The sequence below is a fragment of the Carassius auratus genome, unplaced genomic scaffold (assembly GCF_003368295.1).
Source record: "Carassius auratus strain Wakin unplaced genomic scaffold, ASM336829v1 scaf_tig00214951, whole genome shotgun sequence".
Lineage (NCBI taxonomy): Eukaryota > Metazoa > Chordata > Actinopteri > Cypriniformes > Cyprinidae > Carassius > Carassius auratus.
In genome coordinates this window covers 42,446-114,534 of record NW_020527879.1, presented here as the reverse complement: position 1 = coordinate 114,534, position 72,089 = coordinate 42,446, and the positions used below count along the sequence as shown (strand labels likewise).

General features: G+C 36.0%; 2 protein-coding genes across 2 annotated transcripts in view; one reads left to right on the top strand and one right to left on the bottom strand.

Moving 5' to 3' along the window:
* LOC113093301 (cadherin-13-like) overlaps positions 1-778 on the top strand; it is a 283,704-nt gene extending 282,926 nt beyond the window's left edge. The window contains exon 15 of the mRNA XM_026259099.1: positions 1-778. This exon is cut by the window's left edge and continues 80 nt beyond it. The gene's annotated coding sequence lies outside the window, so the exon portion shown is untranslated.
* A 53,082-nt stretch (positions 779-53,860) lies between these two features.
* LOC113093300 (malonyl-CoA decarboxylase, mitochondrial-like) lies at positions 53,861-66,791 on the bottom strand. The gene is made up of 5 exons (XM_026259098.1): positions 66,198-66,791; positions 59,157-59,269; positions 58,907-59,063; positions 58,504-58,656; positions 53,861-55,814 (listed from the first exon to the last, which is right to left on the bottom strand). Exons 1-5 carry the CDS (start codon positions 66,741-66,743, stop codon positions 55,269-55,271), a joined length of 1,515 nt encoding a protein of 504 aa, XP_026114883.1. The 5' UTR covers positions 66,744-66,791; the 3' UTR covers positions 53,861-55,268.
* Between the last annotated feature and the right edge of the window lie 5,298 nt (positions 66,792-72,089).

Sequence of the window (72,089 nt, the reverse complement as noted above, 5' to 3'; positions counted from 1 at the left end):
CTGAGAGAGAAGACCTCACCCCCAAAAGACCCTTTGCACCCTCCATTTATGCTCTCCTCCTTTTCAACATAGTCTCTCTCTATCCCCAACTTCACGGCCTCCACCTTTTCACCAGGAACTTTCTCTCTGTCCTCTCCCTCCTTCCCCTGCACTTCCTGTCTTCTCATATCTCTGGAATACATCATGGACGGCACCGCCTTGATGCTCCAACTCTCTCTCTCACTGGACAAAGATATACTGGATGACGGCAAAGCGATTGGACATTTTGATGTACTTTAGTTTCCTCTGGTTAAAGACTACTGTATTTGATCTTGTTTACTAATGTAAGGGAAGGACACAAGGCCTTGTTAGTCTGCAGTGGTTGTGTTTTCTTAGGGCAGGGTGGTAGCCAGAAGCCTTCAGAGTCTAAGAAAAAAACATCTCTTGCGTCTTTTATTTTAGTTTTTTTGTTCAATTGCATTAGTTGTTATGGAGTGGAACACAATATATCTTTAAAGTAATGTGTCAGATTGTGGGGGGAAATATATATTTTATTTTTTACCAATGTACAAATATATTAATTATCGTATGTAATTTGAGCCTTATTCTTTAATGACCCCTCAAGAGAAAAAAAGATAGGAACTGTATGTTTTTTCAAAATTTTAGGGACTATTTCTAATGCCATTGATGTGTTTTTTTTTTTTGTTGTTTTTTTTTTATCTACAAGCTCTTGTTCTTAAGTCTGAAGAGCGATTTGCAGGCAGAGAGCGAATCTCTCTTATGATTCTTGATTCTGATGGTAAGGCGTTTATTTAATTTTTCTCCCTCTCCTCTTGGGTCAAGTCAAAGAGGCCAGGGAAGGCTGTTGATTCAGTGGTTTTTGTTTTTTATATTTTGCGCTTGTGAGAAGAAGACAAGAAAAAAGAGAGAGAAAAAAGAAGATAAAAAATAAATAAAAAATAAAAGCGTGTGTGTGGGTTTGTGCGGAAGACCCTGTAAGTTCTGAAAATGGAAAGAAAAAGATGACGCGGTGAATGAGCTATGTCTGTCTTTTGCACTAATTTAATAAAGCTGTTACTGTCCTTCCCACCACTTTAACTTTGCTTGTTTGTTTAAAGCCTGTCTGCAGACCAAAGGAAGAAGAACCAGATTCCTTGATGGAGAAATGTCATGGAAAATGATTCTGTTCTTGGCTTTATAATGGAGACAGAATAGATTCTAATCTGGATACGGCTGAAACAAACATACCATCATATGCACATAATGTATTTTAAAGATATAGAAAACTAAAGTGTTCACAACAATTTTGCAAAGTTAAGGAGTCTTGTCTATCAGGGCATTATTGTTATTATTATTATCATTAAAAAATAAATGTGAAAAGATATTGGATTCCTGATTTCATGCTGTAAATATTTATCCTTTTTGTTTGTTGAGAAAATAGATACATTTATATATTGTAGAATATAGTTTTAAGTAATATACTGTGTAATTCATGCACAAATGCAGTTGTATAATGTAATATTGTTTTAGTCCATATTTGTAGCATTAATTCAGGTATCCATTTGTATCTTTCTACCATCTTTTCATATAGCCATGTTTTACTAAGAAATGTTGTTAAAAGGGTCTAAAAATAAATACTTGTCCTACTTCTCCAATGTAGCTGCTTTAAAGGAATGGAAATGTCTTGGTTTGAAGGTCAAGATACACTTGCATATTAATTGTGATTTTATGAAGTAGCTCAGGCATTTAACTAGCTTTTGCATTCATTTTGAAGTCAGAAAAAAATTACTCTGGCTGTCATCATCGCTAAGAACAAATAGCATCTGATAATTTCTCACCAATTTGATTAACTGAAATAATTAGCTCATAAACCACCATTAACATTTCCCAGGCACAGTCTAACAAACTAACTCCTTCTGTATAAATAATGTAAAAATTAACCTGTGAAACTTTGCAAGTTGCTCTCGGTTTGAAAATTGATGCTTACACTTTGACAAAAGAATGGGGAACATTTGGAGCAATACTTGCTTATGAATTGAAATGAAAAACAAGCCTTGATTATCCTTTTTTTTAACATTGTGTCTACAATATAAAGGAATAATGGTGACCCAGCAATGTAGTCAGTCCTCTCCTCCTCACTCGACTGAATGAGACTCATTTTGATTTCATTCTCTGTTTTAGGCCCACATCGATTCTTACCAGAGCTGTCCTGGCAGAAGTTTGTTATATTTAGTCACCGGCTTTTTGTCATAATTACTCTTCTTTAAAACAGAAAACGTGCAAGATCTCGCTGAATGAGTTGAAATTAATAAATGATCATGCTTGGCCATGTGGATCTAGGATCTAGGACATGTAATTGGAACATGTGTTTGGGTCGATGGAAGTGTGCACAGGTGATCATGTCCTCAATGAAGTCAATGGAACTTTGATTAGTATTTCCAGGATTAGCCTCTAGCTTGATCTGGGAGAAAACTTAAAGACACCATGAAATCAATAATGAACTTTTGTGTCCTTTAGTCCATGTTTGTTATTTCAGGCTATCTGTATTCTACATTCTCTTACACAAAATGCAATCATTCTCTTACACACAAAAAAAATGGACCTCAAAAAATCCATGGCCTATGTTGCTTTCCTCTTTAAACCAATTAACCCCATTCAAACCTGTTCATGGTGTCTTTCTGGATTTTTATTACAATCAGATGTTTATATTTACACATCTTGATTATTGATTACTGAAATTTTTAACATTTGGCTTGTTTTAACATCATATTGTATTCATGAAATATGTATCTAAAAGTAGCGAGTGAAGGCATATGCTGCATCTCTGTAAGACAGGTTGGTGGCTACATGTCCTACTCTCCATTTATTCTTTACACTACTCCATTTATTTGTAGGATAGAAGCAGCTTTCTTCTTCTATGGCATTAGGGATTTGTCTCCACAAATTTCCATGACTTCTAAATCCTTTGAGAGTGATTTTGCTTTAAATTGGCAAATAGAGTGGAGAGAAAACCCTCTCAATGTCAGTCATTCACCTCCTGACCTACTACATTTACTCAACTAATGATCACAAAATATTCAAAATTGTCCTTAAAAGGGCAGTTTTCCTAAAAGTAAAGAGATATTTGGAAGAAACTATTATGAAGGTCAGTTTAATCCAACGTTATTTTGGACCCCTATTAAGGGAATAGTGAATGGGTGATACAGCTAAAAAAAAAAAAATTCTAAAGTCCATCAATTATTTTGTTGTTTGTAAGAAACTATTTGAATTTAAAATGCTAAATTGGTTCAGCAGTTAATTAATTTACAGTTTAAGCCATATAAATATTCACTGCTCTCATAAAATTTTTGGTCACTTAAGCCATAACTTTTTATTATCTCAATTTAAAAGGCATTAAACTATCTGAATGTCATTGCATTAGAAAGCAAAATAACCAAGTGATGTTTATTTTAAATAAATATAGCACAAGAACGCTATACGCAGAATATTTCAATGGTTCAGAATCATTGCACAAATGGCTCAGAAAAGTGTTAATTCTTAGAAAGGTCTGGCATCATTTGTTTGCAGACGGCACTTCATTTGATTGTTTCTATCTAGTGTAATGATATTCAGACATTATTCTTTTTCAATATTTTTCAGAGATGAAAGTGTCCATATACTGTTCCTTTTTTGTGTCCTTGTTTCCAGTCACTGTATGTTTTTGTGTTTTTTTTTATGTTTTCTGTCCTGCTTGGCTGGAGACTAGTAAATACAATTCTGTTTATTTTTGGGCATGAAAAAGCATGGATGTAGGACTGTTTATGTTTTGTTTTTCAGTCATGCTTTTCTCTTTCTTTAATTTTGTGCTCTCTCTGCACACCATTCACTTCCGCCTGATCCTGTTATATCTCTTAATGTCATGCTGTCTGATCTGTGATGTATATTTTTTCACAACGGCACTTTGAATCAGAAGCATAGGAACAACCTTTAATGTCAGAAGAGTGTGTGATTTATTTGAAAGTTTCCAGCATTAATAATAAATCAGCATATTAGAATGATCTCTGAAGGATCATAACACTGAAGACTTAAGTAATGGCTGATAAAAAAAATTAATATTACATTGCAATAAAATGTTAACAATATTACTGTTTTACTGTGTTTTTAATAATAAAAAATAGCATTGATGAGCAAAAAAAAAACAAAAAAAAAATTATAATTGAAAAGATATATTATTGATCCCAAACATTTAAGCAGTAGTGCATTCATTAAAAAAAAAAAAAAAAAAAAATCATTATATATTTTTATATGTGTGCATTTGTATGTAGTAATTATTTCACAAATGCTGGATGTAGGATATCTATTCAAAGTGTATGTGTGAAGAAGATTTAGTGCTCAGAATGGTGTGTACTGGGTCGGTGTGTGTGTGTGTGTGTGTGTGTGTACGTGTGTGTGTGTACGTGTGTGTGTGTGTACGTGCATGCGTGCGTGCGGTGTGTGTGTGTGTGCGTGTGAGATGAATGTGGCAGGTAAGCGCCCTGGGGGCAGATTCCACCTCACATCAGAAGAGAAACCGAGCTGTCGGAGACCTAATTGTCCCTCAGAGCTCCTGATTGGGTAAACAGAGAGAGATCCTCAAGTGTGCCTGCTGGAAATAAGAGCACAATACATCAACACACTGAAGCGCATGTGTGTGTTTGTAAGATAGAGATTCTGCCAACACTAAAGACTCAGTTCTAGAAGACTCCATGACCTCTTTTAAATAAATTCATATTGTTTTATCTGCATGACATACTATAGGTACATACTGCCAAAGCATTGTGCATAACATAGTAAAAACAAACAAATTTATATAAGCATTAATGGTACTACTAATGCAGATGTGTTCACTCATTAACTCTTAGTTTGTGGCATTTATATGATGTGCTTCAAAGATGGAAGTTAGTCCTTCATTTGTAATTTTAATAGAGTGATTATAACTCAGGAATAATACTACTAATATTCTTTTTCATTGCATTATTTATTTATTTTTTTGCCTCTTTTAATAAGACAAATTCACACTAAACCAGCAGATGCAGATCAACGCTGACAGCCGACAAATACAGTACGCCATTCCCCAGATGTTCCAAGACTTTACAAATGGCAACTCAGCTTGTTCAGTCAGTAAAAACAAGCGCTGACCTACACCAACAGACGCCAATAGGGGTAACAAACTGATCTGACAAAACCTGCCAAATGTGTTTGTTGCTGTTTGTCGTCATCTGTCGGTCCAGTGTTAATTGCCATTAGATCTTACAATAGAGGCCAGTATAAAGCAATAAGCCCATGAAACCATGATTTAAAGTGAATTTATAACAACTAAGGGGTGTTGAAGCAGAGTGTCTAAAACCCCCTTAACTTTTATAAATTCATTGTAAACCACGGCTTCACAGGGTTTATTGCTTTTATTAAATGGTTATTCTATATATGTAGAAGGTTTCACAAAATAAATCAAAGCAAATAAAATGTAATAATATTAATAAAAACAGTATTCTTCTGCCAAACAATGTAGTTTGGTAATTTACCTAAATTTGTTACTTCAGACTTATGTGCCCTCTAGAAGCTTGCGTTCTGCACAAAGTCACTTTTACGCACTTTTAAATTAAATTCCAGGTGGAATGACCTCCCCAACTCAATCCGAGCAGCTGAGTCCTTTGCCATTTTCAAGAATCGGCTTAAAACACATCTCTTCCATCTTTATTTGACCATCTAACTTTAACACTCACTATTCTAATTCTATTCTTAAAAAATCTAACTACCTTTCTAATCTTTTTGTATTCTATTTTTCTTTTCATTTATTATGCAGTTATATGTGTGTGTGTGTGTGTGTGTGTGTGTGTGCGTGTGTGTGTGTGTGTGTGTGTGTGTGTGGTTAAAGACCTCTAACTAGCTTGCTCTGTTCTTTTTTTTTATTCTATCTGTTTTCTATTTATTATATTATTTAAAATCCCATGCTACATGTACGGTGTTAACCTAACTGAGACTTGTTATAGCACTTAAATATCATTGCTCTTTTTGTTGTTTTTGATTGCTTCCTCTGTCTTCATTTGTAAGTCGCTTTGGATAAAAGCGTCTGCTAAATGAATAAATGTAAATGTAAATGTAGTTCCTCAGAAATGGGTATGGTTACAACAAAGTGGTTGCCTAGCAACGCACAGATATAAACAAATTTGTATGTTTGTAGAGTAATTTACAACAGCTTAGAATGCTCAAGAATCAAGGACAGAACTATCCGTTTTCTTAACTACATTTTTTATGAATAGTCCAATAATGGGGTGTTGTATGTGGTTGCCAGGGTGTTGCTATGCAATTACTAATGGGTTCAGATTAGTTTGTAGTTTGCAGTTCTTAGGTTGTTACTGTATTGTGGGTTTCTATGTTCAGAATGATTTTTAACCTGTTGCTATGCAGTTGCAAGGGTGTTGTGTGTGGTTGCTATGATATTCAGAATCATTTTTTAATCTGTTCCTGTGCAGTTGCTGTAGGATATTTTGGGTGGCTGCCAGGTTGCTGCCATGCAGCTGCTAAGATGTTCAGAATGAAATTTTATCTTTTGCCATGCAGTTTCTAGGTTGTTGTGGATGCAATTGCCAATGGGTTCAGAGTATTTGTTTTATTTATTTATTTTTTTGCATGCAACTATGCAGTTTCTAGGGTTTTATGGTGGCTTACAGTGCATGGCAATACAGTTGCTAAGATTTTCAGTATGACTTTTAACTAGTTACATTGCAGTTTCTAGGATGTTATGCAGCTTTTATAGGGTGTTACATGTATGGTTACCAGGGTGTTACTATGCAGTTGCTAAGAGACTGATCATGATTTTTAACCTGTTGCTAGTCAGTTGTTATATTGTTGTTGATGAATGCAGCTGCAAAGATGTTCAGAATGGTTATTAACCTGTTGCTTGCTATGCAGTTTCAAAGGTGGTTGCCAGGGTGCTGCTGCACCTTTACTAAGATGTTCAGAGTGATTTTTAACCTGTGGCAATGCTCTTGCTAGGGTGTTGTAGATTATTACCAGGGTGTTGCTATTCTATTGTTAAGAGATTCAGAGTCGTTTAAGCATGTATCTATGCAATTGTTAGACATTTATGAGTGGTTTAGAGGGTTTTACTATAAATTGCTAATATGTTTGGAATTAATTATTGCGTTGCTATGCTAGGGTGTTATAGGTGGTTTCCACGGCATAGTAGCTTTAACAAGCAGCACTAATTATTCAGAAGAGAGAAACAAGCTAAGGTCACACTGTAGACAAGATTCATACTTGCATTTCCCACATTAGCAGTCCTGCTTAATTTGTGAAGATCACATGTATCATTTCTCCCCCACAACAACATTTTCTACCCATCTTCCAGAAGAATATTAATCTATACTATCTGTAGGATAGTCCATACAGTCTTTGTGAGATGTTGAAATTTGAAATGGACAGCAGCAGATCTTCACACCTCTTGTTAGCATATTGTAATAGCCTGCAGGAATTCCATTCTCACCACTGAGGGTGTGAAAACTTAGCACTGGGTTTGATTCACAGCCATGGAAAAGGATGCAGACAAAGACGCAGCAACCCTAGATTACTGTGATTCGCCATTGCATTCATCCGTCCTACAGTCAAAATGAGAGCAGACGTCCAGCGACATCTACCTGTGTCATTCCATTCTCCCACAAGCCCCACTAAAATGAGGAGAGGAGGAATATGTATTTCTTGTACCTGTTTCTTTTTTTCTTTTTTTCATGAATGGGGTAAGGTACTTTTTAGCAATGTAGAATCATGAATTATTGACGGCAGCCGCATCACCTGGGCCATCTCATTATCGACTCACTATGGAGAAAGATCCAGCCAATCATCCTGCCATCAGTAATATAATTATTGAGCTGCATTAGAGACAGGATAGACAGGTAGAACAAAGTAAATGTGGTGATTCTTGAGTTTCCGTTCTATGACATAAGCATGCAGTACACACACACATGCAGCCATCACCTTGCCAAGGACACCCTGCTCAAGTAATCAATAGCTGCCTGTAATAAGTGTATCAGGAATGGAAGGCTTTGCACACACAGACACAGTAAACAGTGCGCACACACTTAACAACACACACTTCATCACCCAAGCTTAGACTATCTTCTCATCAATACAAAAAATACAAAACAGGTAACTTACACTGTTTTTACAGTAATAATGAATAAGGAATTCATTTGCTTCCATGTAGATGGTGTATAAGGAGATATGGTTGATTTGCTAACAGTATTGTATCCGTTTTATAAAATTAACAACTTCATTATTTGACTACAGCAATGAGAAAATTAAAAAATGCAATTCATATACTTATTCTTTTTTTTTTTTTTTTTTTTTTTTTAAGAAAATGGTAAACCCAACATTTAAGCTCACAATTCTGACTTTTTTTCTCAGAACTGCGTGATATATAATTATTTGGGCATTATAAAGTCAGAATTGTGTGAAATAAACTTGCAGTTGTAAGAAAATAGTCAGTTTTTTTTTTTTTTTTTCAGAATTGGACATTATAACTCACAATTGTAAGTTTATATCTCGCAATTGTGTCCAAAGTCATATATATATATAAGTATATATATATAATGCAAATTTTACTTCTATTTATTTACTTCTATAATACTATACATTTTTATTTAAACATTACTGATTTTTGATCAGAATATCTTTGTGCAGCAAAAATGACTTGGGGTTGAATGTCGAACTCTGTAATAAAATGACTTGAAATGAATTGACTTATTCCAGTCACAATAACACATCAGAATTACAGTAATTTACACTCATATCATATGTGACAGTTAACAGAAGATAATGAGAATTGCCTGTAGACAGACTATTACAAAGCACTGAAGTCATCACTTTTGTTTGAATATTTAATTTCCATTTAAAGATCAGCAATCGAATGTCACTGTTTGCAGTGAACCTGTTATGAATACATTATTTTGTGTTCCAAACTGTGACAGAACTGCATGTGTTAGCCATGTGTTAACACCATCTTTGGAAACAACTTGTTCCAGCTGTAATCATTTTACTGTGACTGTGTATTAATAGAAATGATTTGATCAGTCTTAGGTGGTTACAGTTTGTATTTCGAGGCTGGTATCTCTGGGAACACAGAGTGATGATTCATTAAGATGTATTTAAAAGTGTCTACAAGGTTAAATTCTTAACCTCTCGCACACTGAAAAGTTGTTAAACTCCCTTTATAATAAAAAACATCATGTGCAAAAAGAGAGGAGATTGTGCAAATGAATCTCACTGGGTAAGTCGAGGTGTTAATGATGTGATGAAAGTGACAAGCAAGATGCAGCTCCTATAATGTCAATGTCTAGACTATCATATTCAAAGTTTATCACATTTGTACTTGAATATACTTGAAAATTTATGCACAGAAATCTTTAACGTTCTTTAATAAATAGAATGAAAACTGTGTGATACAAACATCACAGGGAAAGTCAATATTAACCTTTCAAACCGTTTTCTTCAAGGACAAATATTATGCTGAGCATCTGCAGAACATTTTTCAGATCCTAAAGCTGTTCCAAAATTTTTGTTGAATCCTGAAAAAAAAATATATATATATATATAAATATTTTTGGTAAGAAAAAAAAAAACTCTAAAAAAAACTGTATTTGCTTTCTCAAACATTCCAGTATTCACAAAAATGCCCTTGAACAGAAGATATATGACTGCCATAGTGGTGCTCTAGTGACATCTGTTAACCACATTCCCAATTCTACCACTATCTTTATGGGAAAGAGGACAAAAAAAAAAGACATTAGGCATAGATGACATTTTCAAAAGTTGTATTACAGAAGCACTGTATACACTGTTCCTTGGTCAAGATGAACACAAAATTGCTATCAGGAGATGGTTATAGTGATGTCTTGAATATCCTGTAGAAGGCCATATGTTACTGTCAATTTTGAAATATTTAGCTCAAAGGACATTGTAAGATGAATGTACATATTGTACTGTGCATGTGTTTCATTACTGTACTGGTAAAGCATGTTTACAACATATGTAACATTTAGTGTTTTAATATTCAGGAACATGTTTTGTAGCAAGTTAAAATGTTTGGTTGCATTATATTGAAAAAGAAAAACACCCAGGAAAAAAGAAACCAACTGAATGAAGATTCTGAGATGGAAACCATTAAATGTTTATGAAAGATATTGACTTACTTTGCATGAAAATGGGTTTTATCTCTAATCTCTGAGGCTTGAGGTGAATGTATAATTTCATTCCATGGTATCTAACAAGTGACCATGTTTTATGCTTGAATGATAATGGTGTTGAGGAATTATTTAAATGGCTTTTCACAGTGGCAGCTGGTGAACGTTCTGCGTGCTGGAGCGTCAGCCAACCTGTGGCCTGTTAATGTGACGCTCGGTTAAGCAAAGTGCACATATAATGCTGCCTCACCTTCTAATACGCCACCCCAATCACCCTTTTGTAAACATGATCATCTTGGCAAATAGCAGAGTGGAGATTGTCGTTTTTACTTTACTTGTTGAATGTGCAGCAAAGTGGGTAAAGTAAACCATGCGTACTTGATGATCTCCAGTCGCAACCACAGGAAACAAGAATGGGTTTCTGTCGTAATCTTTATCTTTTGGATCAGTGTATATTGCCACTCTGCCACTGTTTCTGTTACAAGTTAAAGACTACAAGTATTTGAGCTTTGTACTATTAAAATGAGTTGAAATGTAACTCGGCATGTAGATTAAATATAGATTTTGGGAGTAGCAGTTGGAATAGTTTCAAGTCTTCTTATTAGATTGGTAAAAGAAAATATTATACTGTAATATTATGTGGCTACAGATTCTTTTACAAATTTTAAACAAATTATGCAACCAAATTAAAGGAGTAGTTCACCCAAAAATGAAAACTTGCTGGAAATGTCCTCACCTCCAGGTAATTTTTCTCACCAGTGGATGCTCTGCAGTAAATGGGTGCAATCAGAATGAGTCAAAACAGCTGATTAAAAACGTCACAATAATTCACAATCCTCATGAGTCCATTCCAGCAATTCACAGCTTGTTGAGTTGTGTGTTTAAGAATCCTCTATATGCATTGCTTTTTCCAGTGAAAAATACCAAAAAAAGACCTTTACTAAATTAATGCACAGATCAAGCATTTAAATCAAGAATTTCCATTCACGATTTAAAAGGGAATCAGTTAATCAGGTCTGAATTACAACCCTCCTATGGGTGTGAATGGAGTTTAGAGGTTGTCTATTATTCAGTTTTTTTCCCCTCTCCAAACATTTATCTTTTTATTCTATTAATTTGTCTCATTGCGGTTCTGCATCTATTAATGTGCATTTGCTATTTCTAAATACACTAAATTAGACTCTTGTTATGCTCTTCCAAAGTATTCGCCTCAGGAGAAGGCATGATGCAAGAACATTCTTGGTTACGACTCCCGAAATTGCAGGTGCTCCCTAAAAGCACATCAATATATTTGACAAAACGTTTCTGCAAGCTCCAGAGCTCAACGTGAGAAGAAAGCTTCGGAGCAAAGGACAACAAGAGGTCATTAAATAAATTTCCCTTCTGCTATTGTTGTCTTTCATAGTGCTCACTGTGCAAGCTCTTGGTTATATACATTGTTTTCAACTAACAGGCGGTGAAAATAGTTGCCTCATTATTTTTAATGGGGATTTCAAACCGCTCCATTTCAGCAGCGCACTGTCATTTAGCTGGCCAGGCATACCGTGGGATTAAAGCGGAAACAGTCGAGTTGCCTGGGGAAATGCATCTAATTCAGTATTACACTATATCCCTGTGCCTCTAATATTGGTCCAGAGCCTAATGCCATCATCCTGAGAATGTTTTAATTTGTTTACGTTGATCAGCAGTCCTTCATTTGAGATGAGAGGGGCAGTGGGAGAGAAAGTTTGTTAGATCTTAATGGTGTTTGTGTCTGGGCCTGACCCAAGTGGCCATCACACACTAATTGTTATCATTTTTCAATTTACATTAGGCAGTTGTTTAGCGAACCCCCCAAGATTCCCCACCGTCCCCAGATTACCTGTCTCCCAACTGCACTGCGGCCCCTAACAAATGACATTTCCCCCCGCATTTTCAATCAAGATGAGCTTTTAATTAGGCCTTCTCTTCATGGCCTCTTATGGGGTTTCTAATCAAATCAGGGTAATCAAGTCTCTTCCGCTGCTGTTTTCTGAACGATCACCCAGCATCTGTTTCATTTTGTTGCTTTCTTCTTGCACCGTAAAAAAAGAGGAGGTTCACAGAGAGCTCATGAGCTCCTTGAGCTTGTTGTGGTGGTCAACAAATCATTTTTGTGCATGAAACTTCAAAATTAGGTTTGCATTTAAAGTAGCCAACCAAGATGAGCATTCTGTAATTGTTTGTGTCACAGCTGTGTTGGACATTTGACTCAAAACCTAATAGTTAGATGCAGACTTTGTGACAACTTCCCATGTAACAGCCAGTCCCAGTCTCCCTTGCTTAATTTAAACCAAAACCTGTGTTGACTGGACTGGTCAGACTGGGTTCCCCTGTGTACTTTATCTTTTGTTGTTGTTGTTGTTGTTTACTTAAGTGTTGGCTCTAAACACTAACTCAAAAGCTGGGTCAATGTGACCTTTGCAGCAGTCTTTGTAGCATGATTTTTATGCCTCTTGTCAGGGGCAGATCTACCAGTTGCACAGGGTGGCAACTGCCACCCCTAAGAAAAAGCACTGCCACCCCATGTGTGTCACCCCAGAGTTATTCCAGGATCAAATATAAATGTAAGCAGTGTTTTGTGTACCAGATTTTAGCCAAAGTGCTTTAATGTGGTGACATAAAAAAAGAAAACATGGCTACTCATGCTGTATTCAACTTCATTACTCTTATTAATGGCTTCTTTTTGGAGAGTCAGAAACACACAGCACAACCAGTAAAGCCGGATAGCCCAATTCACAGACCAATAGACTGTTATTCCATTACTATATACAATATTATTTTTCACAATGCTTCTCATTGTTTATTATGACATGCACTATGAGGTGCTTGGATCCTCTGAGCCCACTCCACTTCATTATGGAAACATTTGACATCCGACTAAATAAAATGATCCCTATCATGGAAAATGAAAGCAGGAAATCTTAAAGGGTTAGTTTATCGAAAAAAACAAAATTATGTTATTAATAACTCACCCATATGTCGTTCCAAACCCGTGAGACCTCTGTTTATCTTTGGACAGTTTGTTATCTGGCTCGGCTCGGTGTTCATCTTCAGTTCTCTCTTCACAGCAGTTCAGTCAGTGTACTGTTTAAGTACATGAATTACTCCGGGATATTGGTTTGCTTTAACTCAGAGGGAGTGTCAGCCACATTAAAAAAGTGAACAGCTTAAGTCATTTGTTGATTAAAGCGTATTGGAGACGTGAACCATTTAAAACGATTCAGTTCGATTTGGTGAACTGTTTCAAAAAGATAGACATGTGTTTAGTTTTTAATAGACAGTGTCTTGGTGCCCTGGATATACATATTTTGTTAAAAGCGTCCAAGAACCAAAGGTGAATTTACTCTATGGATTTATTTTTTAATATTCCAATAATTTCAGCTGAAAGATGAAAAAATATTTATGTTGTCCACTAGAAAGAGCCACAATATTACTAGAGGGGCAAAGGATAAGGAACTTTTTAATTCCAGTATTTTTCTATTAGTTGCCATCTCTTTGAATGCAATTAAATGCATAGATTTAGTTAATTTGTATAAGTATGATACACTGACAGTATAGATCTATATGATTAGTATGTATTATTAAATGTAGATCATTAAACATGTATTTAATTTTTAATAGACCCTAATTAAAATATATTTTCAGACATGATTAAATATATTGCTATCTATTTAAAATCAATGTCTTTTTTCGAGATTACATATATTATAACATTTCTATAAGATACATTTATGTATTATTGTTGTTGAATAAAAAAATCAAACACAAACTGCAAACATTATTATACATAATAATAAATGATACAAATTAAAGAGCCTAGAGATAAATAGTTCAGATAAAAATTTGAGCTGCAAATGAAATCTTCACATTCATTTCTATTTGACATCCTGTGACATGTAATTTGTAGACAGCAAGCAGTTTTGGCCCTGATCCGGCCCACATTTGGCCCGCATGAAATCCATGCGGGCCAGATGTGGGCCAGATCTGGGCCAAAACTGTTTGCTGTCTGGATGAATATTATTCCACACTAAAAATAATTTTCTAGATCCTGCCCTGCTTCATGGTTTAGACATTTTGTATTATTATAATGAAAACCACTGGAAATGATCAGATGAAAGATTGCACAATTGTAGTCTGCCAAGTGCCAAAATCAGTCAAAAGCAATGTGACACAAATGTTTTCAGATTTCATAAACTCTGGATCTATCCCAGTGTGTCATGGTGCTATACAAGATTACATGCATCATGACAGCACCACACACATATGCAAAGCAGGTATTTCTTGGCATACGCTTTGTCCAAAGACACTCCATGATGACTGGATTATGCTGCCTGTTAGGAGACAGAAGAGTTGTACTGCTTGAGTTGCAGCATCTTAAGATACTAATCGTCTTAGCTGCTGAAGAATCAAACAGTAGCCCTGAAAGAATATTACTGACAGATAAAAAGCTCTATATGCTCAGAGGAGAAAGATTTGCTTTTGCTGGCTCCCTCATTCCATTTGGTTCTTGTGACAATGAGAATAGGGTGGCATCAGTATTCAGAGGGATCATTGAGGAGAAGGAAGCAGCCCTGCATTTGGATTTCATTGTCTGTCATGAGACTCACTCAATAGCTTTTGAATCAGTTGAAAGCCCACCAAAGCAAAAAAATATCAGTCAGAGTGTTTATTGCTGTTTCCTGATTCTTCTTTTTTTCTATTTTAGGGGCTTTTTCATCTTGGAAATTTTGTTGAAGAGCATATGTTGAGAGGCAGTTTTTTTATATAAGATAAAACAAACCTCATGCACATACAGCTGATCTTAAATATAAAAAGTTGCTATTTATGCTACAACAGAGACAGTTTATAAGAGACATGCCACTTCCTCAATCCTCAATACAACTATATAAGGAAACCCCGTAGCGGCAAAGATGGCGGTTGTATGCACGTCCCTTATTATTAAACCTTATTTTTGGGCAAAGTCATAAAATAATTTCAGCGATTTTTATCATATTTCACTGCTGTTTCTATACATGCTGTTTTAATGTCCCGGTGGCCAGGGAATGTGCAGTTCTGACTCTCCGCCCATTAATTTAGATAGGAACTGGTCTTGTTATTCTGAAATAGCTGCCCGGAGGCGTTGCCAAGATGGCCGCCGAGTGGCACGACTTGCCTGAAAGGACTTTGGCTACAATTAAAAATGATCAAATCATGTCACTTGTTGAGGTTTGCTTTTTTTTTTAAGCAGTTTGATTTGTTATTTTCAAAAGTGAATGTTTAAATGGATGAGCAATTTTCTATTTCACATTATTATTATTTTTGTTTATTTACAATTATTTAAATATTAATTTTATTTTATGTAATACAGTGTTTTTTTAATATCATTTATATAGTATTTTACTATTTATTAATATTTTGAATTACCTCTCATTTGTATATTTTTGTTTGTCATTTTCAATTTAGCTTAAGTTTTCGTAATTAATGTTTTCCATGTAATATTTATATCTGATTTGATTTCAGCTATATTTGAAGTAAAGAAATAGTTTTTTAAGGTTTTGATTTAGTTAACAATAACAAAAATGGATTGGTATGTTGGTTGGGATTTTAATGGTACTTTGCTATATTTAAAGTCAGAAATCTGGAAAGTTGCAACTTTGAGATGGAAACAGGCATACATAACCATTCCTGCATGACTAGTATAGTGTTTAAAAAAGTTACACTAACATCAGGTGGACATCAACACTGAAATTCACCATTACGTGTGTACATAGGCACCCAGGGTATGAAATGTGATAACCTGTTCAAACATGACCTTGTACACTATTTATTTGTTAGGCAGTATTAAAGGTCAGTGGTTTAACAGTATATGTTGATGTGATTGTCTTTGTCCTGAAGGCATTGACTTTCATAGAGCAATCCTTTTCATGGAACAGTAGAGCTGCTGAGAGATTCAGGTATCTCAGTCTGAACTGGTGGAAACAACTCCTAGTGTACAGGAAAGAAAGGGGGGTTCTTTTGGGTGGTTAAGGCTATATAGCACCACTGTCATTGAAAGAATGCAGTAAGCCCCTGTAGAGTCCTTTAAAGGTTCTCTAACTCTCTCTTACATTACGATAATTTTTTTTTTTTTCAATTTTTTTTGCCCCAAGGCCCCCCATACGAAAATATTCTAGGAAATATAAAAAAAAATACGATTTTCTGACCACAGAAAAGTATAAAAGTGATTCAAAAAAGCTTTGAGAGTGGATTTTTTTTTTATCTGAGGAGGAGAATAGGGTTCCTCTTGGTTCCAATATGATTACAAGCCAATTAAACAAAAACATATTTTTGTTTAGAGTGTATATGTATACAGTATGTTAAACTTATAGTAACTGTAAATGTTTCCATTACGTTCTGTTAATTCCCTAAAATAGTTTGTGTGTATGTGTGCACGTGTGTGTGTGTGTGTGTGTGTGTGTGTGTGTGTGTGCACGTGTGTGTGTGGGTGGGTGGGGACTTTTTACAACACTTTATGGGTCAAGCAAAAGAATTGGACTTATGGGCTCAACAGTTCTTTCAAGTTTGTCTTCCTATATTTCAAAACAGACGTGTGTTCAAAAAGTAAAGAAATGCTTATATTACTTCACTAGCCAATGGAGCAAAACAACCTCATGCCATCGCATGCTGTGCTATTGCAAGATGGCTTAGCCCTTGCTCCCAAAGCTATAACAAAATATATAATGTAGCTATTTAGAAACATTTTTGTTTATAGTGTTATATGCAGGGAAACGTTTGAGTGTGGTACTGAGGTGGGATTTAGGGATGGGACTGTTCAGAAGTGTGTCTTTCCAAGCCCTCAAACCAGTGAAACCTTCAGGACTGTCTGAATGAAGAACTCATAAATAGACTACAGAAGCCCTGTGATGTATAGTCTCGTCTGTTCTTGAGAAAGGACCATCATGGGAAATATCTCAAAAGCATACTGCACTGCTTAAATGCTTATCAAAATGCTCTTTGATAGATGTATCCAATACCCTTTAGCGAGTTACCAGAGTGCTCAGGAGTTCTTGCTTAGAGTTTGAACAGTCTGTTGCAATATTTCATTGCTGTCAGTGATAAATTTGCTCTGAAACCCATGCGAGGTGCATGGACAATGTCTAATGTCAGTATATTGCCCCTAGTGAGATCATGACTGCAGGTCTGTTAGAATAAAATATTAATATGCTTCAGGGGGGATTTGTCTGCTTGATGGGTTTAGACAGTCAGAAATGAGATTTGGGTCCATGCTGTTTCTTTGCGTATTAAATATCTACTAAATTTCAGAGACTAATGTTTATTAATTGGGCTCATTGGGTTTGAACTTTATGCCCTAAAGATCTAAAAATCATTTTCTCTGTCTCTCTCTCTCTCTCTTTTAAAGCACATTCCATGTGAGGTCAGATCTATCTATCTGTCTATCTCTTTGTCTTTCTGTCTGTCTGTCTGTCTGTCTGCATATAAGTCTATCATCCATATCCCAGTAATATTGTTTATAACCTATTTTCTTCAGCCAAATAAAGTCAAATTACTCTTAAATGTTATCAGATTTGGTGGACTGATTATGTTCAGAGAGAGAGTATCCCACTGATCTTATGATCTTACCAAATGCCTTTTGGTGACATTTTAAAAGTTTATTTATTAGCCAAATGATTAATTTTACATGTGTAGTGCAATTATGCCCAGACTTATTTTAATAATGCATGGTGTGTTTGCTTCATCCTGGTCTCAATGAACACATATAGAGAAGCACCATGGATCTCCATCTTTTGCCAAATCTTGACCTTGACCATTGATCACAGACCTCCTTCCATTTGGTCTTTAGTTTGTTTGTGTTTGTGGTTCACTGCAGTACTGCAACTGGTCTTTACTTGCTTTGCTGAAAGTGTTAGTTCTTCCTAGCTGCGTTTTGGAAACATTTTCTTCTGTGCGATGCTAGATGGTGTCAGTGCACCAAAGTCACTTTGGGCCTTTGTAGAAGAAACAAGACAGAATAAAAGACTTGGGTATTTGTTGTGCACACGCAGACTTGGAGCCTGTTACCTGTGTAATTTTGGCATAATTGCAGGCGTGTCGTCTCTCTTAATGTCGAGTGATTGCTGTGAAAGTGGTTGATAACTGCAGCGCTATGCCTTGCTACCCAGGACATTACACGCTCTTGCCTGTATAGTAATGGAAATGTGCGGCACTCACCTTCATAGGCAACCATGGAGATTTCAAGCAGTGTCATTTCCACGTTTGCATACACAGTGGTAAATTGAACTGGGTTGGGATCATGTGGTGCTATTGTGCATTAAGAAATGCAACATCTATACCATACAATGAACTTCGTTGCTTGAACTGACACAATCTTTCGTAATCAATATATAGTGGAATGGTTTATCTCCTTCTAAATAAACAAGCTTTCTACTAAGTCTTCAGATTGAGTCACTCAAGAAGCTTCTATTGGGCCTGTAAAATAATGTATTGATTTACAATCTTACATGCTTCCAGTTAGTAAAGGTGGCATTTTTCTCTTGAAAATGTGGTGTTTTTTATTGCTACACACTATTGCTCGCAAGTTTAGTTTGTGACTGTTTAAATTTCAAAGTTTTGAGCTGGAAAACCACCATGTTTTTATTGTGCAAGATAGGAGCCATTCATGCATTCTGTGCATTTTTCTATTCCATTGCGCTACTTTTATATAGTTTTTCTACAGTACAGAGGAAAAGTTTGGACACACCTTCTCATTCAAAGAGTTTTCTTTATTTTCATGACTATGAAAATTGTAGAGCCACACTGAAGGCATCAAGGGCTATTTGACCAAGAAGGAGAGTTGAATTCTCTTTGAATGAGAAGGTGTGTCCAAACTTTTGGTCTGTACTGTATGTAAATATGCACTGGATGGAAAATTTGACATTTGTGCCCACATCATTTGCACCATCTTGCACAAGGCCTTTTAAAAACATGGCACTTAAGTTGAAAGAAGTCCAACAAGTCTTGTTTTTATTTTATTTATTTATTTATATATTAATATATATTTTTTATTATTAATATTTCTTTTTTTCACCACATTGCATCTCACATTTTTCAAAGTGAAAATGCATTCTGTGTGAATGGCCCCATATGCAGGCTTTCTCCTCAAGGATCATCACCATATAATCTGCAAAAGTTGCCAGCAAAATTCTAATTTCTCACAAAAACACATTAGTATTAGTTATTAGTTACACTGAATTTTAATTGTCATTGAATGCTGTATCCAATATGGTCCTTTTGATTCCTGTTGTGCAAATCTAATGCAAAATGATGGTCAAGCACCACTGAAGAAAATGTAAACATTAAGTTACAGCAAATGTGCACTGTAGCTTAGTAAAGCTTCTCAATGAAATGTCAGAGGTTACAATGAAGTATGATCAGTGATCAGCTGTGACACCTACCAGTCTGCAACACGACGGAATTCCTCCAGGACATCCATCACACACTCCTTCCAGATAAGACCAAGATGCACTAATATGAGGAACAATTGGGAGGAGAAATAGAGAGGTATGTGTGTTTCTTGGTTACCCGGTTAGAATTATAGTGGGACAACAGCAGAGATCCCTGAACTGTAGCTCAAACCTGTCAGACCAGAAGATAAATTACTCTGCCACAGGACCAGTTTTAATGCAAATCCATACCTTACATATCTCAGAGCTTAGGTTCTCCCATCAGGGCACATACAAGCACACAAATTAAGGCAGCTACTCAGTCAGAGGCTATGAAATTAGATGTCTTGTCCCAAAGTAGACCTGAACTTTACATGCATTCGAACCAGCCATGTGAGGAGTCACAAGACAGGGATTGCTGCAGGCAGATTTGAGTGGTTTATGTAAAGCGCCATGTACAGAGGTCGATACTGCCCAGCCGAGAGCCATCGCAGAAATGGCTTAATGGTAAAATCACCCAGTGTGATGATTAGAGCAGTCATTGTGGAGGCTGTAGTGCAGCATGACGCCTGAGGACATTGGAGTGTTAGACAGGAGCATGACAGGTATGTGATGAGGAACAAACCACTTTGATGGGCTTTCCTTTTTTTTCTTTTTTTCTTGTTACCTGGTGGAGTAAAAGAGAAAATGCAGTTTTATCAACTGTCAAACATGCTAAAATTTACCTTTAAAGTCAACATACATGTATAATCAAAAGTGGCCCTTTTTGTGTATAAATCACCAGTACGTGTTATTCCAAAGAAAATAAATGCACTTAGCTGTTTGAAATCTGCCATCTTTGCTGAGTGCTCAGTTCTAGACTCTTTTCAAGCCAATCACAAATTATTTTGTCAGAACACAAAACTACTTTTACATGGCTGTCAAAGAAGAATTAATCATCCAAATAAATTTTTCCATTCTGATCAGTATTTTTTTTTTTTTTTTTTTTTTTTTTTTTGCAATCAATCGATTCCAAATTCTCTTTTTTTTTTTCTTGAACACTGAAGTAAGTCACAGTTTTTACCGTTAACCAAGTTTTAGCTGTGCCACAACACCAATCAGGACTAAACATAAAGCATGAGCAGTGTATAGTCTGATTCCTGAATGAATGACTCTTATGAATCAGTTCTTTTTAGTGAATCAGCAAAAACAATTGAATAAGGTCTCATTTGTTAACATTAGTTAAGGCATTAGTTAACATGAGCTACTTATGATCAGTTCATTTTTACAGCATTTATTAAGTCTTAATGTTAGTTAATAAAAATACAATTGTATATTTTTTGTTCATATTGATCCACGTTGCATGAACAGATAAAACCTTTGATTTTGATTCAGTCTAGAAATTAACATTAATTATGATTAATGAATGCTTTTGAAGTAGTGTTTACTGTTAGTTCATTTTAACTTGTGTAATTTACTAATTAAACTACATTACCAATAAATAAAATAAAAATAAAATTACAAAGTCTGTGTAAATATATGTATATAATTTTTATATTTCTTCCTCAAAATAATCATTCATGGAACTATTAAGGATCTGCAGTCATCAGTCTTGGCTCATATTAAGGACTTTGGGACTCTATTGCCTTGTTCTAACATACGTCTTAAGCATAACTTTTTATGCTTTTTCTAAGTTTAATAGAGGTTAAGAAGAGTACTTTCCCTTTGCACTGGCTGGAGAGGCAATGGATTATGTGTAGCATCTATATGCGTGTTGCGCGAGATTATTCCAGAAAGAGAAACTAATTTCAAAGTCTGCTCTGGTGTTTCCCACTGTTTAGGCTGTAATAACTATGTTGGATTCCTCTCCTCAAGTCTTTGTGGGAGTATATGCATATTTGTGTGTGCGTGCATCAGGTTTGCCGGGCTTGGAGAACGTGTGTTGGTGCTGTCAGTCAGCATGACGATAAACACGCATTTCAGTGATAGCTCTTGCTATCTTTAAAGCCCAGGCGTTGAAAAAGACAGACAACATAGAGGCAAACGTTCATTCTCATTATACTTTCCGCTAAATTATTCACACCGTGGATGCCTGCTATCTCCCAACAGCACCATTCTGCTCTAAGCTGCCCTTTAACCATAATCAAGCTGCTCAAGACTTGCCTTCTTCCTTCCCACTCGCTCTCTCCCATTCTGCCTCTTTTCTTTGCCCTTTGTTTTTCTGACATTGATCCTCACAATAGAGGTATACAGTACCTCTGCATAGCCTCTTCGTTAGCATTCCCAGCAGTCTATTCATCAGCAGCAGTGGGTGATACGTGAGCAGGTGGGAGGATTTCGGGAAAGGTATAGGAGCGGGACCCTCAAGCTGGCAGACCAGGAAGGGATCCGGGAGTCATTGATGGAGGCGAGCCAGCAGTTAACTAGATGTCGGTACACATCAGTCACACACACACCCTAGGGATGGCACAGGCCACGTGTATGACAGCGGCGCCCTCTCACCCTCCTCCGTGTGCATGTTTATGTGTGACAATCTCAGTTTTTTCAGCGATGTTAATTTTGATACTCATTAATACTAATGAAGCAATGATTAAATAAGATAAAGAACATTTTATCAAGGCTTATTAGTATAATGCATCAGATAATAAGTCTAATTGTATAATTAGATTACTGGCAACTGTTTGTTTAAAGATCATAAACAGGCATCTTTGGCAGAGATTGCAGTGTAAAGATGAAGAAGACTCCTGAAAGAAATTATAAGTGTTTTATTTTGCATAATGGCCTGTGAACAAAAGACATGCAAAAATGTGCACGTCAGTGACATAGCTTTTGTATAGCCTGCTGTCTCTTTAGATGTTGTTAATTTGGCTTTGATGTGAACAGGTAAACAAATTCACTTCGTTTGAGGAAATGATCCACTGTGGGACAACGGTGCTGCTTCTAGTACTATTATAACAGGCCTGCTTTTGTTCATAGAGAAACACATATGTAGCCTCTTGGAGATGACACAGGTCACAGCTTAAGTCTCGGCCAATGCCTGACAGCTCTCTTTTCTACTCTTGATGTAAGCCACTGAAAGCTCTGGCTAATCCACAGTTAATTGAGTGTAAATAGAGCTCTGTTCGTAACATAGAGAAAGACAAGGTGACTTGATACTTTCACTCTGCTTGGTTACTGTCAAAAACAAATTTTCTTCCTCCCCCTCGGTCATACACTTTGACTTTCAATTTCTCACTTGCATATGCTTACTTATTTGCTTTTTTATATTGTGTTATATCAAGAGCTGGCTTCATATTTCATAGTTGCCTCTCCTTGAATAACACACGATGAATCATCTTGTAGACATCGTCCATAAATATACAGAAGAATAGCTCACAGGCCTACTATTTAAAAAGTAATTGCTCATTAAAGAATAAACATTTTTTTTTTTTATGATTTATTCAAAAAATGTGGTTTTAATTGAATTTTATTTTGAGAAACATGCTGTTCTGGCATCCGTAATCTGGATTCAATTTCTGGCTAACTGTATTTGTGTTTGAAAAGACATGAGTGTTAGACAGAACCTTTATTTTTGGTGATTTTTTTTATTTTAGTCTAAAATTCTAAATAGTGATAGAGCATGAATTCTCATACAGATGTCCTGACATTTTCCTTTAGAATCTAATGCTATAATTCAGAATTCATTATTCTATCTAAGCATTCTGGCCCAGGTGCAGCAAACCACACCATGACACTACAGTGGCCATGTTTCACAGATGGGATTGGTTTCTAATGCTGAAATAGTGTTTTTCTTACTCCAAATATAACGTATTCTCATTTAACCCATAAAGTTATATTTTGGTCTCATTCATCCAATAGTCCCCTGGTTTGCCCATGTGATCTTTAGCAAACTGCAGACAGTCAGCATTTATTTTTGTACAGTAATGGCTTCCTTCTTGCAACTTTACCATGCACACCATGGTTATTCAGTATTCTCCTGATGGTGGACTCATGAACACAAAAGCCCCTTTCACACTGCACGTCGGACCCGCAATATTTCCGGAACATTGCCGGGTCGCCTTCTGTGTGACAGCAACCACGTCCCGGGATTTATTACCGTATTGAACCCGGGTCGGGGACCTAGTAACATTGCAGGGTTCGACCCGGGACGAGTGCTGTGTGAACAAAAGCCAGATCTAATTCCATGTCGAAGTGATGATGCGCGTTATCGCGCGACTCTTTTACCGGCTGTTTTGAAGGAAGATCAACATTCGCGACGAAAACATATGTGCAAACTGCAATGAAGCAGAGATCAGTTAGTTCCTCACTTTCCGCGCTGATGCAGAGATCGTCTGCTTGCTTCAGTGAAAGTATAATGTGCCTAGCGTTTTCGACTCATACATTACATGTCACGCGCTAATGTCATGTGTCGTTACGGGATCTTCAAGGGTTGTGTGTGAAAGCACGCACATATACCAGGTCATCACTGGCAGTGTGAAATGTCAGTGTGAAAGGGGCTAAACTGGGACAATGTCTTTTATTTAACTTTATTTTTATTTTTATTATATGTCTTTTTTACATGCCCTTATTGTATAGTTGTATCTTATATATTATATTTGATCTAGATTTTTAGGCTCTTCTGTTAATGTCATCAACATGTACCAAGGGTCTGAGAGTAACGCAATTTTGATTCCCTGTATGTATGTACTGTACTTGTGGAAGAATTGACAATAAAGCAGACTTGACTTGACTTGACATTAACATTAACCAATGTGAGAATGCAACTTTTAATTTTCTTAGAAGTTACCCTGGGTTCCTTTGCAACCTCACAGACTTTTACACATCTTGCTTTTAGAGTGATCTTTATTGGTCGACCACTCCTTTGAAGGGTAACATTGGTCTTGATTTTCCTCCATTTGTACACAAACTGTGGATTTGTGGATTCCAAACTCTTTAGAGATGGCTTTGTAACCTTTTCTAACCTGATGAGCAACAGCAACTCTTTTTCTGAAGTCCTCGGGATCTTCCACAAACATGATCAGACTTTAATAGATCCCTGTTCTCTAAATAAAACAGTGCATGTATTTGCACCTGATAGTCATCCTGCTGTTTGAAACAACTCTGAACAGATGGACTCTAATGTAAGGGAAATGGGCCAATTTAGCTCAAAGGGAATCATTTAAGATTGTAAAGGGAATTTGAACAGAATCACTGTTTCATGGCTGATCACTGTGACGCCCTGCGATTCACTGAACGAGCCGTTTAACATCAAATCTGGATATTATTATCCAAACTATAGTGAAAACACATTAAGGCCCGGTTCCCCAAAATGTTCTTATCGCTAAGTAGTTCTTAACCTATTCCTTAACCTCTCTCTTAACCTTATGGCACGATTCCCGACACGTTCGTACGCTAAGTATATCTTAAGTCATACTTTCGTAAGGTTGGTCTGGACCATTCGTAAGCTCTCTCTTAGCGTTGTTTGAGCTCAAGACGCTACAGTACAGCAGTCTTTAGAAACCAGCGCAGCGAAGTACAAGTCAAACCATGGTACAATCATTTTTTTGATAATTAAAATCTGGCAAACAATTTGGCTCTAAATGGCTAAGATCTATTTTGGGTAATCATGGTTGTGTCCAGTAAGCGACCATAGCAGCGATCCAACGTGTCCTTGTATTGAATCAAAGACAGAGCCGGACGCGGAGCCGGACGCGGAGCCGTTTAGTCCATGTCAATTTTTTAATTCGGGAAAACTTAAGCCCTTCTGACATTTTGCCTGACGTGGCTCTATTAAAAAAATAATAATAATCGCCTCCCAAGACAGCTCATTATGGAGCTACTGGACCTTCTCAGACCTGCGCTTGCCAGCCTAATGCAGCAGAATTTAGCTTTAAGCCCTGAAGCCCAGCGCTACATTTTTTTTGTTTGTTTGTTTTTTGCTACAGAGATTCATCGACGTCGTGGGAGAGGGCTATAGCCTAATCAAGACCTCGGTGTGGAGGTGCGTCCACACTGTCACCAACGCCCTTCTGCGCCATGCCAGGGATTACATCCTGGTGGATGGCAAACTCATCCCTATCGCCAATCCATCAGTGATTGATCAGGCATAGGCTACGCATCGCGAAAGGGATACGCGGACATAAACGTGCAGGTTATAGTGGACCATATAGGGGTGTGATCTCTGACCTGGTGGCAATGTTCAGCAAAACTTCAACTTCCTCTGACGAGAGGCTTTGTGCCCTTTTTTACGTTGCTTCCCCATCATATTCCGTATCTAACTCTCTCTCTCTCTGTTCATTGTAGATAGGTTGCTTTTTATTTAAAACATAAACCAATTGCAATCAATACCGCATTAAACAGAAGTAACTGCAGCTGCTTGCCAATCAATTCAGATTGTAAAGTACCTTATCATTAATATAAAAGTGTATTATATAATTTTTATAAGTTGTTAAACCCATGTCAAGAAGCGGCACAAGTGGCACAACGGGTAAAGAGGGTGGATGATTAGCGAGGGATACCCGGTTCGTCAACTAATTCAGCACCCTCACTTTGGACAGCACTCTTGTTACGTCTGACATAAGAGGCAGCGTGATAAGAAGCTTCCTAAGGGACACTTCGGGGAACACACTTAGGAACATAAACAACTTTGGTAAGATATATCTTTCGAGGTCTTTTTAGCACGCTAAGAGTGAGCGTTATCGGGAAACCGGGCCTAGCACAGTAACAAGATCGGCAGTTTAAGACATTAACTTGTAAGCAGAAAACACAAGATACTTCTCTTTTCAATATGAATAATGCTTTATTAGATAAATCTAAGACATATAAACTAATCTAACACATAAACACACACACTCTCACACATTCACACAAGTTGCACGCTGTAACCACGCTCAAAGAAAGCTAAAAGTCATGACTAAAGCAGCAGCTGAAAAGCAAACGCTAAAAGCTAAAAGCTGAATTTTATGGTGTCCTGAGTATTTAAATTGGCCTTTTGGCCAGACCTCAAATGTTGTCTTGACCAATTAGATATTGTCTTTGCTCGGGGTATCATAAATCATATGTTATCTTATCAAGCACGTGGTCCGAATTTTCCCGCTCTTGCAGGGTATCATTTTGGACATGATTTCTATAACAAGAATATGATACATTTGACACATAACTGATGGTCAGAAACATTTGAAGCAAGCAGACTGAAACGCATACATACTAAACATGATTATGAATCCTTAAACTATTCAATAGTTATTAAAAAGGCATACACAAAAAGTGATTAGAAACATGATAGACAAATGTGTTGGTTTCATAAATGATATGACTGAAGCAATGGACTGATATTCCTTTAGAAGTCCTTTTGAGTTCATTGAGTTCACTATAAAATACTGTTCCTGTGCCATTCTGTGCCAACATAAGGATGTTCTGTGGAGACCAGAGGCTAGGTCCCATTAGGAATTTCAGTCTGGTTCTTCTAGGAGGGGGGAAGTAAATCTTGTTTATTACTCTCATGGGTTTGCATGTGATGGCCGGCGTTGCATCTCGATTACTTGCCCCAAATTTGACAATCTCTTCTCCAAATTGAAATTGTCAATAATTGTTCTAATGGTGTTAATGTTGAAAGCTGTTCTGTGAAAGAGTTGGTTGGTTGGTTATCTTGCTTCTGACTTGTGGCACTAGGAACTGATTTACAACATCCTGTTGCCTTTCTGAGGGTTTCGGCTCATGTTTCAACTATGGTCCCGATCGACTCTTTAATTTGTCTGGTTCGGGTCTGATACGCTACACTAATTCCACCTTCAAATTAGCAACTAATCCTACAGATTCACATACTTTTGACACTCACAGATATATAATATTACAGTATTTTCCTATAATAAATAAATGTCTCATTTGTTTGATTGAGTTCACTTTGTCTACTTTCAGGGCTCAGAGAAAAATCTGAGAAAATCTGATTATGTTTGGGTCATATTTATGCAGAAATATAGAATATAGAAAGGGTTCACAGACTTGCAAGCAGGTCTGTATGAAGAAATGACCAGTATTTATGAAAAGTATGTGTTATTGTCCGCATGGGTTAAATAACATCAACTTTGATTATGGGTTAATGGTTAGCTTACGAATAGAGATGTTTAAGACTATGTTTCTTTGACAGGAATGTTATTTTAGGACAAACCAAATACGTTAATGCAGAAACATGTCCTGCGTGCAGGCAACAGGATTGGCAGACGATGTTAGTAGGGATATCAGCTGGTTAGTATAAGAATATCAGCTTGTCAGAGCACGTACTCTAGCCTTACAAGCCACAGTTCTGACATACAAAAAAGTAAAAGGGTGTCATATTAACTGTATCTTGCTACTCACAAGGTGGATAATATAAAAGCAGACTTATTACACAGATTTTTTTTCTATATTCATGTGCTTCTGTTCAAGCTCTCACATCTACATGTGAAAATGAGTTCAAGGGCAGGATCAGACAGAAATGGAGGACATTCAGGCATCAAGATGTCGAGTGTTTATTTCACCTTCCCTTCCTCCAGTGGTCACTCCAGCATCTTCAGAGAGCAGCTCTTGTCTTGGGTGACGTAGCTGTTTATTGGAGAAGGGATCATTTCTGCTCTACTGTCCTGTTCCCCTACAGCGGGCATGGTTGGACATCGGCTTTTGGGTGAGTGAGATACTGATCCGGTGTTTGCGGTTGCAGAGAGCATGAGAAGATTACACCGGTCCGTCAGGCAGAGGCCTGTCCAAAGGTCCTGTTCCTCTGGGGCTCTGTATCGTCCCGCCATCTCTCTGCAGAGTTCTCAGTCAATGGCACGGCTGATGGATTCTCAAAGATTAGGGAAAGGTTATCTGAAAAATTTGCTCAAGTGGACTTCAGAGGGCAAATGAGTACTGTAGGTGACAGTGGTATGGATGTTGTTGTGTGTGTTGATTTTCCTGGGGTTGTGTGGATTTATCAAACATTTGATGTGTTTGTTTGAGCTAATCCTGCATAGCAACACTGGCTCAACCAGTGGACCGAATTTGGACTGGAGTTACCTGAGCAATGGAAAACTGAAAGAAAGAAAGAAAGAAAGAAAGAAAGAAAGAAAGAAAGAAAGAAAGAAAGAATAGATTTCACCGCAAGCTACAATTCATTTGGTGTCTTTTCCTGTCATTACAATACAAATTCCTGTGTTGTAGCCAGTTCTGTTCAAGTTAATTCTCATAAAAACTAAATAAGAGCAAATTTCCTCACTACTGAATTTTGCACAACTCTGGTAAGTTTTTATGCATTATGGTGCAAGGGAAACATGTCTGAAGAGTGAAAAAAAAAAGTTTGTTCTTCTGTGTATTTCTAGGTATTATCGTTCATTCTATGCCATTATAACAGCCCATGCAGGTCTCAAAAGAACCCACATTTACTCACTCAATTTGTGTCAATCTGAAATCCAGAGGGAAAGAATGAGAGCCAGAGAGTTCATAACACATATGAAAGAGAGGAGCAAAGGGGCTGGCATCACTGTATTAATTGATTTTGCTAGTGTGGTTAATAAGCTAGACGTTCAGTAGGCAGCGATACAGTGAGTTGTGCTCCTGAACATAATGGGTCTCTGAAGATCACTTCCTCTACTAAAGAACACACAGACCTCCTTTCACCATCTGTCCTTCAGTCCGAGCGCATGCTGAGTAAATTACGCCTCATATAATGGACTCGAGTGAAAAATAGGCCGCTCTCAGAGCCTGAGTGCAGGGTTTAATGCTGGGGTTACAGCAGCAATCTGAAGATACTTGGCGGCAAATTGCAGAAATGTTCTAATGTCACCTCTCATGAATGAATCCCATCTGTGATTTATTTAATGCCATGTAAAGTGAGTAAATATTATTGAAAATGCCCCATCCTTTGCTACACCAGAGAGGCCCTATTTCAAAGTGGATTTGTTTAATCCTATAGCAAATTGATCTTATTCCTATAGGAAATTATACAAAATTGTCAGTAAACGGCTCTAATCCTATGATAAATTATCCCTCCCACTTCCTGCATATCTGGTTGACACTGGCATAAATTGGCCTTGGAAAATAGAGCCAGATTCATTTAGGGACAAGAGAAAGTTATACACTGCTCAGGAAAGCGATTTACTTCTAAAATTACAAAGATGCCCTAGTCAGTGATTTTACAGGCAAATTAACCAAGTAGAGAGAGCAGAAATTGTTGTAAAAGTGGCTTTTGCTCCTTAATTTAGAAAATGTTTACCTGCAAGATTTGAAATTTTACCCCAGACATACAGGATTTGTAAGTAATCATTGTCTGCGCCAATTAATTTTACAACTTTATACAAAATTAGTTGTGCACTGACAGACCTTACATTCATATTGCATATGCTGTAAATTATAACTGTAAATGAAAATGCTGTGTAATGTGCATTTACAGTGGGGTCCAAATATCTGAGACCCCTTGTGGAAATGTTTCTGTTTGCAGTGCAGTACAGTTTTTATTTTATTTCTATTGTATTACAGTTTTTGTCATTTTCATTTAATTTATCTTGATACATTAGAACTGAAATTACCATCAAGATATATGATTAAAAACTATATAGACAAAAAAACATTAAAAACTAATAAATAAATAAAAAGATAAACACACGCATCAAAATGACTAAAACTTTAAATACAATTAATATTAAAATTTAAATTAATAACAATGGATGTGTAACATTTAACTCAATGGATGTGTAAAATAATGAAGCTAAATTTATTGAAGACAGAAAAGCTTTAATTGTTTATTCTAATATAAATAACACGTCATCTTACTTCAGATGTGCTTGAAGAATTGGACAGATGTTGTAGTCTTTATGTACCAGTTTAAAGTTTTACGACTGCAAACTGAAAGTCTTTATTTCCTGTACAGATAAACATGCTCTCATAAACTATTTTTTATTTTATTTATTTTTATTATTTTTTTATTTGATATCTACAATTCATAAGCATTTTCCCAAGTTGAGGATAATTGAATCTTATAACCAGGCAATGAAAAAAAGTCATATTGAGCCCTGTGGTTAGAGGCATTGTTGAATGGAATAAAGCACATGCATTTCATATCAAAGCCAGCATGAAATAAACACGGAGGACAACTTTGTCCCCTGGTGAGCGGCTCATCTGCTCTCAGCGAGCTGGAGGAGTCTAAGTGCTAGCAGTTCCTGTGGGACCCTAGGAAACTAGACCAGAATGGGTTTGTGGTGCGAAATACACCAACCCCATGCTCCCTTTGAGAATCTGTGTGCACGGCTTGATCTCAGCGAGCATGTTTATTCACATGTAAAAGCTCACCAACACAGGCTCTCTTTTCACAGTCATGTGGGAAGTGGATAATGCCACAGAAAAAAAAAAAAGCTCCCTGGCTTTCGTTTTTCAAGAGTGCGATTTGCTGTTGTTTGTGTTTCGAAAGGCAGAGCAAGCGAGAGAAGGAGAATGTTTTACATTGTCTTTGTCAAAAGAGCAGAACATGAAAATATGGCAAAGCTTGGATGATGAGAGAGAGAGAGGTACCAAGCAGTGTACCACAGATCTTGGAAGCCCCCGTTGAACCATGACATGTCTGAGGCAATGGTGACATCATGCACAAATCTGTTATACTGTAACAAAAAAGATTCCAAACAAACGCTGCCGTTTAAAACTCTCTATTAATCGAAGAATGATCTAGAAAACACAAAAACAGTTACTTTATAGAAAACATTTTTATTATTCATATTTAAAAAAATAAAATAAAGGTCCTATATTAATCAAAGATTTAATGTGTTAAAATAGAAAATAGTTACTTAGAATTGCAATCATGTGTCAAGATATTATTAATATTAACTTTTAAAAATAATGTAAACTCCAACTTTTTGAATCGTAGAACATATTTGAATAGTATCATCAAAACATTTCTATAAATAGTTGATATTTCTATAAATGATATATAAATAGAACCAAATCAACTGGTTCATTGAAAAGACCAGACTTAAAAGAATTATTATTTGACAAATCAACACTTCTCGCATTAAACTTAGGGATAATATTGCCACGGACCTGAATCGTGGACATCTCCAATCATCTGACTGGAAGATACTTTGGGAAACACTAGGGTCCAATGTTGTTTGACTTTCACTATATAAAATAGTCTCTATTTTAATAACTTATTTCGTGTTTCACAGAAGATCTTAAAGTTTGGAACGATGTGAGGAAGTTGCGACCGAATTTCCTGGAAAGAACGAGAAACATGGAGGATTGTTTACGATAATTAAGAAGAAATGCAGCATTATAATAGAAGGTGCCAACAGAGAAAAACTATGTAAAACTTCTGTCAAGCCACGTGGGATGTCAACAGTCCCCTGTTTTTTTCATTTATTAATATAATTCAGATCTCCCGATTAAATACTTTGTTTCCCCAAGGTCAGACATAAATGTGTAAAATACAGAAGTCTTACAGATAAGACACAAATAGGTTCTGATTGGTGTCACATGGAGGCAAACTGGCGCCCCTGGCAGGATTCATGGAGCTTAATTACTGCTTTTAATGCTCCATCAAATGTGCATTTTGGGTTTGAGGTATTACTTAACCTTGACGAGATCAGCCAGTGTGATATTCGAACATTTACCTCCATTGGTCTTTATGGATGGCTTTCAACTGCTAATTGAGATCAAATGTTCATTTATGGGGCATTTTTGCAGGAATTGACAAGGAAAGCATTAGGATAAGAGCAGCAATTAAGATGTTTCATTAACAGAACAGCTTTAATTTGTGTTTGTCATTCAGCATTATTAAAACATATCTTATTACAGATAAGGTGTACTAAATTGCATTGCTAAAAAGGAAAATAGGCTGACATGCAGTGAACATCTGAAGAGTCATTGCTGTCTGAAGTCAGTAACTTATTGACAGTTTTATAAAGAAAAACCTGAGGCTCAAGCACAGCAAACTAAATTATTAATGTCAACAACACCAAAATGGCTGAATTGAGCAAAAGTGTTCTGGATAATCATAAAAGTATCTAGTAAAGTTGTTTGCCGGGCTTTTTCTTGTTTGGCCCTCTTGGTATAATTATTAATTACAAAGTAATAATTGATAACTTTGCTTGCAGAAAGCTAAGAAAACAAACATCAGTAAGATTTTAAGAGGTTTTTTTTTTTTTTTTGGAAGAAGAAGTGTCTCAAGGCTTATTCCTATTATGCAAAGCTGAACTGTCATCAGCTACTAGACGTCAGTGTCACATGATCCTTCAGAAATCATTTTAATACTCTGATTTATTATCAGTTGTGAAAACAGTTGCACGGTTTAATATTTTTTGGAACCTGAAGTATACCCTTTTCAGGATTCTTTGATGGATAAAAAGAACATCATTTATTCAAAATAGAAATCCTTTGTAACAATATAGGTCTTGACTATCATTTTTCTATCAATTTAACATGTCCTTGCTGTATAAAATTATTGATTTCTTAAAAACTGACACCAATCTTTTGAACAGTAGTGTATTTTTTTTTTTTTTTTTTACAAAAGATTTCTAAAAACTCCTCTTATTAATTTTTTTATTCATATGTATATGTACTGTATGATATTAGAGTGCTATTTCCCCATATATATATATATATATATATATATATATATATATATATATATATATATATATATACGGAATATACATATTTAAAATATTATTGCATCTATTTTTTATTAGAGTGAGGTGAACAGTGCTATTTCACCAATACATATTATTATTATTATTATTATTATCATTTATTGTTTTTATGTGCTCATATACCTATTTTTATTTTTATTTTATTCTATTCACTCCTTTTTATTGTTTTCGTATGTTTGTTGATTTTTCTTTTTTTTTGTTGCCTCTGTATATTAAGCAAGTGTAGGAGAAGATATTTAATAAGGCTTCAGTGTTAACACATCTTTCCCTGTGCATTAAATACACCCTCCATCGCCTGGAAGTTTTTAGTGCCTGATGATTAGAGAATTTAGTTCCTCTAGTTTTCATGTCCTTGACTGAGCAAGGTGACAGAGAATATATTAAGCTAAAACGAATCCGTGTGCTCGTGTTTACGACTAGCCTGTCTGTGTATGCACTTAGCAGAAAATTAAATTAGTTCACGAGGTGTAATCAAAAAAAAAAAAAAACCTGTTCACTCCGGGCTAAAAGCACATAGTTTTGTGGACTCATAAATCATTATGTAAGTCTCTTAGTCTCAGCGTGCAGCGCAGCATTACCCTGGGTGAAAAACAACTTAGAGTGGCAGGCTGCTTCGGAAGATGATGACTGAAAATGAATATAATCGGAGTCCAGCGGAGAGATTTCTCGCCTTTTATACTTCCCCACCCCCATCCCACTCGCATAACATCGCTGTCCCTTTTGGCCCCTGGAGAAACGGAAGAGGTGTGGAGGAGTCGGGAATGTGCGTTTCTATGGTTACATGTGGCAGGAGAAAAGCAAGGTTTTAGCCGGAGGGAAATGGTCAGGATGCAGGACGCAACCTTCTTTCATGCTCCTTTCCCATAGAACTTTCACCTCAATTTTTGCAGCAGGAGACCAGAGGGAGGAACAGGCAAAGGTCACTTCACCGAATGCCTGCTGCATTTCTCAGTGGTTCTGCATCATCTCAGCCTCCGCTGCACAGTTTTAACTTCTTCTGTGCTAGTTGTGAAAATGTTTCACAGCTAACTTTTAACAATATCTCACTACAGAACATAATACAGAACACAAGGGTATCAAGATGTGCTGTGTTCTATTTTTAACTTTAACAAGCCTAGATAAACTGTGAGATGGGATGCAGCGGATAGAAAGAAAAAAAAAATATTTCCAGAAACATACACAAATGCTTGGCCAACACTTAGCAAATGCAACAAAGATCAGTATTTAATGTTTAAAAGGGCTGGTAAAATCACTTTGGAGTCTGAACCCCACACAGCACACTTTCCCTTTAAACTATTGCCCAGTGGTCACCGCTGGAGCACTGGAGCACCAAAATGGCCAAACACTTTCCCCCAGGCCATATCCCACCTGAACAACACATAACACATCTCAGGACTGTACATCTGTAAATAGCACATATGCACATTTTATTTTTCTCTATATTTTATCGTTATGTTGTTATTTATAATTTATTGTCGTCTATTCTTTTTATTATTAGTGTTTTATTACCTTAAATGTGACCCTGGACCACAAAACCAGTCAAAAGGGTCAATTTCTTGAAACACTGAATAAATAATCTTTCAATTGATGTATGGTTTGTTATGATAGGACAAGATTTGGCCAAGAAACAGAAATTTGAATATCTGGAATCTGAGGGTGCAAAAAAAAAAAAAAAAAATTAATACTGAGAAAAACCATCTTTAAAGTTGTCCTAATGAAGTTCTCAGCAATGGATATTACTAATCAAAAATTAGGTTTTGATATATTTACGGTAGGAAAAATACAAAATATCTTAATGGAACATGATCTTTACTTAATAGCCTAATGATTTTTGTCATAAAAGAAAAATCTATAATTTTGACCCATACAATGTTTTTTTTTTAGTATTGATAAAAATGTTGACACCAAGACAAATTCCTTGTGTGTGTAAACACATTTGCCAATAAAGCTCTTTCTGATTCAGATTTTTAAGAGCTAAAGCTACAAATGTGTCAACTTTTACTAATTTGCTCAGCAGGATTGAAAAACTGTTGCTTTTCCTTGACAGTATTGACTTGGAAAAGAAAACTGGCTGCAGAAGCAGACATTTTACTGTCATGTCTGCTGTTGAAGGACATTAATAAAGGAATTTGGGGTGATAATGTTGAGTAAAAATGCTGAGGAATGCAAGGGCGATACTGGCACAGTTTTAGGGCGCCTACACACTTGAGTTTACAGTGTGTCAGAAAGTAATGCAAATCTGTTGAGTTTAATGGGAATGACGTGTCAAGTGGACATGTGTGCACAAAAGTGATACTGTTATATACTGTAAATGTAATAGTTGAAAAAAAAAAAAACATTGACCGGTGAGTATTTCAGACAAACATTAATTAGGATCAAAGGTTTTTTTTTAAATAACATTTGATGTGTGGCTCGCAAAAATAAAAAACACTGAACTACTATACAAATTACCATTCAAAATTAATTAAATGTTTTTTTTTTTTTTCCAGCAAGGATGTATTAAAATGATCAAAAGTGACACTAAAGGCATTCCAAATAAATGCTATTCTTTTGAACTTCCTATTCATCAAAGAATACTGGGAAATGAATGACAGTTTGCACAAACATATTAACCAGCACAACTGTTTTGATTTATAATCAACATTGATAATAAAAATTGTAACTTAAGCACCACATTAGGAGGACTAATATGAAGGATTAGAAGGATTATGTTACACTGAAGACTGGAGTTAATAGCTGCTGAAGAGTCGGCTTTGCCATCACAGGTATAAAATGCATTAAACTTAAATCGTATTTTAAAAATAATTATTTTATATTTTAACCACTAGCATGGCAATACATTACAATTTGGATGGGCCCAAAGAAAATTGGGTGGGCCTAGCCTAAATTGTATCTGTAATCAAAATAGGCCAACACACTTAACAGTTACACCTGCTCGAATACAAATCACTGTTTAACCAGAGTTATAAGCAGAGTTCAGAACATAACGATAAGAACAAATGCATAAGCATTGCGGCCACACCACACGTGCGCGTGCATCTGACAGTTGGACAGCATCAAATCAGCAGGACTGTAGACAGTAATACCTTAGTGGACAGTATTTAACCATGCTTGGTCATAGTCTGGTTCAGCCGCCTCATAAACAAATTAAACTACATAATAGACAAATGTAGATTTATGTACCTGTACACTGGCGTGATTTTTCCATCCATATGTTAAATTTCCGAAATCAACCAGCAGGTTCTAACTGAACTGGTAACCAGCCAAACTTTGACCCCTTTGTATTAACTCCCTAAAATATATGGAAGTAATAATAAATGTAATTAAATTAATCTTTACTGTACAAGACAAGAGGATTTGTGATATCAGTATGGATTTTCTTGACATTATATAATATTGTTATACTCTTACTATACAGTCAGAATGTATTAGTGTGTACATTTTCATTATCAGCAAAGTAAATGCATAGTATAAAAAAATTGGGTCATATCTTCTTTCTGAAATTTCAGTCTGAGATCCATCACTCTCCGCATTCCTGTGTTAATAACTGGGATCAATAGGGCTGTTTCTCAAGCTCAATAACCTTGAACACTTGGAAAACGACTAATTAAATCTTAGCTGCCCACCATGTGTGTGCCTGTGTGTGTGTGTGAAGATATGTAATTTAAAAGAGGAGCAGATGGTCACACCTTTAAGAGCGCCCTCTTTTCCCCCGGGCGGGTGGAAGAGGACCCGGGCAGGCACATTAGACATCTTTAAATGCCTTTAATTTATCCGGCAGGTCGCCACAACATTGAAGTTAAAAGAACGAGAGTGTGAAACTGCCATTAATAGATTTCCACAGGTATTTTTATTATTATAATTTTTTTATCTATGAGGGGAAAGTACTGTACAGAAATTAAATAGGACTGCATTTAGCACTTTCTTACAAATAGGGTACAAATAGTACAAAAATATTATGAAAATAATTCTTTAATGAAACAAAAAAGACAAACGTGATAGTGAAAGAGTAATGTAATTTCTTTTTAATAAAACAAAGATTATTGGAGTAGGTTTTACAAGTGATTAAACAATAAAATTATATAAAATGATAAAATACTATTTCAGTTTTTTACTTCAATTTCAAGTTTAATTTAATGTTACATGCAGTTTCTAGCGATTTCTGAGAAAAAATCGTTAATACATCAGTTATATTTATTTGTGACGGTGTTTTTTAACTTCAGAAAAAAATGTGATTTTACAACATCCGGAGGTCAAACGAAATATTAAATTATCTTATTTTGTTTTATTTTTTAATATATATATTTTTTTTTAAGTAAGTCAGCTCACAGATGTCAGCTTCCATCCACTTTAAATCTTCCCATTAATAAAAATTAATTAGTAGGGGGTTAAGTTTTTTTGTAAATATAGTTTATTAGATGTACCAGTAATTATAGGCTTCCCTTGGTCTGTTGAATCTAGACATATGTTTGTGCTCAGATAATCTCTCTTATTCAGTGTGTTCACAATGTATTGGCTTATAGTGGGAAACATGTCTATCTCTGAATCAAGTACCATTCATTCACTTCAAGATGTTGTTGTTGTGACCTAATGCATTTTTGAGCAGTGTGTGTTTGAAGAAGAACTGAAGAATATCTTCCCTATGTGGGATTTTAAAAATTCAGCATCTTTACTTATTGATGGTGTATTGTGTTTGTGTTTATTTCACAACAGATGAACAATCTCAGTATGCGTAATATCTGTAAATTACAAAGAGAAAAGACACTGACTCAGAAACAAATGTTTACAAGCTCAAAACAACCAAGCTGCCAGTGTATGTTTTATTCACTGTTTATGATGGAAATTAAATTAAGTTTGAGAATACATTTGATGTTTTCTGAAGAAAATATGAATTGTGTTTGTCCATTCAAAAGATGGGGTGAAGGACGAGAAAGAGACTGATACTCTTGCCGCTGTTTGCTTTGGTGTGACTCTGATGAAATTCAGTTCTGACACTGACTGCTGCGCTCTTTGACACTCTGGCCTGTAATTTGCACAGATCAGCCCTTTGTGTGACAAAACCCAGCAATCACCAGATCCAATTAGACAAGCAAGGAGGCCAGAGCCCACAGAGTATAGCACTGAGGGCATTACAGCGTGAAGAGAATCGCACAGAGAATGCTAAATTGAACGCTTCCCATTCCTGATATTAACAGGCAACGCAGTACGGCATACGCTCCACAAGCAACCTCTCCAAATAGCATGTATTGATGATTCAATTCATCCATTTATCCACTAATTCGTCTTCACTTTTAAAGCAATGAAATGTGTTTTAATTGTGCTTTTTGTTCTTTTTCCATCAGTATGAACAGATGCTCTTTGTATTCACTCCCAGAGGCCAGCAGCACAATTAGGCCTATATGATATATATATATATATATATATATATATATATATATATATATATATATAAATATATATATATATATATATATATATATATATATATATATATATATATATATATATATTAGTGCTGTCAAAATTAGCGCGTTAACGCGTTCGATTAATTTGAAATATTTAACGCGTTAAAAAAAAAATAACGCAATTAACGGGGTTGCAGTTTTTTTTTATTTCCAGTTGTGGCCTATGTGTGTTCAACGTGCAAAGAAATATGGATAAGACCAAGGAAGGACTTTTAGACGGAAAGTTTCAGTATAAAACTCTGCCGGATTACTCTTCAGTCTGCCACAAGAAACATTACTCTTCATTTAGTCTGCCACAAGAAACAGCAACATTAAAATCATGAACTCAAATGTCATTGTTTAAAAAAAAAAAAAAAAACAATGACTGTAACAGTGCGTAAATCAGACCTTTCTGTAACGCTAACGTTAATAAGCTTAAACGAAGATAACGAAATAATTGTGTAGCGGAGTATTTTTTGTACACAGTGCCGCGAACTGTCAATCACTCCTGTACGCGTGCATCACTGTCCTCCTCGCAGCTGCAGCAACTTGCGCTCTCTCTCTTCATCAAGCTTTAAAACAAAAAGGGAACAAAAAGATCATATTGTCTTTGTGCATGGGCTATAGATTAATTAGATAAATGAATATCTAAATTTGTGCCTTGCCGTCTACGGTATTTTTTTAGAATTTAGAAAAAAGATGCTGCAGCCAATGAACAGCCAGCGGGGGCTGCAGGACGACTCAACCTCTGCAGACAGTTTTTACTGTTTATCAGACAATAAATACTCAAGATTTTGCTTTAGTGTAACTCACAACGAGTTTCACACACCTTCTCCGGCCACGTTGAGTTGTTGACACTTAACAGTGGGAAAGCGACACATGCGCTATTCACTTGTGTAACTTAAGGGTGAATGGGTAATGTAGTTTCTGCTCTGGGTGGGATGAATTAGGAAGCTTGCATTGTGAAGGGCGCTCTGAAAATCGGCAGTGCAGGTAAAAGATTAAAACCTCTATTAAAACAGATGTCCAAATGAGCGTACCGGTACGCTACAAGCACGTTCTGGGCGCACGGAGAGGTGGCGGTACGCTCAAGAGCTATATTTGGAAGTGGCGGTACTGAGTAACAGTGCATACTGGCCCACTTAAAGCACTGGCAATGACTATACTTTGGAATTTTTTGCAGTCCACTTAGAATTCAACATGGAAATCATTTTTGTTTTTTATTGGCATTGATTGTTTTGAAATTCAAATGGTACTTACATGCCTGTGTTTTTATTTCTGTAATAAATATGGCTTTCAAGCCAACAGTTAATTTGGAGGATATTGATGGTTTATTGCAGGTATGTTGTTTACATGAGAAAATCTGTGTTACAGGTTAAACAAAAATTCCAATAAACAATCATATTTTGAATTTAAATAGTTTCTTTGTCTTGAGTTTACATTAATTATTTACATTTTGCATTTACATATCCAAAAAGTTTCAGTCTTTTAATTGCGATTAATCGCGATTAATCGCGATTAATTTTAAAAAATTGTGCGATTAATTAGTTAATTTTTTTTAATCGATTGACAGCACTAATATATATATATATATATATATATATATATATATATATATATATATATATATATATATATATATATATATATCTATATATATATATATATATATATATATATATATAATTTCTTTGTGTTAATTGTTCGCTCATGTTGATGAGGTTCAATGATGTTATAATCAAAGTGATTTGAAATGATTTTTTAAATGCCGTGTTAGATGATTACAGCACATCCTTATTCAATACAAGAGCAGTTAGTTGACCTCGTATCATCCAGGATCAAACAGCTCGTTTCACTCTCTTTTCCATAAACGCTGCCATTGTTAAAAAGATTACTTGTATTTACCTGGCAACATCTCAGCTAAACTTGCTTAGCCTGACTTTTGTGTGAACACAAGTCTTTGCAGTTCATTCTAGGCAAGAACTGTCCACTGTAAAGCACTCAACCACTGCAAAGTTTTGTTCATAGTTTTGTCAGGCTAATCTCATTCACTTCTTCATGATGCTGTAAATACAGTGTTTGTTTATGTTTTTGAAATAGGCCAAAGTCTCTCATGCTCACCATCACTGCATTTATTTACAGTTTTTGTCAACTGCTTACACACATTTTCCAAAGTCTTGCTCTTTTTTTCAAAACTTAACACACAAATTCAAGAATTGCACACACAAGATGCAAAAATGCCTCACATTTCTTTCAAAATGAAACACCAAAGTCAAAATATCACAAACATTTACCATAATGTAATATTTTTGATTATGTCAAATACACACTGTTATTCAAAACCTAAAGCTCTTCTTTTAAAAGCTCACATGTACATGATTGAATATAATTGGGAGAGAGCTGTTGAATATATAAAGTAAAAACAAAAGCAAAATTAAAACCATACTTTTTTTTTTTTTGTTCTTTGTGGTTGTAAATGTAGTATTAGTGTACACAGTTTGAAAAGAAAAGAAAAAACACCAAAAATATGTTGTGTTGTAGCATGTAGTGTAAAACCAAACATAATGTGTGTGCTTGCATGTGGAGATGGTTGGGTGTATCTAGGCTCCATCTCTCCTCCGGGCTGGGGCTGGCCAACATACGTCATCCACGTCACATGCTATATTCTCTCTTGATACCTTACCAAACTGTGACCAATGCAATGCACTGTAGTAAATGAATTCAAGGGTACTACAGTAAAATATATTTATTATAGTATAGGCCTATTGTTTGTTATGGTAAAAAAGCCATCATGTGTAGTACATCAGAACATGTGTACATTAGATTGTTACATACCAGTTCTCATTTCTAAAGATTCGAATTATACCCGCCACAGTAAATCTACTCAAATTATCTCATTGTTAAACCATGGTTTATCACATGATCGACTACTGTAGCCCTAATCTCATTCGAGACCACTCTTCTTGTTCCTTGTCCTCCTCCATTTCTGACTCGTCCTCTTCCTCCCCTTGCTCCCTTCCAACTCCTCTTAGTCGAACTCATCCTCTGGCTCTCCCTCCAACTCCTCTTACTCTGTCTGCATTGTTTGCATCCATTGTCCAAAACCTATTACTTGACCTTTGGTCTATTTATAGGCCACTACTAAAGTTATGATTGGTTGTTGTTAAGTAAAGCAACAAGTGTTTGCACATGTGAGGAGTTAGTGTGAGGCACTGATGAATTAGTGTGGCATTTTGATTGGTTGTGTTTATAAAAGAAACTTCCTGTCAGATTTTTGTAGGTTGCATGGAAAATTGTGTGTTGTGTTTTGCAAAAAGTGTTTAACGAAATTGAAAACTGAGTAAAAGGCCAATAATTTGTGTATGGTTTTGCAGATTTAGTGTGTGGTTCTGGTGTTTGAGTGTCAGGTTTTAGAAATTGTGTGACAAGTATTAATTTTGTGTGTAAGCAGTTGAAAAAAAACTGTAATCACACATGAGCACATTAAAATTGTGACATAACATTTTAACATAACTTGTTTCTATTTTCAATATATATTGAAGTGTAGTTTAAGCTATTCGTCATTGCAAAGCAGAATTTCATTATTTCAGAATTTCATTGCAAAGCAGAATCCCTTACTCTAGTCTTCAGTGTTACATGATCATTGAATTATAATGATTTGGTGCTTAAGAAATATATCTTTGTTGGAATTAATGCTGCTTAATATTTGTGCGGAAAAAATATACATATCATTAAATTGATACTTTTTTTGATGATTAGAAAGCATTAAACAACAAATGTATTCTAAAACAAATATTCTATAAACGTTAAATTGTTCATATCATTTTGATGTGTTTTGTATATATATATATATATATATATATATATATATATATATATATATATATATATATATATATATATATATGTATATGTATATATATTAGGGATGTCAAATTTCGATTATTTCCATGATCGATCGTCGTTTAAATTAACGATCAATTAATCGATTAATCGTTAACCATAATACTGCAAAATGCGTCTATTGCAGGCACGCAGTCAGCGGTATGACAGGATGTGCAAAAGCCACACACACACGCAAAACGCTTTCTCACTTGAATTAAAGAGGTTTTAGTCTGAATAAAATGCTAGTAGCAGGATTATAAAATGAATAGATGCGATTATGATCATTTGATAAAATGAAGAGAGCGCGCCATACTTTTGAGGCCATTTTACTTTGTTGACAGTTTCCAATCCCGCACGGAGAACGCTGAACGCGCATCTTTAAATGGTTTTGTGGTGCTCGTTGTTGTATTTTAAAGCACAATTGCAATGTTTTCAACTGACATTATTGTATAAAATTATCCGAAATGTGGAGCGCGTGTGACTGCGCTGCACATTAAGTGAACTACATCGGCGCTGCTGCACCAAAACACAGTTGCTCACATTAATTTGATCCTGCTGGATTCTGTCCTAGAAAATGTCAGATTTTTAAAAATCCGGCATACAGCGCATTAGATCGTAACAGTGCATGCGTGCACACGAGGATGAGCGAGCGCGGCTTTGGCTAGATTTATTTGGAGGTTATTGCTCATGTCTCATTACTTACAGTACGAGGTACTGTACAGCTGCTTACAGATGAAAGTATATATCTGTATGTAAAGTGTGGCTCAAAAACGTCCTTGGCATAACAGCAGAGTGGACCGGTATACTACGGTCTATTTAAACTGAATGCTCCAGGAATGTGTCGGTCACAGCGCCTATTAATCGCTGTTTTGAATCCAGCAATTATTTATTTAGAAATGATAAGATCTGATTATGACAAGTGTGGTATAAAAGCTTTGTTTATTAGAGGAATAATAGGTTAACTGGAAAATGTTAGATCGCGACCATGCTTTTGGACCCCATAGTCTTCATTTACGCGGCTTTGTTCGGGTTTGCCGGTTGGTCACGAATTTCCACAAATTCAGTATATTTAGGCATTGTTTCTTTTCCTAAATCTTCATAGTCTAACCCTCTAATTTCCCAGGTTTATTTTATTATCTTTCGCTTTTAATAACTGTTTTCGCATCTCTTACTGTGGTAAACATGGGAAGGGAAATTAAAGATTTCATGAATTAAGAATTCGTTCGATTTCTATTGCATTTAATGTTGAAGAACTTTTATGTTGTTTCTATTTAATGTACTTTAAAGTTTAAATCACATTAAAAGCTTAATTTGTACATTGTGAATGAATGATGATGCTTTTATATATCGTCACCGTCACTCACAGCCGCTCGCACGTGTTGAGTGCGCATGAGCCGCACGCAGCCCAACATTGAATCGGTTAACCGACCATCGATAGCCTTAATCGATTGCATCTCTTATCGACAATTAATCGATCATCGATTAATCGTTGACATCCCTAATATATATACATACATACACACACACACACATACAGTACACACACAGACATACTGTCTGTTTCATACAAATGTACATAAATGTTTTTGAGCCACACTTTACATACAGATATATACTTTCATCTGTAAGCAGCTGTACAGTACCTCGTACTGTAAGTAAACTCATTATATCAAACTAGAATCGTTTTCAGTCTAAAGCTAATATGTATTACATGACAAACAGCAAGCATTCAGACTGTGACTTATGTTAATATCTTTTATTTTGGCGTACCTAAGAAGACACAATTGTCTTTTACTGCATGTGGTGTTTTGTTGTAAATGCTCTCCACTGATGCTCCATATTTGTTTGTATAAGTCTCAGAGTGTTCCTCTCTGCCCCTGAGCATCACAGCTGGAACCCCTCCGGCTGTCTCTCTGAACACCCGAGCGCTCGCTTGTCTTACCCTTTTTGAAGAGAGCTCTTCTGCCTCTTGTTTTTAAAGAGAGAAGGTAAATATGAGGATAAGTGCTCATCTTAATATCTTTCTTCTCTCTCAGACGCTGTCTGCTTGCATGGGCGGAGAGCGGTGGGCGTTGGGGACTGGGTGAGCTAATTGGACCCGAGCATAGTCCTTAATCCCCATCTAACTCATTAGACAGAAAAACAAACAGGGCGGCTCAGAGAGAGACTATAATTAAGAGAGATCTGTGACACTAAATCCTGTGTGGCATGAATCTGATGCAAACACATCTGTCAAAACAAACCCTCTCTTTGTTTTGTTTTTGTTTTTTCTAGCTCCTTTCTTCTTTCTTGCTCTCTTTCTTTTTTATCTATGCAGTACATTACATCTGTCTACACAGCAAAAATAATGCTATGAGATTTGGCAATGCTAGTATTACAATGAACACTTTCATTAAATACTGCATGTTTGTAAGAAATAAATCCATTGTTAAGGCATAACTTTAAACCACCGCTTCTTGCCAAAATACTATAATCCAGTGGTTCCCAACCATGTTCCTGGAGGCCCCCAACACTGCATGTTTTCCATGCCTCCAGGCCTCCAGGAACGTGGTTGGGAACCACTGCTATAATCTACAATAACATTTCTTCAGGGAAAACATCCATCCCCTGTTGTCCTCTTACTTAACAGTCCACTGTCATGTTTAGAACTGTTTCAGACTGTCTTCACTTGTAAACTGTGTATATTTCTCTCCTGATTCAGGCTAGATGACTTTTGATGCCAACATGACTATTACAGGCAGAAAACTAGTTTGAAGTTAGAACCAACAAAGCAATGTTGGATGTGTTTATTACAAACGCACAGATTTTTACTTCACAAGATACAAATTGATGGACTGGAGAATATTATGTTGTTTTTATCAGCTGTTTGGACTCTAACGGCACCCATTCACAGCAGAGGATCCATTGTGTAATGCTATATTACACCTTAAATAAATAAATAAATAATCCAAGTTTCAGACGAGCCTTTTTACAGTCAACATTCAAAAATTGTCTCGTCAAACTTTGCTTTTAGTTAAAAACGACAGTTACATACATTTATTGGAATTTCTATTCATTTTAATTCTACATCCTTTCATTTTCCAATTCCGCACAGTTTACTTCAATACAAATTGTATGTAAACCTCATGAACACGTAAAGGTGAGTCTTGATTAGATTAATTTATGCTATTTCAAGGCTGTTTGGAAATTTTCCCTAACAAAAACAAGAGAAAAATATTCATTAACAATATAATGGTATAGTTTTCCCACCCCACACATCCCGACTTTCCTTCTCTCTATTCAGAAGAGTGACATATTGACTAATGACTCCCCAAAGCACTCCACTAATGCCATCTCGAATGTGTAATTTAATGATCGCACACATACTCTCTTCCGCCACCATAATCCCCTTTTCTTTCACTTATTCCATTTCTTTTCTCAATTTCAATCGTGCATGATAAGCTCCAGCATTAATCCTGAATGTCGGAGAGAGCCACAGGCCCGTTCTTCCCTCCATGATGTGATGTGCAATATTTACACATGGCAATCAACACACACAGCCTCTGTTCTCTACAGGGCTACAGATTGTATCATTACAGTGCAACATCACACATCCATCAGTTTATGAATCCAAATTATTGTGCAAACATCAGTCATGCCCTCTGGTCAAATTTGTCCTCTGACAGTTACTGCTTAGAAAGGGATTAAATTTGCTCACTGATAACAAACACAGGCAAACACCACACCTGATCAGAGCTTCGTCATTCAACATTGCCACCAAATTAAAAAAGAAATAAATAAATACAAATACAGGAGGGTACAAAGTTGTATCAAAAATTTTGCTTCATTTTATATATATTTTTTTTTATGATTTGACACATTTAAATGTCAAATTATTTTATTATCATAGAAATTGGAGTACAAAAATTGTAAAAAAAAAAAAATAATAATAATAATAATAATAATAATTTAATGCATATTTTATATGGCTAACTGTATTATTGGCATGAGAGACAAAAAAATTTCTTATATTTACATTATATTTACATTTCTGATATTATTACACACACACACACACACACACACACAAATGTGTATATAAATAGATACTGTATAAATAAATAAAAATAAAAAAGACTTTCACCCTGGTCTCAAACTTAGCAGTGTATTTTACTGTATTTTAAAACCAGAATATAGGGGGGAGAGAACTGTAAAATCATAAAAAAAGAGATTGAGAGATGCATGGCATTGAATTAATTTATTAATTTATTTATTTTGCTCCTATTATTATTAGTATCATCTGTTTTTAAAATGTTAAATTATATTATAACATAAGAATTTGAGTGCAAAGTTGTAATGAGAAGTTCAGTTTATTTTCAGATTTTCTTGTTTTCGAGTTTGATATGTTCCAAATATTTGATTAGTGACTTGGGAATAGTACAGAACATCATATTTATATTTTTTTATATGATGATATTAATTGTATTTAATTGCTTTACATTTTATCTTACTAATTAATTATTATATTTTACTGATTATTATTCAAAGATATATAATACAAAAAAAAAAATACAGACTTGCACTGTGGTCTCAGACTTGTGTACTCAAGACCAGAAGAAAGCAAAAAAAAAATATATATATATATATAATATATATACTATTTGAATGTGTGCAGGCAGTATGTCTTGTTCAGAGACAGCACTGGCCTCAGGGAATGGTTGGATGGCATGAATTAATGGCGCATCTTTGGACAAGAGGTTGCACCACTGCCACAGGGCTGTGGTCCAGCATTCTCCGCATACTGGCTTGTATTATCTGGCAGAGCATGGGTGGATGACCCAGGGATCAAGGCTGAAGTACAATTACTTATTCAGTAGCACTGTAACCGCCCTGAGATATGCACTCAACTCTCACCAACCTTGTAATGTTCAAACTAATGCTACAGCACCATATCTGGAAAAGCAGAGCGCTGCCCACATACAGGAGGAGAGAGACTTTTGTATTCAAAACAAACATAAAGCTAAACTTGGCAAACCTAAGATAAATATACACATGATTAACATGATGTATGAAGTGAAATAAAACATTTTGGAGTTACATCAAAAATGCATCAAATTGATCAAAGTGACAGTGAAGACATTTACCGTATTTTTCGGACTATAAGTCGCACCTGAGTATAAGGTGCATCAGTCCAAAAATACGTCATGATGAGGAAAAAAAAACATATGAGTTGCACTGGACTATGAGTCGCATTTATTTAGAACCAAGAGAAAACATTACCGTCTACAGCAGCGAGAGGGCGCTCTATGTCTTCAGTGTAGACTACAGGAGCGCCCTCTCGCGGCTGTAGACGGTAATGTTTTCTGTTGGTTCATTTCTCTTGGTTAATTTCTCTCGGTTCATGTCAAATTAATTTTGATAAATAAGTAGCACCTGACTATAGTCACAGGACCAGCCAAACTATGAAAAAAAGGTGCGACTACCGGAAAATACGGTACAGTACAATGCTACCAAAAAAATAAAAATAAAAGTGTAGGTAAAATAAATGATTACTTTTTACTTGACTGTTAAAACCCTTTTTAAAAATGAGTTTATATTAAATTTGGTCTAGAATTTTAGAAGATTTATCCTTGAAAATCTTTATTTGTCACTGACCCATTTACGTACAATATTAATACATTAAAGTATGCTGAATTATGTAAAACACTAAAACTACATCTTAAACTGAAAGAAACAGAAAGTCAGCTGTTGTCGTCATAAACCCTGTACAGTTCACACAGACTGAAATCTTACAGTCAAATCTACCAGGTAAGCGCTTTGGCACAGTATAACCTTAATCAGCCTTAGGAATGAATAAATTACCAAACCATTTGCCTCCATTAGCCTATGCAGATGAGACTGAGAGAGAAATGACACCTGACCTGCACTGGGGAAGCAGCTGCCATTGATAGAGGACAATCCGGCCTCATTTAGCTTCAAATTACCCCGGGAACTATAACACCCACAATCACCTTCAACATGGCTGATTCTGCTCCCGCATTCAGCCAATCATAAAAGACACAAGTATTTCGGATATCATTTCTCACTGGTTATTCTCTCAATAAGTGCAATTTTATGGTCAGTTGACTGGTAGTAATGGTATCCTTTAAGACTGATTAAGTTCATTAGTTTCGTCACTCAGGACACACAGTGAAGCGAAGGATATCTCCATCTGTTCATCTTTTTCCCAGGACATTGCTTATATCCTCTTCATCTGCCAACATCTGCTAGTAGTCATCATGATATGGATAAAAATGGAAGCCCTGTTCAAAATTCAATCTTTTGTTGCCATTTGCCCTCACAAAGAGAAATGAAGCAAGTGTTATTAATTACTACAGCTAGGGCCCTGATGTTCCAGCCCTAAGAGAAATGGAGAGAAAGAAAGAGACAGATTTCAAAGGTTTTAATACATTTTAAAGTTTAAGAAGGATGTTTTAGAACATTCGCCTGCCGATACATTTGTGAACAGTGCATCTATACAGGTCAATATATGATCGAACCATTTATATTCCTTTACATGAAGGGCTTTATTGATATTATTTAATATAACCTTAGATGTCTCATATTGCAGACCGTAGCTATTGAAATAAATTTCAAACCAAATCACGTGGCACTTGAAAATTTCACATGCCACATTGTACAGTTTCAGATATTTTTCCTAGATGTTTAAATGAACAAAAAGTCACTTTCAACCATCCTTTCATTTCCTTTATACACATGAGCAAATCCATAGACTTATCAAAAGACAGTAAAATCACTTTTCCCCTCTCTATACCCCCTTTTTTTTTGGACTAAGCTGTCTTCCAAGGTAACCTTTTCTGTGAAATCCTCTGCCTCAATGACTTATTGTATGAATTCAGCGAGGTATTAAACTGCATATTTGCTCATTTCAGCCCATTCTCATACCCATCTTTTCACATGCATTTTTATGAGTGCCCTGCAAGCATACAAGCTACTGTGTATCAATTTTAAAAAATGGTTTGCGAGAAGACCTCAGGTAGCACATCAATATGTGGAAATGAGAATTCCCATATTTTCTGCATGTGGAATCCATAAGAATGGCAATCAAACAGTAAATTGATTAATGTGCTGTTAGAAAATGTTCAACAAGGCGATAGAACATTGTATAGCATGTGCTTTACTCAACTGTAATGACAAGCTCACAGCCATTAAAAAGGATGTAAAGTGTCTCCTAATCCATCCTGCCTGTAATTGCGTATTAACAAATGGGCACTAAAATGTTAATGTGCAGTTGGCTAGCAGCTGTGTGTTTGCTGATTAACATGTTGTACTGACTTTAAGGTCACTATATGACACTTTGAGGTCTAGAAGGCCTTTTGTTTTGATCCTGTGCTGCTATTCTGGACAGGCAGATCACTAATGCCTTTTAAAGTGATGCAGTATTAATAACAACTAGCATTATATTACGTAACTTGTGTTATATAACAGTTCATTCCGGTCAGTGGAACAGCAAGTCAAAAGTGTCTATAACAGTCCAACAGCACTGAGACTTTTCTCTGTTTGTATCACTAGGCTTGTCTATGTTTGCATGTTTAAGACAGAGTCTGTGTTTTAGTAGGGGGTGTTTTTCATTGCCTCTTTATGCAGGTTCCATCCGTACATCAGTGATGACATGACAATGAGTCATTACTCAATCAAGTCACTCAACAACTCTGATTCATTCAGGAACTCAACAAGTATCTTTATAAGTCATTTAATTATTACTCAGCTAATTTGTGCAATAATACAGATTCATCCTGAAACAAAAGACTTGTCTTTATGAGTGAATCATTGAATGATTTGTTCAAAAACACTCGTTCATTTAGGACCAATAGACTATGTTGCTCAGTGATTGTCAATTTGCATATTTTCATATATTTTTGTTTTAGTGACATAAGAATAAGAAATATTGAACATTATTTACAACATTAATAATCCAGTCAGACTGAAAAAAGGTATACTAAGAGCCAATTTCTTCTTGTGTATATGGTATTTTCCTAATAAAATCATATGGTATTTTTAATCCCTTCAAAATAATGGGTAAATACAGTGCATTAATAAAACAGACCCTCCACCCCAATAGGTAGTAACTTGCTCTACATCTTGCTTTTCTACTGCAGAGACATGGTTAATAATGTTAACTAATGGCTGTTTGGTTTATATTATTATCAATAAATAATACATAATAATAATCGGTAACACTTTAGTATAGGGTCTAATTCTCACTAATAACTAATTGCTTATTAGCATGCCTATTATTAACATATTGGCTGTATATTAGTGCTTATAAAGTACATATAATGCATGACATCCATAATCCTACCAAATACCCTAAACTTAACAACTACCTTATAAACTATTAATAAGCAGCAAATTAGGAGTTAATTAGTCATTAGGCAAAAGTCATAGTTAATGGTTAGTTAATAGTGAGAATTGGACCTTAAAATAAAGTGTGACCTAATAATCTTTTTGAAGATTTGTTACTGTGAATTGGGGTTACAATTTACTTAATTATTGTAGTTTGGAGACTCATTCTAGTGGTCTCATTGTCCACCATAACATCTTAAAAAAATAAGCATTTTATTATCTCTGTGAGTGTGACAGCATCATTGTTTGAATACCTTGTAAAGCTCAAATACAAATATGTCTTTGATGAGCAACACCTTAAGTCCTCCCTAGATTTGTCCCATAAGTCCTCAATATCCATCTTTTCAAGTAGTGCTACTAGCACAGTAAACACATTTATTAAGTCATAATCTCCAACTGAATTCTTGTACCCTTCAGTTTTGAGGCTTATAACAATGCTGGGTATTAATTTTACTGGTATAGAAAAGCCTCTTCATGCATGACTCTTTACACTTAATTTCCTGATCCAATATGTTTTTGTGAGACAGTAAAAATATCGTAAAACCATGCAAATAATGCAGAACAGACACATATTTTCAGCTAAACAAGCCTTAGAACTGGGCAAAACTAATCAGAAGAGGACAAATGAACTGCGTTTTAACCATTGTGTGAATGCTATACTAAGTTGTCCACCAGTTGCCATGGTAACCTCATGTATTTGCCTCATAATAAGGCACTTAATGTTGTGAAGTACAAGTGCTTCTCAGTAAATTAGAATGTCGTGGAAAAGTTGATTTATTTCAGTAATTCAACAAATTGTGAAACTCATGTATTAAATAAATTCAATGCAGACAGACTTGAGTATTTGGTTCTTTTAATTGTGATGATTTTGGCTCACATTCAACAAAAACCCACCAATTCAATTCAAATCTCAATAAATTAGAATATGGTGCCATGCCAATCAGCTAATCAACTCAAAACACCTGCAAAGGTTCCCTGAGCCTTCAAAATGGTCTCTCAGTTTGGTTCACTAGTCTACACAATCATGGGGAAGACTGCTGATCGGACAGTTGTCCAGAAGACAATCATTGACACCCTTCACAAGAAGGGCAAGCCACAAACATTCATTGCCAAAGAAGCTGGCTGTTCACAGAGTGCTGTATCCAAGCATGTTATCAGAAAGTTGAGTGGAAGGAAAAAGTGTGGAAAGAAAAACCAACGAGAGAACCGCAGCCTTATTAATATTATTGTCAAGCAAAAACGATTCAAGAATTTGAGTTAACTTCACAAGGAATGGACTGAGGATGGGTTCAAGGCATCAAGAGCCACCACACACAGACGTGTCAAGGAATTTGCTGAAACAGACAACGTCAGAGGCGTCTTAACTGTGCTAAGGAGAAGAAGAACTGGACTTTTGCCCAATGGTCCAAAGTCCTCTTTTCAGATGAGAGCAAGTTTTGTATTTCATTTGGAAACCAAGGTTCTAGAGTCTGGAGGAAGGTGAAGCTCCTAGCCCAAGTTGCTTGAAGTCTAATGTTAAGTTTCCATAGTCTGTGATGATTTGGGGTGCAATGTCATCTGCTGGTGTTGGTCGATTGTGTTTTTTGAAAACCAAAGTCACTGAACCCGTTTACCAAGAAATGTTTGAGCACTTCATACTTCCTTCTGCTGACCAGCTTTTTGAAGATGCTGATTTCATTTTCCAGCAGGATTTGGCACCTGCCCACACTGCCAAAAGCACTAAAAGTTGGTTGAATGACCATGGTGTTGGTGTGCTTGACTAGCCAGGAAAACTCACCAGACCTGAACCCCATAGAGAATCTACGGGTATTGTCAAGAGGAAAATGGCAAACAAGAGACCAGAAAATGCAAATGAACTGAAGGCCACCGTCAAAGAAACCTGGGCTTCCATACCACCTCAGCAGTGCCACAAACTGATCACCTCCATGCCACGCTGAATTGAGACTGTAATTTAAAGCAAAAGGAGCCCCTACCAAGTATTGAGTACATGTACAATAAATGAATATACTTTCTAGAAGGCCAACAATTCACTCAAAAGGTTTTTATTGGTCTTCTGAAGTATTCGAATTTGTTGAGATTGGGAATTGTTGGGTTTTTTGTAAAATGTGAGCCAAAATCATCCCAATGAAAAGAACCAAGGACTTAAAACTACTTCAATCTGCGTGCATTGAATTTATATAATACATGAGTTTCACAATTTGATTTGAATTACTGAAATAAATAAACTTTTCCACGACATTCTAATTTATTGAGATTCACCTGTATGTTCATCCAGTCTTGGGCCTGTGATAACAGTGGGAGGAGTTTCTCAAGGGCATCCTTTAAACATTGTCTGCTTTGTTTGGTTTGTACCCCGTGATTAGTTTAAGTGAATATCAGAAATTTATAAATTTATTCTCACTTCATTAGTTTCTAGGGCACCGTACGAAGGGACGGGGGAGAGAAGATGTATGCCTCCTTAGAGAGTAAAAATGCAATTTCACAGTCAGCTTACACTGAGATACTTTACACAACAATAGAGTGGAAAAAAAGGCAGGAGGCCACTTGAACACTGCAGTCTGTTATCAGACACTAGAGACGGGAGTCTTGGAGGAATAAAATGCTTGTTGGAGAGTGCTAAATCTCGTTAAACACCGCTAGTTAAACCACCAAAAAAAAAAACAGATGTCCAAATGTGATTTGGCCAAAAGAGATAGAGTACTGTCCTGTGTTAACTTCAAAAAACATTTGAACATCCTCCATTGCCCAAAACTGATCAAATCGCTGAGATAGTATGTCATGTTTAGATTGGAAACAAAAGAAAGTATCAGTTTTGGAAGATAAGCTGAATTTAAATTCATAAATAAATATTTTTAGCTGGCACGTTGTGCACATTGAGACACATTTACACAGAGACTTGAACATACATAAAGACAGCCATTTTACAGTGAAGCAGATCACAATAATGAAGGAATCAAAGCATCATTTATTACAGCAGCTTCCACTCAGTCGTGCTGGAACGCTCTCTTACATACACACGCTGAGAAGGCAAAGACATGACAGGGGCTGATAGATTTGTCCTGCTTCATTACCCCCAGTCTTTCAGAGTGTAGCATAAGTCCACATCAAAATCAGCAACCGGATAATCAAACAAAGGCTCAAGCACTGCTTAAAAGGACTAAGGAAAATAGATTAATTTGGACAATAATCCTTTTCTTGCTTGAAATTAGTGGAGTTTTGGCACATCTAAAAAAATTAAGTGGAATCTCTTTTTCACTTCACCAATAAGTACACCTAATAAAAGGGATAGTTGACTTTAAGATGGAAATTGTCATCATTTGCTCACCCTCATGTCCTTCTAAACTGTGTCCTGTTATACAGATAACTTTTTATATGTATTGTGTGTAATAAGTTTTAGAGTTAAATTGTATATATTTACTCGTTTTTACATCAGATCCCAAAATCCCATATCCATGTGTACCGCAAAATAAAGGCAAGAAAATGTATCTTCCTCTCTAGTTCTGTTCCAAGCTGCATGCTAAAACCCATACAACACAAAGAGTATCTTGATTTCTGAACAAATGCCGATTCAAGGCTTTCAAATGCTTTCAGAATACTGAATAAACTCCTGACTCACTTACAGAACTGCATTTTCATTTTCATTTTCAGTGTAGGCCATCTCAAAATAAAGTTGTATATTTTTACAACAGTAGTGATCACAGTGTGTCAAGTTTCAAAAAGAAATTGGTCTGTTTAACTTGTGAACTGTAAAGTATTCTTAAGATAACGTAATATTATAAAACAAGCTATTTAAGTCATTATTGCTTACAAATCAAATATGCAGGTTGGACATCAATAGCATCAAATGTCATTGGTTCTTGCATGTAATGACATCAATCCTGAGCCATAAGTGATTTGCATGAATGATTTGAGAGCAAAATTTTTTTTTAAAACTCAATTTATTCTTCACAAAAAGTTGTACGGCTTCACAGAATATAGTGATTAAATCATATGGACTACTTTAATACTTGTAATAATGTTTTATCTCTGACATTATGCCGTCATTGTGAACTACTAATGGATAAAAAAAAAACTTTATACAGGGTTGGAACTTAAGGGTGAGTATATGATGACAATTTTCTTTTTTGGGGTGAACTATGCCTTTAAAATTGGATGTATTGGATTATTCCCTTTCAGAAGGGCAGAGTACAATAGTCAATTTCTGAAATAACAATGAAATTGACAATGAATGACATATACTGGCTTCAGTCATAGATCCATATAGGGCTTGTTTAACCCACCCTGTGCTGATTAGAGTTGTCCAGAATTATAACGCTGAATTTGAGTGCCAACACATTTTGTCCCATTGCAGAATCAGAGTTTGCTGTTTTTCTGGAATTGTGACACCAGTCCCATCACCTGCTCCGATGCCTTGACGACTTTATTCTGCAGGTAGGTGGCGCTATTAGTGCTGGTCTCTTCTAAAAAGTAGCGATAATTAACCATTATGCCGCAAGAGCTGGCGATCCCTCGTTGGCTTGTGTCCGCTTGCCAGTTCAGCCTCCACATGGTGGCGCCGTTCTGAAGATGGAAGTTGGCCACAGGATTTAGGGCGTAGCCCCGCCGTTTCTCTCCGTACAGATACCAGGCGCAGAGCCGCATTAGGGCAGGTTCCAGAGCACGGATCAGGCGGTCGGAGTGGATCCACTCGCTGGTGCTGATGAGCCTGCGCAGGGCCTCCAGGGCCGGGGCACCAGGGGCGGCTCCAGTCACATCCTCCACCTCCATCCACTCCTGCTCAGACAGAAGCTCTATGGCACGTCCCTCCTTCCTGTGCTGTCCGAGAGCCCCTTGTAGCCATAAGGAGAAGCCAGGGATGGGAGACAGACTGGAGAACTGGGCAATGTGAGGAAATTCACTCTGCACAGAAAGGTAAACACAGACAGTTAACTCTCAAATGCATATCTATACCAAAACACACAAAAAATTATATATATATATATATATATGTGTATATGTCGTATATGTTTTACAGTAAAATGAGTATTTATTATAACAAAATAGCTACAATACAGTTATACTGAGTACAGTAAATACAGTACAGCTCTAATTGGATCCCAAAATGTGTACCTTGAAATAACGGCAAGAAAACACATCTTTCTGTTGAGTTGAGTATGTGAGCAGCATATTAAAAAAACAACAACAGAAGGAGTGTCTCGATTCATGGACTAATGACTCTTATGAGCAGGTTTTAAGCAAATTACTCTTACGAACTGACAAACTAATGAATGACTCTCAACCTCATTAATTACACATTCAAATCAGACAGTTTTTGCATTGAATGAGTTCTGAATGTGAACATGTCTTGTGAAACTTGAATTAGGATCTGTTTTACTGACTAGTTGTTCACATAATAATAAAAAAAAAAAAAGTATTTTATCTTTTTGTCAACGATACAGTAAAAACACTGAACAATGTGAAATATTGATACAATTAAAAAACTATTTTCTATTTTTATATATGTAAAAAAATATATTACTGTTATTAGAAGAAAAAGATAATTTTCAGCTGCTATTCTAGTCTTCAGTGTCACGTGATTATTAATCATTTTAATATGCTGATTTGCTGCAAAAAAAAAACATTTCTTATTATCGATGTTGAAAACAGTGAATATTTTGTGTAAACCTTGATATTTTTATATAAAATACCTATATCCTCTCTCTGTAGACTTCTTTTTCTCTTTATTTTTTATCCTCCATCCACACTCCATTTGTACTAATTTAAAAACCATGCTGAACAAGTCCACCGTGTCTCTTTCTCTTCCCCCACAAGGACATAGACACGCTCATTTTCTCTCCCTCTTCTGCCCACATTCAACAAGAAGAAAGCACTGAACAAACCAAATGTGTCAGACTGGTCCCCAAAGGAGCCGAGATTTTAAGTCCTCCACATCTCAAGTCCATCACACTTCCCTCTCGCTCTCATTCTTCGCCGTGCATCATTCCTTCAGACAGACAGCAGTGAAGGAAGATTAAGCCTGTCCAAGGGTCACTTTTCATTCATCAACTCAATTTTCTGTAAAACATCAGTCAGCAGGTTTGAAGCTACAGAGAGCGAGAATGGAGCGTAAGGACGAGAAGACAGTGAATGTAAGATAGAAAGCGAGTGCAAAAGAGCCCCATGAGGATTCTGCTGAAAGACAAGCATACCCTCCTCGCATTCTCCTAAATCACACTGTGATCTTTCTCCACTTCTTTTTTTTCCGTCTATCATCCATCCATCATGCCAATTGTCCCCTTGTGGCATGGCAAGTCACCTTTACTCTTTCTTCAGCAGAAGTATGACCTCAGACTCTAACAGGTACTTTATACTTTTTTCAAACTACATAAAGTTTTACAAACAGCTTTAACTTCTCACAGATTTAATCAGTCAACAATAATTACAAAGTTGGTAATCTTGGCATGTAACTCATCTCATATGAACATGAAACTGCCAATGTATAAGTCTATTTATAAAAGTAGTAGCAATAACCTCAGTAACAATACTACAGCAACAATGGTGTTTTTTTGTAAGGGTCATATGGATATTTATGGACCAAGATGGAGAGAATTTGTTTCAAAGGAAACCAAGTGCGCTGCATGTGCACACACACTTCAGAAACTAATTCAAATACAAACCCAGAGCATCGACATGCACAATTTGCATGAAATTATATCTATCAACTGTCCATTTCCACTCAAATGATGCCTTCAATCTCTCATCTGGGGAAATCAGCTCTCTGAGAACCGCAGCCCTTCACAGAGAGCTCTTTATTAGGGTTAACCTCTATTACACAAACAGCCATCCAGCACTTTGTTTCACCAACATTCCCACTGAAGCAAAACTCATCTAAATCTCTAGACCAGAGTGCCTCTCGTTTCTTTTCCATTTAATTTAGCCTTCATCTAGTAAAGAGGCAAGAGCTCTGTGGCATGCCATGTGTCCCTCCTTCTTTATGTAATTGAAGGTGACAGCTCAAATTGTATTAGCTTCCCTGCTTTTTCTCTCTTCCAGCTAGAAATGTGCTAAATGTGGGGCAAATATATTAATGGTGCAGTTTTTAGGTACAATTTCTATTTTGTGTTTAAATAATTAGTTAAATTGCATATTAGTTTTTGTTTACAAAATACCAAACCAGGGCCAGAAGGCAAAAGTTGGTCAGTGATGACCTTTGATATCACAAGAGAAGGGTTGCAAAAACAGAGAAAATGTTTTATTTGTTATCTTTGGAAAAAAATAAAAAAATACAAATATTATATATATATATATATATATATATATATATATATATATATATATATATATATATATATGGGAAGGTGAAAAATAACAACATTTGAAAAAAATCATTTAAAATGTATAACAAAAAAACTATATCTGTGAATTTGATTAAAATATAATTTCAATAAACATTTAAAAAAATGTTGAGTAATTGTGTGTGTATATATACGGTAATACTGTAATATTTTTAATATAGGTGTTGAAAATCCTACTGTTTTCCTAGCATTTATTATTTATCCATTGTATGCAATAATTCTTCAAACAGCTGTGTTGAACATCATTTACCCACCTGCAGTTCTCGAACCACCCTCTTGATGAGGTAATTTCCAAGCTCCACCCCCTGCAATCCAGCCTGAGTGGAGGAGATGGAGTAGAAGATGGCCGCATTGATCTTGTTCACATCCTCATCCGTGTCTAGAGTGGAAAACTCTCTTACAATTCCCTGGGAAAATAAGAGGTGCATGGTAAATTAATAAACTCATTGGAGGCGCTGGCAGAATCAGTGTGCTGTTTTGGAGCATTTTTACTGCCTGTCTTATTCCACAACTGTCTCCTTGCATATATTTCTGATCGTAGCAGGTTTGCACAAGGATGCTCTCTCCCTTCATGAACCCAATAATATGTTTACACTCAGTTTGACCATAAATTATTCCTTGTGATGAATAACAAATGTGATTTCCATTTGCATTTACCTGGATATTATTTGCTATGTCTTCAGTTAAGGCAACGTGCAGCACCACCAGTGGTTCTCCAGGCATGGAGGCGTGGGTGAAAGCGTAACATCTCCGGTACGGCCCCACTCTGCGCTTGATATCCGTCCAGTTCCGCACAGGATGGACTGCCTCGTACCTGTAGGTTTAAACAAACAGACAACAACAAAAACAGGCTCAACTGGGAAGGCAAATAAAAAGGAAACGTTTACACATATAAGAGAGATCTTACTGGCTGATCTTCTGAAGGATCTCGCATGGGGACTGCCAAGTGATTCTTTCGAGTCGGAGTAACCCAACGGAGAACCATTCTGACAGAAGACCCTTCAGGTTGCTGTTCAGATCCTAACATGCCAAGATATACAAACACAAGAAGAACAGCACTGAAGAATGTGAAGTGTACACACAGTTCATCACTAGAATACACATATAGCATATAGTCATGTATTTGTTAAATAAGTTCTGAAAGTGGTCATATTTAGGTTCTGAAAGTTGTTATTATTATTTTAAAGTGTTCCAACTTAGTTGAATTTGTCAAGTTTTTCATATTTACATTTAATTTTATTATTTTTATTAATATTTCATATGCTTTTTATAAAAAAAAAAAATAGATTTTCATAGTTTTGTTTTATAATAATATCCCTAAACTAGTCAATTTAATCTCAAAATGACTTATTTAATATTTAAGACTCAAATTAAAAAGATTCATTCACATTTTAAAACTTGCCATAGAAAGCATTGATACAATATTTTAAACTGGTCTCTGATGTCCCCAGTGTGTGTATGTGAATGTTTGTTTCAAAATACCCCACAGATAATTTTTTATAGTTTGTTGAAATTGCCACTTTTAGGTTATGAGCCGTAACGCGCAGTTTTTTTGTGTTTGTCCACTTTAAATGAAAATGAGCTGCTGCTCCCACATTCCTTTTCAGACTAGTGTGGATCTCAGTGTTGCCAAGTCCATGGTTTTAAGTGACCCCAAAGCTAATTTTTACCAGGGTAATTCCACCAATAGCATTTATTTTACCCCACCGGCATGTGATTTTTACTGGGGAATCCCCCTCAAAAGTTTGGAGTAGCAATTGGGCTGGTTTTGTTGTGAAAACCTGGTAAACGGAGCTTCAAGAGCTCATGAGTGATGCTTAACGTCACTTTATAGGCTGGTGTTTCCACACTGCGGCCACACAACTGTGTTCAAACACCATATAAAATAGATTTTTACATTCTATAACACCTTTCATTTTTTCTTCCAAACACACATTTTTCGATTTTCTATATATGCTATGCAAGTTACGTTAAAATTAAAACAAAATATTTTAAACAGCTTCTTTTTTTCATAAATTCAACAGAAACTTGTTATAAATTACATTAAAAGTAAAAAAACTGAACTGAACCACCCGGAATGGTGGTTCCCAATGCAAAACTTATTCCAGTCTGCGCACGCTCAGACCATTTATGATAACTAAGCTGCCGAAATTGGTCATTCAGAAATCATCCCATTATTGCGAAGAGGTTATTTACATACAGTCTTAAAAGTAGAGCGGCAAAAGCAGCCTGTTTAATCCTAAGGGTCAAAGAGTTGGTTGCAAATGGTCATGCAAAACTAAATCATGTGCAAAAAACCTTGACTAATATTATAAATGGACTTCAGGGGAAAAATAATGCAGCGCAAAAGTGTGGAACACAGCCGGTTTAATATTATAATTCATGTGTAATACCTACCAATTTTCAAGAATAGTTCCCAGTACAGCTGCGCTCATAATGGTGCCCAATTATAAAGTGTGCAGCTTCCGTCGAGGGAATTCATATTTCACAGCCACTTTCACAGATCGTGTGAAACCATCTCACAGTTGTTGCCATTTCATCTGTACAGTACACAATACTTTCAGCGGAGTCTCAATTTCTTCTTCGGCTCTTAGCGTCTGTTTATTTGCTCTGGTGGTGTTCTCATTAGGTCGCTGAGATTTGTGTTAGCCTCCATACGAGGACGCTGAAAGATTTCTGTGGTAAACACAGTTACATTTCATCGAAGAGCTGTTGCTTCCCACATGAGATATGTTTCTGCACTCTCCCTCGAGGGTCAGATTTCTTTCATAATGGTGATGAGCAACACAACATGCATACAAATATCTGGATCTATTCGCCGGGGCACTCACACAAAGTGGCTTTTACACTAGCCTGTCCCACAGATGCATGTGCTTAAAAGAATTGTGGGGCTGTCAATCAAACATCCACGTCGGCCATCTGTACGTGCTTTGGCTTCATCTATAGGTAGTACACGTAAAATCTGACCTTATTGTAGCACTTTCAGCTGTGCCTGCAAGCAAAAAGATCTCGAATTACCATTTCTCGGGCACGCTTTTCCCAATAAACCCGCTCGCTTAGATCAGAATTCATAAATTTGTCACTAAGTGATGCATTTGTATGTAGAAAACAACCAGGGGGTGACGAGGTAAAGGTGTCGGAGGCTCCCAATAGCTCAAAACAATCTAACAAAGTTGGGATTGTAATGCTGCCTGAAAACAGGATGGATGTTCAGGGAAAGCAAGGCGATCAGGGACTAAACTGGCAATGCAGTCTACGTCATTTCGCTTTTCTGTCTATCTCAGCTTTACTCAGAGTGCAGTCCTCAGCCTATGGCCGGCCCAGGAGTCACCGTTCCACTTAACTTTAAACTTATCAAATCCTCTCTGGACTGGGAAATTACTTCTAAGCATTTATTTGGCGTTTTACCTTAAAATTCAGGGCAGCCGAAAGCATTTGAAATTCTTCAACCGAAAGAGTTTTGTATTTGCTTACACGGCTGAATTTACTCTAGGGCCAAGCGTGCATAAGTGGAATCCAACTTTGATATGTGTCATTGACTGCAGGCCACAACTTTCAAAAGCGCTGCGCTGTTTAGACCTCTTTTTATTTTCTTGTGTGCATCAGAGAGGGGAAGATATCTAACTCACGCTAAACTATAAACTTCAAGGCAGATACAGAGATTGCAAATGATTAAATCCCACTCTAGTGTGTGAAAAACATTTGCCACGCTAAAAACTTGAGAGGGCAGAGAACATTTGCCCACCAAAGTATCTCAGTCATGGATAAAAAAAATAAATATAAATAATTATATTATGTGTTTAAAAGTTTTTTATATGCATTATTAAATTTTGGATTTACACTTTGCTTTCATTTTTTTATTTTGTGCAATTTCTATTTCTTGCGTTTTTAAATTTTGGTTAAATTATTATTCTTTTTATTTGTTTATTTGTGACTGTAACACTTTGGGCCGAACATTAATCCCATAATAGATTGCAGAATTTGCTCTTCACAAAAGGAGCAAGAATGTCAAGGACGTGTCCCTGAAAGTGGGCTTTTGACATTCTCTGATTTTACTGACATGAAAGAAAAGTGAACAAGGAAGGCGCATATGGAAGAAACCTGACATTAAAGCAATTCTCACCTGTTCATACATAAAAATTAAAGCCTGTCTTGAACATTTGAGAAAACGCCGCTTTGTAAAATATGCTGCAAAAAATATACAAAAATGGTTTGCAGAGATAGTCCATCCAAAAAAAAAAAAAAAAACATTCCCACAAAATGTACTCAGTCTCTTCTTGTTCTAAACCTGTGTGACTTTCTTTTGTGGAACGTAAATATATTTGGAAAGAATTAATAATTTAGTGTTAATTTTTGGAATTCTTGATCTAGAACTTTGAAAGTTCAAACACTTTTTTTCATTAATAAATAGTATTTAAGTATTTAAATGTACATTTACACCAATTAAAGGATTAACAGTGTAAACACTTAAACTATTATCACAAATGTAGCTTAGCAAAATATGCTAAAAAATGATAGAAGTGGCTTATTAGTTTTTTGATTTTCACTTCATGTAAAACACAGTGTAATCAATATTACAATATTAATTAAATGTATATAGCCATTGTAAACATTTAACATTTTCGTCTGGATTCTAGTCCAGAATTTTCAAATGCTTCAGAGAGCAGATCTCCCCTGCTAATATAAATCTCTAATGTAAATCTCAAAACTAATGGACTGAGGAAATGTAAATGTCTTAAGGCACCCAATGTAACTTGCAGAGGACATGGCAGTGATGTCAACCTAAATTGCTCATAGAAAACCACTCTTAGCTCTTGGTGATTGTCCATTATAATGCAGACTTGGAGGAGTTTGGCTGACAATGTCTGTTTATTGATTATATATCAAGAAATGCACCTGGTCAAAAATTTGAAATGACGTTTCTTTGGGATCTTGCATGAGAGCTTGTGAGAGTTTAGTGCGAATACATTTTATTGCAAAGCTCAGCATCTTAGTTGTTCTCTGTCTTCACTGATTATTGTCATTTTAACTTTGCTCTGGTCTGAGCATGCAATTGTAACTAATCTAAGCAATGGGAAACTGCTTAGGGAAACTGAAAAACGATCTTACCCTGCAACTATCTGCAAATTTCAACCAATTGTCACTAGCTCATAGACATATTAATGACATATCAATGTCACACAATCTTTTCTGATAGGGCTCAGTGGGCTGGAAGTGTGCCAGATGGTCTCTCTGAAGCATTCCTTAGGGATATGCTGTTAAGCAATATTATTACAGAGAGAGAAGCACAGGACGCAACCACTGAGAGCTGTGCTCTAACACTCACTAACTATTAAAAAGACTTTTAAATGAAGTGAAAAACACACAATGATCATGGGACCAAATTATTTCTTGGCTGAATGTCAGCTTGACATGATTAGTGCTTCCAGGAAGTATTCAGCATTCACAGATTATTTCCCACTCAAAATAACTCAAATTACAACCAATTTAAATGAAATTTTATTAGGTAATTATTTATAATGTCTATTCTCCATAAAGTTAATACTGTTCAGAATAGTAAACTACCATATTAATCTTATTATTTCTGCATTAAATTATTTTTTTATGAATTAATAATAACATATTTCCAAGTTAATAAATGAAAACAATTCACAAAATTAAACATGCACATAATAATGTAAGCTTGTGAGACAACAATTAAGCATAATTATTCTTGCACATGGGTACTGCTTCACATATACTACTAAGAAATAGTAGATAATATGCAGTAAGCAGTACACAAATATTAAATTCTAAAGATAATAAATGTCAACTCACCCTTCAATGAAAATTGTCAGAGAAACTCATTTCACTCATTTACAAAGAAACGGCGAGTAACATTACATTAAATGAGAAGTTCTGAGGTAGAAAGACCAAAGTAAAATTTTCTCTTATAACGTTTTTACAAAATTAAAATTAAATTAAATTTATGCATTTAGCAGACGCTTTTATCCAAAGCGACTTACAGTGCATTCAGGCTATACAATTTTACCTTATCATGTGTTCCCGGGGTATCGAACCCCCAACCTTGCGCTTCATAGCACAATGCTCTACCACTTGAGCTACAGAAACATATTTACAATGCGAAAAAAATATATATATCAATATATGGAATAAAAAAAAAAATTCAATTCACCTGTTCAAGTCCACAATAAATGTTGACTTTGTTAAGTCTCATTACTAAAACAGCAGCTCAGATCATCCCTGCTACCATGAAGACCAAAGAGCTGCCCAGGAACTTTGGGATAACGTTACAAAAAAAAAAAAAAAAAACACAGAGTAGGCTATAAAAAGACTGTCAAAAGTTGGAAAACTTTCTAAGAATCCCAGTGAAGTCCTTCGTAACAAAATGGGGGGAAATCACTGGAGCTGAGATTGACTTGTCTTCAAAATAATCATCAGGACAAGGTGCTATGCAAGTGACCACCATGCTATCTACAACACTAACATCTCTTTGACTGAAATGGAGAAATCTGCCCAGAGTTCAATGATTTCTTTGCACTTCATAGAGCTAGAGCAACTGTAGCTCACTTTTGAAAAATAAAGATGGTGCCACAACTGATGTTTGCTAGGTACCACGAGACAAAAGCAGAAATATTTTTTTAATGTTATTACTTTTTTTTGGTGTGGTGAGACCTGTTTGGCCTGAAAACACTTAGGAAAAGAAAAGAAGAGATATCTAAAATTCTGCTCAATGGAACTTAAACTTGGTAAATGTGAAAAATTGAGCTGAAAGCATAATCAAATTAGCCAAAATATACAACACAAAAGCATGCAAAAGGATTAAATTTTAAGCGTTAAAACGACAAGCATTCCAATACTCCAGACTTTTGCAGGCATAAAAATGAATACAATTCCTAACAGCAAATAATTTTTTGATTTCTAAATAATTCATAAAAAGAAAATCATGTTCTCCAACAGATGTAAAATGATTTCAGTTTGACCAAATTTAGAGGAGTTATAAGGCACTGAAGGCTTTGTATGTACAACAGACAAGTTTCCATGATATCAAGGCCTAAATTAAAATTGCATGCCATAAATTCATGTGTATATCTGGCACCACAACATTACAAACTGTGTCACAGCTGAAGCCTGTGACGTTCATTAATGTGGGACAAAGGTCGTTTGGCTCCAAACACAACAAACCATGCGAAATCAGAGAGCACCCGGATCTAAAGTAGGGGAAAGGGCACATCACAAGTTGGCATGCCATGACATAACCAAAGCCAATGTTACAAATGCATATTCACTGAAACCATTGGGAAAGCCAGAAGGTCATGTGGAGATGATGCTGATATTTCTACAAATATGTCATGTTTTCAAATAATTAGATATTTATTGTACAAAATGATGGAAACATCGAGTTCTTCAAAGAGTCATAAGGTAAAAAGAACATTTATGATAGTCATAACCTGGGGACACCATTTTTTATATGTTCACTGAAATCTATATCAATCTATCTATAGTTTTGTTTTTTGTTTTTTCAACATGCTTGATCATAAAGCCACAGAATTCCGCTATGGGATGATAATTAAGGTAACTTTTTATTTCACAATTTTTACTTTTTTTCTGAGGGTGAAAAACTGAACATAATTATTCAATATTTACTCAAAATATTTACTTTACTTTTCTGATTTTACATTTCGCAGTTCAGTTCTTTTTTCTGCCACAAAATTAAAAATAAAAAGGTAATTGTGACTTATAATTCTGACTTTTTCCATGCAACTGCAAGTTTATATCTCACAATGTAGACTTGTAATTTAGAATTGTAATTTTATATATTTTAGTTATATCCATATTTTATATAAATATGTTCATAAGGGCACTCTTTTTCTTGGAATCACCCAAAAACTAATACATTTGACATCTACATTTCATAAAGGATAACAATAAAATGACGTGTATTTACCCTCATATGTGGGCTGTCAGTAATTTTTGAGGACGCTAACTCGATGAGATCTGCCCTGAGGTCCACCAGGAACTTCACCCCGCCCTGAACCCTGCTGATGTGCGTGAGCAGCTGTCGGTAGCGGGGTGTTAAACTGTACCGTAACCTGTCCTCCACCTGCAGGATGGTGGCCACATCCCGCACTTGAGTGTCCAGCAACTTCGCAGCCAAATCCGAAGCCCATCTGTGATCTACCCCGAAATCATAAGACAACTTCTCGAGAAATTCCAGTTTTTTATCTTTCTCTAAACTTTTGTAGAAATTCATGAACTCCAGACTGTTGGATTCAGGTGGAGGTGGAGACTTGTCTCTCATCTCATAGCTGGGAAATGGGGCCACTGTTTTTTTCAGGATCTCCTCCATGCTGTTGTGCCATGCGATGGAAGAACATAGATACATGTTTCTGAACTCCCACACTCTGAGTCTCTGGACCGTTTTTAACACTGCCCTGTGTCGATAATACTTTAACAAAGAGCGCGCGGCTGTACTTAAGTGGAAAGGCGTCATTGCGCGCCTGACAAATACGAACCAAAATAAACCTTGTACATAATGTTGCGCTTCACATCCACTTCCGGGGTCTCTTAAAGGAACCGCGCACTGAATGTCAAATGCGTCACACCACACTACACAGCGCAATTTAGTCAAAAACAATGAAAGATGTTCACACAAGCTCAGAAATATGAAGTAAGCTTTTAAAAAGTTGTTAATTAATACTAAATTAATATATTAATGTTTTGGGATTTTTAAATGGTAGGGAATGGTATGTGCCTTAGTAAAAGTATTTTAGTAAAAGAGAAAATGTGTATAAAATATGTAAATAAATAAGTTAATTATATGCGATCTATCAGTGTATGCAATGAAGTCATAAAACTGCATGTATTATACAACTGGATATTTTACATTAGGTTTCTCTTCTGGAAATATATGCAAATTAATTTATATTTAATTACATTATTCCATTTGCATATTTAATCATTTCAGAAACTTGTAAACAAAACATTTGTCTTATTGTACTCTGATTAAACATTATGGATAAACATTACCCATTCATTCATATGGTGATATCTTCGAAATATTAAAATTCGTGTGTATAAATTAATTAGTAAACTTATTTGGTGAAGTTTATGAACATATTAAGACATCTACTTTGCACATGGGCTGTCTTCAGTCAAATCTGAATTGAATGCATTCAACAGTGAATTCAGTTGAATTGTTGGCATTGACTTTTAGGGATGGCAGAAGTCTCAAACTCTGTTAAAGCTTGAGGCTCGAGTGATGATGCATATGTGTGAGTACAGCTGTTAGGAAAATTACAACAGACCACTAGGCCCTTTATAGATCACAAACAAATGCATTTTCAATTGCATCACATCCTCAAACACTTGTCCAATTGTACAGTAGGTAAAAGAAGCCCTTGATCTCGACTTACTTCCATCTGTAATTGAGCCTTTTTAGCAAACACTCCATTCAAACCCACCATCACCCCTAATGCATCTGTGAATTCTGTATATGAGTATACAAGTGAGCTAAATATTTGTTATTCAGCTGAGAATAAGCATGATTTAATGGCAACACAAACAACAGCTGCACATTATTATACACAGCGCTGCACTTTGCAGCAGGAAACGCCTTTCGTGTTACTGCGAAAGATGGCGACAAATTGAGCCTCCCAAACAAATGATGTGCACCAGAAATCGTAAATCTAACCAAGTGTGAAGTGAGCGCCAAAGAGCTTGCATTCATTATTCAGAGAGTTATACTCCATCTTCTTTATGAATAAATTATTTTACTTTGATATCTAATGCATTATAAGGGCACACTAACGCCGGGGACATCCATCCGTTTCTGGCATTTGTAATTACGCTGATGAAAGACTTAGACACCTGTAAGTGTTGCTGACAGCAGCCTGTTGTGACGAGGCCTGCTGGCAGACTGTCACACACTCCAGTGAAGGGAGATGTTTATTTGTAAAGCGATAATATGGATTCAGAACTCTTCAGCACTAATGGGCTTTTTATGTTTCTCCTCGTCTCATCTATTCCCACCCCTCCTTCTTTTTTTTCTCATAGGTTTGCCTCATATTCCTCTAATCATTTTTTCCTCTTCCTTTTGTGTTCCTCCGTAGAGTAAAGCTCAAGTAAAAGAAAGCAAAGGCCAAAGGCAAGGTGAAGCCTCAGCATGAAGGAAAAGGGGAAACACACAGGAAGGTAGTTTTTCAATGTCACCATTAATTTTCTTTCGTCGTGCCCCTGGGATTCTGTCTTCAAGTCTGGCTTAATTAAGAGGCCCTGTTAGCTTTGCTCTAAAGGAATATTTATGCAGACATATCATTCAGAGCCTGTTTCGTACTGTAGGTTACAGAGGCCCAAATATAACAAGAACAGACTGCTACACGGAGCATAACCTAAAAGCATTTAGTCAGCGAGCAATCAAGCCTGTGATCGCGATTCATAGGTTATGAAAACCTTGATGTAACAAGAATACACTGTTACACAGAGCGAAGCAAACAGTGCAGTCTTCCCTCTTCAGGGCGGCTGCAGAAAAACACTCATCATCTGTGAACGATAGTAATAGTATTTTGCCATTATGCAAGTCTGTTCTCTAATGCATCCTACTTCTTGCCATGCTGATATTTTTGTAGTGGAATATGATTCTCCTTGACAGCTTCGAGCTCCGGTTTGGCCGGAGTGATCTAGATGGCTTTCCCTGATAGTAAGCCATTGATTAGACTTGGCTTCCCTGTGGTGTGTCAAACCCACAAATACTGTAGCCCTACTTTCCCCTGCACCTTTACATTAGCATAATACAGCTTCTAAAGCTTATTCATCTCTTTGATATTTCCATGTATATTGTCTCTTTTTGTTTATTACCTGCCAACCATCTTAATACAGTGTTTTACTGGTACTCCTAGAGTGGGATAATTAAAATTTCAAATTAAAAATGGTTTCCACTAAAATATTAGTCAGCACAAGTCTTTTTAACATTGATAAGAATAAATGTTTCTTGAGCACCAAATCGGCATATTAGAATGATGTGTGAAGGAGCGTGTGACACTAAAGACTGGAGTAATGGCTCCTGAAAATTCAGGAATTAATTAAGTACATTTTAAAATTTAATGAAATAGAAAGCAGCTCTTTTTATTAGTAGTGCTATTTCACAATATTCCTGTTCAAACTGTATTTTTGCAAACATAAATGCAGCTTTGGTGAGCAAGAAACTATAAAAATCATACCAACCACAATCTTTTGGGATATTTACTTGCACACAAATATACATTCATAACATACATTTTTTTAAAAAATTATATATTTCATTTATTTCTTAAACGTTTGAGAAAAGCAGTACAAAAGTTTCCATCAGATGTTTGTTATATTCTTTATTTCAGATGAAAACACCTAAAGAGGAAAGCATGGACAAAAGCATGTAAAACACTGACAGAGGATACAGCAATGACATGTCACATGACATGGAATTTTTGGTAGCAAGGACTGCACATAGTTTCACAGATTCAGGCTTTTGATTTAGAGAAATGGCATCAGCAGCCAGAAGCTGCACTTGGAAATGAGTTTTAATCCATTTACTATTCAAATATGCAATCATACTTTTTTCTTTTTTTTTTCTTTCTTGACTTTGGAGTTGATGAAAATTAATTCTGATGATTTGAATGTGCGCAGTTCTGGACAATATCCATTCCAATTTTCTCGCTATGTTGGCTGTCTTTCAGAAAATTAATTTATTTATTGGAAAGAAACCTGTGGCATGTCAGAAAAGTAATACATTTAAGGCCTTCAGATCAGACTGGGTGGGAGGGGGTCCTGGGGTGGAATGGATTGGAGCCTGAGGCATAAATCTGCGCAAGTAAACATTTAACATGAATTGATATTTCATACACAGAAATACATTTCATATATACGATTTTTATATATAAAAGCTGGACCATCTAATATCTTTCATTGACTGTTTCTGTCTCAGATAAGATAAGAACAGTACATCTCTAATCAGCGACTTTGACAATCAGGCGCTTTGTAAATCAACTCCTGCTGGTGATTGCAGGTGGGAGGTTGATTTATACGGCAGAGGTCAGATACTAAAACTGCTGAAGGTGTCCGAGTGTTCTTTTACACTTAAACTCTCCCTGAAAGTTCTCTGCTGAACTGAACCATTTGTTATGGTAATTGTAATGAACTGATTTGGTCTGCTCACCTCCCGCCACATCTGAATCATGCTTTATGGAAATAGAAGCTTGTCTCTCGCTGTAATTATCCTTGGGCATAATTACTGTAATTATATAATTATCATCAGTGGCCATTAAGCATTATTGTGTAATCACCATAATTTAGTCATTGTCATTGGTCAGTGTATATTTGTCCTTTTGGGGCGGGTGGGGGTGTTTAGACTGAAGTTCTTAAAGCTTTTAAATGTGTTTTTGGCTGTTTGTCTGTTTTAGCTCTCAGGTGAATGTGAAGGAAGATCCAGACTTTGTAACAAAAGAGAAAGGGAAAAAGAGGAAAAGAGGAAAAGAAAGTTAGATAACATGGGTGGTCCCTCTTCTGAAGCGCCTTTGTAAATGCTTATTTTTTTCTAGGCGTTGCAAAGAATGAATCAGTGGGGTAAACTTTGCCACTTTTTACTTAGGGGTATAAATCACCCCATAACTTACACACCTTAATATAATTCTAATCCTGTATGATTTACTATCACAAAAGGAGATGTTAAGCTAAATCTCAAGGTTGCTTTTTGTCTATACAGTAAAGGTTGAAGGTATCAATGACAGCTCACCATTTACTTTCATTATAGGGAAAAGAGGAGCTTGAATATTTAATCATTTATGATCTTTAGTCAAATAAATAACATGGTTTTGTACATTAAAGGTTCACCAACATACATGATCTACATTTTATTCCTGAATAAATGTGCTTTTAAATGTAAAATTAAATTTTCTCCTATGATGACGAAGCTGAATTTTCAGCAGACATTACTCCAGTCTTCACTGTCACAAGATCCTTTATAAATCATTGTAATATACTGATTTGGTGCTCTAAAAAGCGATGCTTTAAATGAAATTCAAATGTCTTTGAAAGGCCGAAGAAGAAGAAGAAAGTTGCAGAAAATGGACAAGGAAACACAGCAACAGCAAAGAAGAAAAATGTGGGCTTTACCCAGAATGCATTAGCGGTACATTGATTATAGAGGGAAGAACTGAGTGACAGAGCGCTCACTGAAATCCTAGTTATTTGGGAATTTGAAAACCAAAAATCTTGCGAAAGGCAACGTTGAGATAAGGCATAGTCAGAAAGTTTGGAGATACTGTATGTCAGCAAATCTTGCATTAACTGTAATTCTATACCATACAGGGTTGATTTTATATGAATTTCTTCACTGCATGTTAGCACTTTCCATTTTTTCTTCCAACAATCCAACTGCAGGTCAACAGCAACTTCACAGTCACCCTCCAATTTGATGGATTTAAAAGACCAATGTCGCAAAATCGATTGCCTATGCTGAAAAGCCATCACTTTGTTCAACAACTGTTGCTCTCTACCGGTGATAGTAATTTTATTCCTGCCGAAAGCAGTTTTGGAGAACATTTCTCTCTTGCAGAGCCAAAAATCAAAAATTTTGTTTTTGGTGTACTGTGAAAAGATGCAGTCTACACTGCTCCTCAAGACTTTATTCTAGTCTGGTGTTGTCTGTTTTCCTACTGCAGACTAGAATTAGTTGCACTTCAATTTCTTATAGTTTTAGTCATATCTTTGGAAAAGTAAATGTTTTGTTTCTCATGTGGATCCACCAACATCTCAGTGAGAAAAGCTTTTTATTTGAATAGCAAAATGCCATTTGTCACTATTGTAT

Bases quoted from the DNA above. Each gene is read 5' to 3' on its own strand.
- LOC113093300 (XM_026259098.1), bottom strand. From the start codon at position 66,743: ATGACGCCTTTCCACTTAAGTACAGCCGCGCGCTCTTTGTTAAAGTAT. The intron at 59,064-59,156 runs GTAAGATCTCTC...TTAAACCTACAG, and splicing joins ATCCTTCAGAAGATCAGCCA to GTACGAGGCAGTCCATCCTG. The intron at 55,815-58,503 runs GTGGGTAAATGA...CTTTCTGTGCAG, and splicing joins GGGTGGTTCGAGAACTGCAG to AGTGAATTTCCTCACATTGC.